The 72,089-nt window shown below is 36.9% G+C and overlaps 4 protein-coding genes, 3 non-coding genes and 1 pseudogene across 7 annotated transcripts in view; 3 read left to right on the top strand and 5 right to left on the bottom strand.

The window, feature by feature from the left end:
- Positions 1-33,415: 33,415 nt before the first annotated feature.
- Positions 33,416-37,840, top strand: LOC110786528 (uncharacterized). The gene is made up of 6 exons (XM_021991086.2): positions 33,416-33,792; positions 34,251-34,365; positions 34,520-35,182; positions 35,347-35,458; positions 37,163-37,236; positions 37,580-37,840. The coding sequence occupies exons 1-5, from the start codon at positions 33,710-33,712 to the stop codon at positions 37,186-37,188; spliced, it is 999 nt and encodes a 332-aa protein (XP_021846778.1). The 5' UTR covers positions 33,416-33,709; the 3' UTR covers positions 37,189-37,236; positions 37,580-37,840.
- Positions 37,841-38,161: 321 nt separating this feature from the next.
- TRNAR-ACG (transfer RNA arginine (anticodon ACG)) lies at positions 38,162-38,234 on the bottom strand. The gene has a single exon. It is a non-coding gene; the product is annotated as a tRNA-Arg (tRNA).
- A 79-nt stretch (positions 38,235-38,313) lies between these two features.
- TRNAR-ACG (transfer RNA arginine (anticodon ACG)) lies at positions 38,314-38,386 on the bottom strand. The gene has a single exon. It is a non-coding gene; the product is annotated as a tRNA-Arg (tRNA).
- An 8-nt stretch (positions 38,387-38,394) lies between these two features.
- TRNAA-AGC (transfer RNA alanine (anticodon AGC)) lies at positions 38,395-38,467 on the bottom strand. Its single transcript has one exon. It is a non-coding gene; the product is annotated as a tRNA-Ala (tRNA).
- Positions 38,468-39,282: 815 nt separating this feature from the next.
- Positions 39,283-40,479, top strand: LOC110786488 (dirigent protein 23-like). The gene has a single exon (XM_021991044.2). The coding sequence runs from the start codon at positions 39,344-39,346 to the stop codon at positions 39,902-39,904; it is 561 nt and encodes a 186-aa protein (XP_021846736.1). The 5' UTR covers positions 39,283-39,343; the 3' UTR covers positions 39,905-40,479.
- A 2,688-nt stretch (positions 40,480-43,167) lies between these two features.
- LOC110786489 (dirigent protein 23-like) lies at positions 43,168-43,922 on the top strand (annotated as a pseudogene).
- Positions 43,923-46,918: 2,996 nt separating this feature from the next.
- LOC110786475 (uncharacterized) lies at positions 46,919-49,629 on the bottom strand. Its single transcript, XM_056842675.1, has 3 exons — positions 48,400-49,629; positions 48,168-48,311; positions 46,919-48,073 (listed from the first exon to the last, which is right to left on the bottom strand). Exons 1-3 carry the CDS (start codon positions 49,627-49,629, stop codon positions 46,919-46,921), a joined length of 2,529 nt encoding a protein of 842 aa, XP_056698653.1.
- Positions 49,630-68,502: 18,873 nt separating this feature from the next.
- LOC110786477 (uncharacterized) overlaps positions 68,503-72,089 on the bottom strand; it is a 3,699-nt gene continuing 112 nt past the window's right edge. Inside the window, exons 2-3 of the mRNA XM_021991034.2 lie at positions 69,715-70,350; positions 68,503-69,615 (exon numbers count right to left, since the gene is read on the bottom strand). Of these exons, the coding sequence (XP_021846726.2) occupies positions 68,503-69,615; positions 69,715-70,350 (1,749 nt within the window). The remainder of the gene's footprint in view (positions 69,616-69,714; positions 70,351-72,089) is intronic.

The raw sequence follows: 72,089 nt of genomic DNA on the forward strand, positions 1-72,089 counted from the left end.
TCCAACACTTACCTCATTCAGATAATATTGGGCCATCATAGCTGGGTTCCTCTCCTCAGCTCCAGGAACCCTCTACTGCGGGTTGGCCCGAAGAAGATTCTCCCGTGCAGCTTCGGGACCCACCAAAGATCCCACGTGAGCCATGGGGTTCTCCCCCAAAACCGGAGCTCTAGCATAGCGAGCCATCGCCTCCCTTACCTCCTCGGGGATCCGTTTCAGCGGAACATCCGAGCAAGGGTCAGCGTGGATCAGTCTATCCAGGGCCGAGGTCGAAGTAGAGCCCAAGGTCGAGTGGCGCCTCTTCCTCGTCAGACCCTGCTCGGGTTGCTCCTCCTCAGCAGAAGGGACCTCCTTCTCAGCTTCGGGAACCTGTATGTGAGCTTCGGTGAGATCCACCATCTCCTTATCTGGACTTTTCTCCCTTTCGAGAGAAACGTCAGCAGATTCTTCCTTCTGCTCGTCCACAATAGGGACATCCGAGCCAGGAACAAGGTCGGCTTCAATTGCCTCCATCACCTTGGTTATATCCTGGATCTCGATCCCTAAAGCAGCAGACGGCTTCAGCGGAGAGGGGATGGTATCTTCCTCAGCCAACGGTTGGTCCACGGGCGGCGGTTCCGCAACCACCACACTCTTCAACTTCTGCCCTGGCAAGGGCATGAAGTGAAGGAGATTTTTGGGAGGAGGCATGACTTCCGAAACCGCTTCCTACAGGGCAAACGCTCAAAGGTCAGTTTCAGAAAAAGAGAGAACGGACCACAAAAAACTCCAAGTCAGAACAAATACCTTCTCCGAAGACTGAGAAGCTTCGCTTTCTTCGGATGCGCAGAAGGCCTCAAAAGAGTGCTGCCCTTCCTTTTGCGCTGATCCTAAACAGAGGAGACCAAGGGTCAATAAATGTAAAAGAAGACAAAAGGAAGGAATAAAGAAAAATCGCGAAGTACCCGGTTCCTAGATAAAGAGATATCTATCCGAGCCGGAGATGAAACCGAAGGAACGGCACGCGGCACAGCGTCAGTCCCAGGACCCTAAAAAGATGGTCCAGGACCAAGACGTTAGCCGACGGCCAACCAGAAAGAAAGACAAACAAAAGAATTCGAGATATAGAAACACTCACCGGATCCGAGGTTGTCCTCAAATCAGGGAGCACGACTTTCACTGGAACAGCTTCGGGAGAAGAGGCAGAATCCCACGGATCAGCTCGAACTTCAGATATCCGAGCGACACCCGACGGAGACAGCACGTAATCCTTCAAGCGAGGATTACGAGGATTCTCCTTCCCGAACTTGTAATCAGGGGCCGAGTCGTAAATGGTCTTCAGATCCAAAGAAATGCCCAAGACCACAGGATCAACGCAGCTAAAGCCGTACTCTGCAGAAACAAAGCACAAAACAAAGTCAATAAAACGAGACAAAAAGGAGGAGGACAAACTTACTAAAGCACGGTCCCAGCCGAAAGACACCTACCCCTGTCAAAAATCCTGCTGAGACCGGCAACAGCAAGAATGTCCTCCCGCAAGATATAGTTGAGGTTCGGGAGCCAGTTGGACGGCAGTTTGTAGTTGTCCTCCCGAGCCAAAAACCACTGGAGGAGATCCACGTAGTGGTGATGGTTCCGATCCGGAGCAGCCACGCTTCGCATATCAGGATCAGGAGTCACAAACCACTTCGGAGGGCGGTAAAAATGTGGATGCTTCGGATCTGTCGGCACACGAACGAACAACCACTCCGTCTTCCAATTATGATCAGAGCTGAGGTAAGGGTAGGCCGTAATGTAGTTCGGCTCCCCCTTCCTTCGGGATCTTTTGTTGATGATGGTCCACCAACCATACCCATCCCCCTTGGAAGCGTGGTTGAAAGACAGATCGTGCAGATCCCGAAACACGGCAACAGAGCATGGAAAGTTAATAAAATCGCACACCCATCTAAATCCGATGATGTGCCTCATAGATTTGGGGGTAAGCTGGGCCAAACTGATGTTGTACGACACCAGGAGCTCGGAAACGAAGGGATCCAAAGGAAAGCGGAGACCGTTCTCCAAATGATGAGTATACACAGAGATGAACCCCCTCGGCGGATGAGTCACCCGAGGACGCTCCTGGTCGAGAAGCTCGCACTAGTACCCCAAGGCGTGCTGGATTCCGTATAACTCTTCGGCTCTCCGATGGTAGTTCCCCAGCTTCGCCTCCACCAACCAGTCACCACTGACCGATTTTTCCAAGGGACCATCGATCTTAGTGGTCTCATGCAGAATCGGGGCATACTTGCCCTGCGGATCAGCTTCAGTCCAATGAACTGGAAACTCAGGGTAAGAGCGGCGCACACCCGAAGAACCAGCTTTCTTACCAGAAGTTGCGCGTTCAGACACGCTAGACCCGCCGACAACATCATCTTTTGAAGCATCCCAACCAGTCGAACGCCTCTCCACCGGCCTCTCCGAAGGCCGACCCCTCGAAGTTTTCGGTAACCTTCCCGAAGGCACGTTCTCCCTCTCACTAGAGGAGCCAACGACGAACTTGCTCTTGCCCCTATTCTTTGCCATGGCCGCGAATTCTCGGTCTAGGGTTGAGATTGAGGGGTAGAAGGAAAAACGAAGAAAAAAGGAGAATTCAGAAACAAATTACCTTTTTCCGAAGCGGAATTCGCCGATAAAACGAACAACACAAGTTCCCGAAGTCTAAAGTTGGCCGAATTTCGTAGATCTGAAGAAACAAATTGCACTGCGATCGCCGGAATTTAGAGAGAGAATGGGTTTGAAAGAAGGAGTAAAAAGTTCGAAAAGAGCAAAGCACCCCGTATTTATAGAAAAGAAAAGGGGCGCATCAACTTCCTCAACCCACGATCTCCACAACACAATACAACTCCCAACACTTGTCATCAATGCAAATCATCCCTTTTCAAAAAAGAGAGGGAACTTTCGGACTTCTGACAGCTGGAAACCCACCCATTTAATTCTAAATGGACCGGGTCTGGGGGGCATGTTGTTTGGGCTCCCAATTGACTCTCAATTGGGCCACTAAGTCCAAAGCCCAATGGCTCTAAACAACAGCATCAAACCTACCAATGGCTATTCAGCCATCCATTAAGGCCCAAGGCCCAATAGCAATAAATGACCTATGGGCATTTATTATGCAAACATTATAAATAGGCCGCCAAGGCTCACACCTCAAGGTACGTCCAATTTATCGCCTTAAGACTACTCTTCTAGAGAACTTCTCTCTAGAATCCGAGCATCGTTCTTACTTAGGCATCGGAGGGGCTTTCCTCGGAAACACCCCCGAGGCTAGTGACTTTGCTCTTGTGCAGGTGAATTCGGACTCTACTCATTCAAACAAGCAAGATCTTCAACACATACAAAGGGGCCTTCATTCGAAGCCCATTGTTTCCATCTTTACAACACCGGAACAGTTGCTATCTTGAAGAAATCCGTTTCCAAGTCTAGTTAGCAACGGATTGGAAACGAAAAATAATGGTTACTAAAACGTAGGTTGCCATATGATATTAGCAACTAAATCTCAAACTATTTTGTTGTCATTTTGCATCATTCAAATATGGTTGCCACATTCGTTGCCATGTCTAGGAATACGTTGCCAACCCTAGCAACGGATTATTTACTTTGATTGTTAGAAATAGCAACGAACTATTAAACAACGGTAGCAACTACAGTACTTATTAACATTAGTTGCTAAAAATGCTAAAAAAAAAGGCACCAAATATTTTATTTTAGTTTCTAGTAGAAGAAACAAATTATTTACTTGGTTGCTAATAGTAGCAACAAATTATTTATATTTGGTTGCCAAGAAAGGCAACGAATTATTTATTTTTGGTTGCCAAAAATGGCAACAAATTATTCATTTGGCTGCTATCATTAACTACATATTATTTATTTCTGTTGCAAATAATGGCAACGCATTATTTCTTTAAGTTGTTAATAATTGAAACATACTATTAAACTAGCAACAAAATTTGCACTAGGTATTTTTTTGGTTGCCAAACCTAGCAACAAAATAACTTTTTCATTGCTTTCATTACATTACCTGCTCTATTTTCAAATTCTAAAATAAATTTAAATCAAAGCTTTTGATGCAATGATTACAACAATGAATAAATAATAAAAACTTTCATTAACATATCAATTCAAAGCCTACAAAAGAAGTTTCATCCCATCAAAATTGCATAATATATACAACCTATATGCACTTTGTAATCCACCTAAATATGAGAGTTGTGTACGTGCTATCACTGGAAAAAAAAACTCTATTTGCTAAACTAATATTCCAAATGTGTTTCAACCAACAAGCCAAAAATATCAATGTAATTTCTTCTAATAATCAACATTCAAGATTTGCGCAAAATGATTTTTTCATTTAGGAAAAGAATATGAGCTTGCATAGCCTTCATAGCATCTGTTGTTGTTTCTTTAAGCTGTCTTGTTGTCTCGTCCATGAATTCACTATTCTCTTTAGCATGGCCTTATATTACACCTCGGATGGAATAGATGGGCGCAACAATTTTTTTGTCATTTTCACGAAAATCATATAAACATACAAGTTTTGGTATTGATAGAATACAACTGTCAATTTGACAGTCAAATATCTTATATGTAGTACAAATCAGAAACACAACAGTACAAATCAGAAAGACATATCAGAAAGAGAATAGTACAGATCAGGAAGACAACAGTACAGATCACAGACCTGATCAACAGACTTGATCACAGACCTGATCAACAGTACAGAGCCAAACAACTTAGAAAAACAACAGAGAAAGAAGCAGTCGACAGCCAACATGGTCAACTTTGGAACATAACACACGAGTCAATATGCATTTCATGTTATATATAAACATGTAGAACATTACTGAACACAGCAACAAACTAAACTAGATCAACAAACTGAAGTTCAGAACTAAGCAGACCAGAAATATCAGAACTTAGTAGGCCAGGAATATCAGCACTTAGCAGACCATGTTTCCAGCAACTTTGCTGATTGAAATCTGCACTCATGGGAGAATTGAAAGCCATCCTTGTTGGCCTTCAAATTCTTCGTCAGAAAGATTAGACAAAGATCATAGTGTGTTCGGATTCGAAACTAGCAGTGGAGTATATTCTTAATGCTTCAATTGCTAAAGATGAAAACTATTTACTTGAAGAAAATTGCAGGGAGTTGATTTCTCAAATGTCGGGCATTAGAGTGGAGTATGAGGGAAGAGAGACAAACAAGGCTGCTGATTGTTTAGCTAAAATGTGTAGAGCAAATTCGGATTGTAATCTTAATAGACTAGACCTTGAACAAGATGATGTTTTTGTTATGTTTGTACTTATGGAGGACAAACCTCCCTGATTTTTATTTGTTTTAATTCGGTTGCCTTGCTTGCATAAAAAAAGGTATATCAGAACAACAACACCTAAAAGATCAACTAATTGTACCACCATCTAAAAATCTTCTTGTGAGATTATGATTGCGTGAAATAACTGAAATTCAAACTCTCAGACTCACCATATTAGGTTTTACAGTTTCAGGTTACTAGTTTTTCACTTATGTCTATTTCAGGTTTCCATTTAACAGCAACCTCAACAGGCTACCGATCTTTCTTCTTAATTAGTTTCTTTTTTGTTGTTTGTATTTGAAGGCAGTGAACGTAGAGAGGATTAAGGCTTTGGCGCTGGAATAAGTGGTCATCAAACATAAACCCCATCTCCCTCTTTTCTTTTTCTTATACCCCAATCAGATCTCTTTTATATAGTTCTTAAGAGTTAATGTAAAATTATAAACTGTCAAATATTGTGTAATCTCGTATCATTCTCATTAATAACATACGTATATATAGTACAACTCAGTTACCTAAACCCTAGGTACACATTAGGTAACTCACCATAGTTAGGACTCTACAGAATATTCACAGAATAATATCTAATATCTTAACATATCTTAACATCCCCCCTCAAGGTGGAGCATGTAGATCTCGAATGCCCATCTTGTTCAAAAAAAACTCAAATTGCGCCTTCCCCAACGCTTTGGTGAAGATATCTGCTAACTGAACCTTCGTCGACACGTACGACGGACTGATGATCCCTTCCTTGATTGCATCTCGAATGAAATGACAATCTGACTCGATGTGTTTTGTCCTTTCATGGAACACCGGATTCTGTGCAATATGCAACGCAGACTGACTGTCGCAATACATCCTCATGCCTTGGTCGTGTGTCACCCCCAAGTCGCGTAGTAGTTGTTTCAACCACTTCAACTCACACGTCAGAGCTGCCATCGACCGATATTCTGCCTCAGCAGACGACCGAGAAACAGTATGCTGTTTCTTGGTCTTCCAAGAAACTGGCGACATACCAAGTGACACAAACCATCCAGTCACCGACCGACGCGTCATTGGACACCCTGCCCAATCCGAGTCGCACCACCCCTCCAACTGCAACGCACTGTCCGACCGAAGTAGTATACCTTGGCCCGGACACTTCTTCAAATATCTCACTACTCGCAAAGCTGCTTCCCAATGTGCCTCCTTTGGTGCTTGCATAAATTGAGATAGGACATGTACAGAGTAGGCAACGTCTGGTCGCGTGACAGCCAAATAAACCAGACGTCCGATCAGACGCCTATACTGCTCACCGTCCGACAGGTCTGGCCCGTCTGCCAATGCCAACCTATGATTCTGTTCCATGGGAAAGTCCACAGGCTTTGCTCCCAACAATCCGGCCTCTGAGATGATGTCGAGGGCATATTTTCTCTGACATACATAGAACCCTTGACTACTTCGTGCCACCTCTAACCCAAGGAAGTACTTCAGAGCCCCGAGGTCTTTCATTTTAAAACACTCCTTCAAGTATGCCTTAAAACTCTCAAGCGCAAACTTGTTATTGCCCGCGATAATCATGTCGTCCACATAAATGAGCACACTCAGCTGCAACGTACCTTTAGACAGAGTAAAGAGCGAATAATCGGACAGCGACTGTCGAAATCCATAGTGCGTCAATGCCGTCGACAACTTCTGGAACCAACATCTAGGTGCTTGTTTCAACCCATACAACGACTTTCTCATTCGACACACTTTGTCAGAGTGATTCTTCTGGAATCCAGGAGGAATCTTCATATAGATCTCTTCCTCCAAGTCACCGTGCAAGAACGCATTGTGGACGTCCATCTGATGCACGTCCCACTGTTTGACAGCTGCGACAGCTAGGAAAGTTCGAACTGTCGCCATCTTCGCGACGGGAGCAAATGTCTCATTATAATCCAACCCTTCCTCCTGATGATTCCCTAAACATACCAATCGAGCCTTCAGTCTCAATAAATTCCCATCCTCATCACGCTTCTCAGTATACACCCATTTACTCCCCAGTGCTTTCTTCCCTTCCGGTAAATTTTCCAACGTCCATGTCCCCTGTTCCTCCAACGCGTCGATTTCAGCAGCCATTGCCTGGCGCCACCCCTCATGCTGCATCGCTTGTTTAAAACTCTTAGGAACTTGCCCTTCTTGCAATGCTGCTATATAATGCCTGTGCTTTGACGAAAAACGCTCATAATTAACAAAATATGTGATAGGATAAGGAGTACCTGAGAGTGATGACGCCGTAGGTGTTTTGTCGGAAGTACTATATTTTTCCCGTATTGTATGTATCACACAGTCTTTCAGCTTTGTCGACGGAAACTTCACACGCTTCCCCCTTCCTAACTCCGTATCCTCCACACACTGCCTTGTCTCACTCTCGTCGCTACCCGTCGTCTCCTCTACACATGTCTGTGAGGAGACGACGTCTGAATCCACTCGACTAGGTGTTTCATGTTGTTGTTCCTCCCTCACAGGCGACGACACTCCCCTGTCGTCACCACTGGTCAATGACACCCCCTCATCAGCTCCCGGAAGCGACAACACTCCCTCAGTATCGCCTGTAGGCGGCGACACCCCAGCAGTATCACATGCAGGCGACGACACGGTCTCAGGACCCGTAGTCCCACTCTCATCCAAACTCCAATGGTCAAGCCCCCCATGACCATCATGCACCGGTGGCAACACATCCGATTCATCTACAAAAGGAAACGTCCCTTCATGAAACTTGACATCCCGTGAGACGAAGAACTCATGTGTCTCTAGATCATAAAGTTGCCATCCCTTCCTGCCAAACGGATAACCCAAAAACACACATCGGCGACTCCGAGACTCAAACTTATCCCCTTTACACCGGAGATTATATGCATAACACAGACACCCAAACACGCGGATAGGCACATACGATGGTGGTTTACCAAACAACATCTCATAAGGTGTTTTATTGTCAAGGATCGGGGTAGGTGTACGGTTTATCAAGTAACAGGCGGCCAAAATACATTCCCCCCAAAATTTTATTGGAAGATTTCCTTGAAAACGTAACGCCCTCCCAACATTCAAAATATGTTGGTGTTTTCTCTCGACTCTCCCATTTTGTTGAGGCGTCCCAACACACGACGACTCAAACAGAATCCCATGTTGACGAAAATAATTTTGTAAGCAATTGAATTCAGTACCATTATCACTGCGTACTACTCGAAGGGATCTATTAAACTGACACTTAATCATGGCAACAAAATTAAGAAATGTCGATGCAACTTCCATTTTATTATTCAGTAAATAAATCCACACACCTCTAGAATAATCGTCAACAATGGTAAAAAAATACTTTGCCCCACAAGACGAGGGAGTCTTGTAGGGTCCCCATAAATCAAGATGAACCAATTCAAATGTGCGACTAGCACGACTAACACTAACCGGAAAACTCTCCCTACATTGTCTCGCCCGCGGACATACATCACAAATTGTTTTATTCTTCCTAATCTTATGACTCACATGAGGAAGTAACTGCAACACTTTTTCCGACGGATGCCCCATCCGTTGATGCCACAAGTCGACCACACACTCCACTGCTAGCACACGAACCTTTGGAGCCCCACGGAAAAAATATAGTCCTTCCTGTCGATCACCTACGCCAATCACCATCCTCGTCGAGCGGTCCTGAAGAACACACATTTTGTTAGTAAATTGAGCAGCACAATGTAATTCGTCACTTAATTGAGTTACAGAAATTAAATTGCAGTTCAATTTAGGCACAAATAGAACATTATCGAGCACGAAACCATCCTCCAAGACCACCGAACCATATTGGTTTGAATTTGCAGGTTGACCGTCCGGCAACACAACCTGTTGATTTCTTGATGTCTTGATATTTCTCAGGATTGAAATATCACCCGTCACATGACGTGATGCCCCACTGTCAACAATCCAACGTAAATCAAGATTACCTTGCAACTTGGTTGAAGGTCGTGACAAGATGTCAACTATTTGCTGGACTTGCTCCTTCGTCACCCCAACAAGCTCATGATTGGTTGTCGTCACTGCACCATGCGATCCGTCTCCACTCGTCACAATGGTTGTCGCCCCTCCTGTGGCATTGCTCACGGCATTGGCACGAGCGACACCACTGGTCGACGACGCTGCCCCGCGAGCTACTCTGCCTCCTCTAATCGACGTCCTGCCTCCTCGACCAGGCCCTCGTCCACCTCGTTTCTTCTCATCCCACCATTCAGGAAATCCAATCAGCTGATAACAAGTTTCTTCCTCATGACCCTCACGATTGCAATGACCACAAAATCTGCCACTGACATCTCCCGACCTCTATCGAGCCTTAGTCTCGACCTTGAACGCCATGACATTCTCCGGACCTCTCGCAGCCTTGGCGCGCATGGTCTCGGTATTCATAACCGTCTGGTACGCCTCGTCGAGTCCTGGCAACGGCGATCGTGCTAACAGTTGTGCACGAATGGCTTCATAGTGATCATCCAGGCCAATTAGGAAATAGTGCAGACGATCTTCATCGTGAATGTCTCCCACCTGCTTCGCTATATTACACGTACAACCCGCACATACACACCTGGGAACTCGTGCATACTGTACGTACTCCTTCCATACCTTCGACAAGCGGCCATAGTACTCCATGACGCCCTCAGACGTGCCCTGCTTGCAACCACTCAGAGCCATCTTAATATGGCAGACCCTGGTGCCCGACACGACGCAGTACCGCGTCCGCAAATGACTCCACAACTCGTGAGCAATATCAAAGTCCTCCAGATTCGAACGCAAACTCTCGTCAATGGTGTTTGTGATCCAAGACACCACCATCGAATTGACCGCAATCCAATGTTTCATCTTCGTCTCGTCCGTAATGGGCTCCTTCACAGACCCATCAAGAAAACCAAATTTGAATTTTGAAATCATCGAGCGACGAACGGCTTTGGCCCATTCATCGTAGTTCGATGCTCCTCTCAGTTTCACAGGGGTGATAACAATACCGGGGCCGTCGCCTGACCCGAGATAGTAGTCTAGGTCGACGGCGGCGGCGATGACCTTTGGTGGTGCCTCCTCATCGGAACTCATGGTGATACTTAAGGAATTGTTAACTCCTAATCTCAATACTCAACAAGCGAAGAAAGTCGCTGTTCTCAATACTCGGCTACACTCTCTCAAATTTCTTGCGGAAAAAAAAAATCTAGGGTTTTTAACCTAGGCTCATGATACCATGTCAAATATTGTGTAATCTCGTATCATTCTCATTAATAACATACGTATATATAGTACAACTCAGTTACCTAAACCCTAGGTACACATTAGGTAACTCACCATAGTTAGGACTCTACAGAATATTCACAGAATAATATCTAATATCTTAACATATCTTAACATAAACCAAACACATAGCTTTAAATCATTATAATCAAAGTAATTTGCAATTTAAGCATATTAATTCGAAATTCAACTTTAAACGACGTCCTTTGACTTAATCAACACCAAACAGTAGGCCATCAAAAAAAAACACAGAACAGTGGAGATGGGGGTTGCAGTAGAAGGCCACAAGGACCCGTGGCTGAGGTAAGAGTGCCACATCCAGCTGTGAGGGGGTCGAAAAACACGACAGGACGCCTCTAAAAGAGTATACGGCACGCACGACTTTCCCCTCTGGATGTGGCAAGCATATTAAGTAAATAGGAACTAACTGTGGACGCTTTTTTTACTAGTCTGTAGGAGTCGCCATTCAGTTTAAGAAAACTGACAAAACCCGATTATCGTGATATGCCTTGAGTGCAAACATATTTGACTCACAACAGCCATAGGTTCCCTTGTGATCCCTAGTGTGGAGATCCCTCAACGTACATCCAGTGGAGCAGAGATTGAGAATTCGGGGGACCTTTACTAATACGGGGAGCGCCCAGCATTAGTCCACGAGGCGCAGTCCTTAGTAGTTCAATTGTGATGACGATGGGTCATGCGTTATGTTACATTTCTAATCTGAGTTGATTTAAATGCACAGATTTTAACTAAACACTCGTCAAAATAGTGATTTAGGTTAATTCAAGGTGCTTAACAATAATCAGATTTGTCCAGAGATTATCTTATTAGACGTGATTAAATAAACAGATTAAGTGAACAGATTTATAAAGGTGGTGAAAGCAATAAAAACGAAGATTTCAGGTTACAATATAGCGTAGGATATACTGCGGTTCTCATGTACACGTACCAATCTCCTTAGCGGAGCCTCCTTTTAGATTTAGAACAACCTCTATGCTGACTTTTAGATCCTTATCCTTCCTTTAATTCCGGCAGAGTTTCCTCTTAGATTCCTTGGTTTTGGCTTATGAATTGGCTAGAACTTTGGTAGTAATTCGGGTGGTTTGAATACTTCTAAAGACAGAGTTTTTCTTAACAAGAGTTAATACGACATAACTATTACGAATGCGGGGTGGGATGTCAACAGAAATTTAGTATACCAGAGAGGGAAGATAGAATTCAGAATATCAAAGGAGTGAGACTAAATTAATAATAAAAAACAGGGTGCAGAAGGGTTGTATTTATAGTGTAGGTATTCGAAATAAGATAGATACAGATGCGCCAGAAAAAAGTAGCGCTCGTCTTGCGAGAGTTGGAAAAAAGCAGTGCTGCCACTATGCGCGTTAGAAATTTCTAGCGCGCATAAGATAAAATTTGAAGGGTTTGAGTTTCAGTGAAAGTCAAAATGAGCGCTAGAAAAAAGTGGCGCTGACCTGTGAAGCGCTAGAAAATAACAGCGCTTCTAATCCAAGCGCTGGAAATTTCCAGTACAGGCAGATCTGCGGATTTCCAGAAAATTCGATCTTTAACAGATCATAACTTCTACATATGAACTCGGGTTCTTGAAAAAAAAAATCTTGTTGAAAAGCTACGGAATCCATCTTTCCAACGCCGTCAGTCTCGCATCAATGGGATTCGTAATTCTAGAGTTATGGCCCAAAGAGTGGAGGTCAGTCCGTTTTAGCGAAGCCCAAATAAAAGCCTTATAACTTATTCGTTTTAAATCAGATTTGGGCTTATGATAAGTCTACAAAAAGCTTATTCCAAGGCCTATTCAATAAATTGATATACATGAACCAAATCATAATTTATAAGACAGATTTTGACTTTGTAAGGACGTATCACTTGCTAAACGGGCTAATGAGCGTATTCTAGGCACTCGTAAGCATTTTTAAATGACTTGGGTTAACATTTACATGTATTGTGCCCAATAAGTATTAGTTTGAAAAGTTCTATTGTTTGATCTATGTTATTCTAGAGCCTGAAGGCAAGCACTAGAACATTGTGGCGCGTACAGGTGTGCCGTAATGCGGACAATCATATTCTATCTTTCTATCGATGCAACCACGTATTAAGCCGTATCGGGATGCAAATGTGACTAAATATGTGTCCAGTCTATTTTAGGAAGCTTTATTTTTATGGAACTTACTATATTTAACATATTCTGTTCCGGATGGTCTTTTCAGTCAGTCGAGGGTCGTTCTTCAGCTAATCATAGTGCTTTGTTGGCGAGCAGGTTATAGTTTCATCATCAAACACACCGCTTCGGGCCTAGGGACAAATGTAGGCATCTACAGTTAGCCCCCACTTTGATTGAGTCTGGGCAAGATGATGATCAAAGTATTGGTGGACGGAATGGGCCTGGGACTTAGTCTAATTAAAACTAAATCGAGGCAAGGGTCTCACGAGCCCCCGGGTGATAACAATTGACTTTAGGGTCATCACTAGGAATGCCAATAGTTCCCTCACGAATCATTGGAAATCTATTGACTACTTCTCACAGAGTCATCGAAGACGTTCAAATGGTGAATGGAGCTTTTCGAAAACAGATACTTAACTTTGACTTGGGATGAAGGGATATAAAGTAAAAGATCAGAAATGAAGACAGGTAACGGGTAAAGGGTAAAGGGTAAACTTTTTAAACTGGAAATGAGGAATCTGGTGTCCTCTAATTGGGACTCTACTTTTCCGTAAGTGAATATGAGGTATCTGGTAACCTCGATCTGGGACTTCTGGTAATCCTTAAACGGGAATGAGGAATCTGGTAACCTCGATCTGGGACTTCTGGTAATCCTTAAATGAAAATGAGGCGTTTGGTAACCTCGATTTGGGACTTCTGGTAATCCTTAAATGAAAATGAGGCGTCTAGTACCTCGATCCCTGGGACTTCTGGTCATCCTTAAGTGAAAATGAAGCATCTAGTACCTCGATCTGGGACTTCTGGACATCCTTAAGTGAAAAATGAGGCGTCTAGTACCTCTATTTGGGACTTCTGGTCATCCTTAAGTGAAAATGAGGCGTCTAGTACCTCGATCTGGGATTCTGTCATTTTTAAGTGGGAAGAAAATTTGGATTTCTAATTTCTAAGGATCGGGTCCTTTAATTTCTGAGGATCGGGACCTTAAATTTTTGAGGATTGGGACTTTTAACTTCAACTTGAAAATGAGGAGTATTTTTTAGAAAACTGTTACCTAAAGTGGGCCACGGTTATTTCCCGAAGTGTTGTTGCCTGTCGGTGGGCCAACGGAATAACTTATTATTATAGGATTGTTCGCCTTTCTTGTAAGTGTTGTTTCGAGGCGTGTATTGCGGTTTTGTCGCAGCGTTCTGGGTATTTTTGAAGAGATCATCTTCAATCTTAATTCCCACGTCATAGATTCTCTTAAAGGAGTCCAGACCGAGGTACCGAACGTGTTGCTTGTAAGCAAGGTCCAAGTTATCAATAAAGTTTTAGACTAGCTCTGGCTTGGGAGACCTCTGTATGATTTGAGCAGCTTGCTCTCTCCATCGGGAGAAGTAAGTCGTCAATCCCTCGTTATTTTTCTGCGAGTGGACTTCTAGCTCGCGCATGGTTACTTGGAAGTCCATGTTTGACGAGCACTGCTTGACGAAGATTAGACCTGATCAAGATGAGCCCGGCCCGGCCCGCCCGAAATTTTTGCGGGTTTGGGCAGAATTTTCCGGCCCGGTTTCTGGGCCCATCCCGACCCGGTCCGAAAATTTTATTTTTTTGGGCGGGTTTGGGAAACACAAAAATACACTTTTTTGTTATAAATTTGGCCCGGCCCGAAAATGGCCCGAAAAGCCCGGTAGGCCCCGCCTGAAAATAACGGGTTTGGGCACAAAATTTTGGCCCGAATCTTGGCCCGGCTCGGCCCGGCCCGACCCGACATAGCAGGCTGATTTTTTACGCTTAAGCCCGGCCCGGGCCGCCATTTGATCAGGTCTAACGAAGATATTAGTAAAGTCTTCCCAAGTGGGGAAGGTCTTGGGGTCCAGCTCATAGAACCACTGGAGTGCAATTGATTCCAAGGACAAGGGAAAGGCCGGCAAGTACATGGATTTGTCCACGCCTTTCAAGTTCATCGCGCCCACGAAACTCAATAGGTGAGTTCTGGGATCATCTGTCTCCTTGAACTTTGGAAAGTCGGATGAATTGGACTTGTCTGGTAATTTGCCAGCAAGGGGTTTAGGGTCAATCGTAAAGTACTTTCTTCCCATGGTCTGCTGAAGGACCATTTTCTCGATTTTTCTTGCGTTATCCTGCTCATTTTGGGCCTGAGTAGCCGTTAGCTTTTGATTTTCCATGCGGAGCTGTTCCATAGCAGTGGCCATCAACTTGACTTGTGCGGCCAAATCTTCGATCGACATGTTGCTAGTTGCTGCAGGGGAGAAATGGGGTTGGAAGGCTGGAGATCCTGGAAAGGGAGAATGACGGGTGGAAACAGGAGTTACTATTTCTGCAATTGGACTAACAATCGGGGTGGCAGACTCGAGACGCGCTAATCTCTGATCTTCAGTTCAGCGCCAAGTAGCAGAACCAGCCATGTGTTACAAGACAGCTATTTAGGATAATGGATTGGTTTACTACCAGACATGAATTTGACACAGACTCGGAATGGCTCGATTTTCCCAGGTAACGGTGGTCTCGTAAAGACTTAACTCGGGTGAACGTTGGATTTTTTAGCTTGAGTGGTGTCATGCCAGTCATAAGTGTTATTGGTGAGCCAATAATTACTTTGCGAATCGTTTTTAGTTTAAGCCAAGAGTTACTTGAAAGTTGTCGGGGGTTGGACCAGTGGCGCCAGAAATTTCTAGCGCTGGAGAGTGCAGCGTGGGAATTTTCTAGCGCTTGCCTGTTGTGAGTTGGAATTTTCCAGCGCCTGCGGGTGTTTGTGCAGTTAGCCTTTTTTAGTCTGTTTTGTTCTGTAGCCTGATCGAATGTCACCAAATTGTGCCCTTCGTTTCAGCGTTTGTGCACTCAAACGTTCAGCATTCCGACGCAAATGAAAAGTAATTTGCGCGTACATGCCTTTGGGCTTAATTGGTAAAAGCTAGTGCGAATTTTGGTTAATTTTGACTTAATGAGGCTTAATTCTGTGAGAATACCTTCGGCGCAATTTTGAATATGCGTTCTGCAATGGGTATTTTCATCCAGACCTACGTAATGCTTAAGGCATATGCGTATTTTGGTCTTTCGAATTGGTTGTACGATAAACTGGACCTTTAACTTTCAAGTTCTGATTTGTAGGCTTAAGTGCGAGGAAAAACCAGGCGTGCGCTGAAAAATAGCAGCGCTCATTAGTGCAGCGCTGGAATTTTCCAGCGCTGGCCTGGTCAGCCGTTGAAGTTCCTGGCGCTGGCCATTATGGCTTTTTGGTTACCTCTGTAACACCCTAATAATTTCTTGCTTTTATAAAACCATTTTCCAACTTAATATAAGGGAATTACTAAAGTATTACCGCCACCGTGATAACGATTAAGGCTATTACCAGAATTACGCAGCGGAATTAAATGTCAACTAACTTTTTAAAAAACATAATTAATGAAATATTGAGGCCTCCTACAATTTGGAACCATAATGGCCCAAAACGTACCCAAAGTATAAATAATTCAAACGTTTCAAACATAATTAAAGTAAAGTTAAATAGTTCAAAATACGAAAACATGCAACTCTCTCGATCATCCCAAGCCACATGATTCTGATCTACCAACCTGCTATTTTATTCTACTCCCAATCAATGCAAGTGCAAGTGATAGATCATCATAGGGTCATTAAGGCAAAGGCCATGACCAGAACACACAAAGCACGTAGTCAACAAAAGCTGAGTACTTACAAGCATAGGGTGAATGAAACTAAAACATGCATCACTCACTAAGTGCTAATCAACATGAAAAAGCCATATAATAATTAACAATCAATCATGAATACAAGACTCGACTCTTGACTCGACTCTTGACTCACAATTTAATTAGAATAAGCTTCGAACGGGCCAAAAGAATATCCACAAAGGGAAAAGGTGATGGGAACCAACCATACACCAAATATAATAATAATAAAATCGGGTCATACCGAGTGTCGGGCCATACCGACGGAATTCCTGCGCATAATATAAATGAAACAACGTCTTGTATCATTAGTAGGAGTACGGGCTTTCCGGCAAGACTCCCCCCATTGTTCATACTCAAGGTATATACGTTCCAAGAGTTTTGAAGCTTGTTCTGGTTGCACTTTACGTTTATTAATATTTTATTAAAGGCGAACTCAAGACTCACCAACATGCACACATACAATTAATAAACAACAACCAAACAATCTTATTTAAAATGCTTTAGGACTTGTAATCAACAAGGCAAGACACTTGTGATATTACTACCATGTTCCTCCTCACCAAAGTGAGACTCCACATCATGCACATTAACATGAGGGTTGTGCCCTTGCACGACAAATCCTAATTCATTTCATACATAATATTCCCAACTGAACCCTACATGTGCGGTGGCTTATGTGAGCTAACCCTTCACATGTGGTAAAATAAATAGTACAACGAGGTCCAAATAATTGGTTCAAAGTATGCTAGACATCCCGTACAATAGCATACAAAAAAATAATCCATCCCTTGCATGTGAAATAAACCATACATGCGTAAATATTGAACAACATGATTGACAATGAAATCCATACTCATAATAATTTCAACATGCTTGTTCAACAACTAATCCAATAAATCCAACATCACAAATCACATGCTCGTTCACCAAAATAAACATGATTCCACATAATGTAATTCACATCATCAACAATCATGTAATGTCATTGACAAAAGGTGTGGTCGCCCTAGACTTGTACGTACCTTGAATACCTAAGCGTAGGGGCCACTTTGCAATAACGAGCACTCAACTAGAAATCACCTCCTATCATCAAAATAATAAAACTTAAATTATTTCCATGTTCATTAAATTTCCAGCAACTTTATAAAAGTTAAAACCTCCTTTAAACTTTAGAATTCAATAATAAAAACGTCTCAATTTGCAAAATCAATCCCTAGTACGAAAACATACTTTTTCCGCCTTTAAAATCAATAAAAAATCAACACTTTAAACCTTTATTCAAATCTGAAAATATAATTGATTATCATAATTAAAATCATCACCTAATTATGCTAATCAATTGACTCATTAGGTCTAGGTTAAAACACTAACTTGAAAATCCCAATAACACTAGTTTATTATCATAAAAATCAATGTTTTATTCAATAAACAAATCTGAAAATTCATCCTTTAATAATTAAAACAAACCTAATGAATCACAACACACAAATCCTCAAACCACGGTATTCATAACCGGTTCCCAGCATTTTAATTACTCAAAACAATATTAATATAATAATTTAAAATACGGAATTTAAATAGAATAGGTAAGGAAGAAGAGAATTATACCAATCCGGCCTATAGCACGGAACAACCACGAATTAAAGTGATTGGGCGAAAAAGAAATTGAATTACGAGCATGAACAACACACACACACGCACGCGTGTGTGCGTGTAGGGACGAAGGGACGCAGCAGCGCTTGCGCGCGGGACAGGGCACACGACACGCTGGGGCGCGCGCGAGAGGAGGGGCAAGAGAGCGAGGGAGTGCGCTGAGCACGCGAGCAACAACAAGGCACAGCAGCAGCGCAGGCACGAGGGCACGCTGCGGCTGCGGGCGAGGGACGAGAGGGACAGAGCGCACTGGCGCGAGAGAGCGAGCGAGGGAGTGTGGGCGCTGGCTCGCGAGGGGCGAGAGAGGGAGTGTGGGCGCTGGCGCGCGAGGGAACACGAGAGCACAAGGGAGAGCAGCAGCGACGCAACAGCACGAGGCTCGTGCTTGCGGGCCGAGTGAGTCGGTCGAACAAAAAGGGAGAGAGAAAGAGGAGTGTTTGGCAAGAAAGAGAGAAAAGGGTTTATGACAAAATAGGGGGTCATTTAATGATGAGGAGTCCTATTTATAGGCTCCTTATTGTTAATGGGCTAGGCTTAGAAAATTAGAATTGGGCTTAGGGAATTAAATGATTGGGCTAGCTTAGGAATTGAATTAAATACTTTTGATTGGGCTCGTTTAATAAAACGAATTGGACTTTTCATTTAAACCCGAAGCCTTTAAAAATCATTTGCAACCCATTTAATTTCCTCACTCAAGAATTAAATTCGTTTCGTAATTAATTAAAATAATAAATATTCTAATTCATTAAAATACATTGAATAAAATACATTTAAATATTATTTAAATGTTAATAAATCGTAAAATGCTTTATAAATATAATAAAATATACTTATAAATATTATAAAAATACGAGGTATTACAACCTCGTCGCAGGCGTTAGAAATTTCTTGCGCATAGAGTCTGCGCGCTGGAATTTTCTAACGCTTGCCAGGGCAGCGTTGTTTTTTTCTGGCGTTGGGCTCCTGGTTGTGGAATTTTAACTCTGATTTGCAGCTTTAATATTATTTCAACGTTTAGAGCGTATTTTGGGATTTTGAAAGCATTGTTGACCTTAAACTGAGCGTCTGGTTGATTAGTTTCACATAGCACGTAAGAATCTACGTACATCAAACTAACAACAAGCATGATTTCAAGTACGACGCACATATAGTTTTATTCTAGTCTCTAAGGTTCAATAGGCTTGGGTGTCAAAGTGTACCGAACCTATCACCAATCCCCTAACAGGCCCTTGTCAGAGTAGTCAGGTTCATGACAAATTCTATCAAGGCCTATCTGATACGTGCTAGAGTGACATATACCGTGAATGGACCTAGGAGATAAGAGGTTCGATTTTGGTGGATGTGCTACGTTGCGAATGTATCGAGTGAATAACATCTTAAGCACATGCACCCCCGGGATGAAAGGCGTCCTTAGTCTGGACTTCCGAGATGAAATATGTCAAGGAAGCCGAGATTCGGTATGCGGTTCTGTCGCGATCATTCGTCACATTGAATATTCAGGTCGTCCCAACTTAATAAGGAAATAATTGTGGCGTAGCGTTCGATTTCTGCTATACGGCTTCCTCGCCGACGCATTACTTGCACAGATTATTTCAATTTTGTCCCCAATGGAGTCGCCACTGTGAGGGGGTCGAAAAACACGACGGGGGGCCTTTAAAAGAGTATACTGCCTGCACGAATTTTTCCCCTCTGGATGTGGAAAGCATATTAAGTAAATAGGAACTAACTGTGGGAGTTAGCCTCTTTTTACTAATCTATAGGAGTCGCCATTCAGTTTAAGAAAACTGACAAAATCCGGTTATCGTGATATGCCTGGAGTGCAAACATATTTGACTCACAACTGCCATAGGTTCCCTTGTGATCTCTGATGTGGAGATCCCTCAACGTACATCCAGCGGAGCAGATATTGAGAATTCGGGGGACGTTTACTTATACGGGGAGTGCCCGACATTAGCCCTCGCGGCGATCCTTACTAGTTCAATGCGATGACGACGGGACATGCTTTATGCTACATTACCACTCTGGTTTGATTTTAATGCACATATATTACTAAACAGATGTCAAAACGCTGATTTAGGTTAATTCAAGGTGCCAAGTTATAAACCGGTTTGTCCAAGAATTGTCTCATTTAGGCGTGAGTGATATAAAAGATTAAAGTGAACAGATTAATATGGTGATGAAAACTATAAAATATATATTCAGATTACAGTATAGCGTAGGCTATACTGCGATTCTCAGGAACACCTACCACTTGAATTTACTAGCTTTCCGTTTGGCCTTCGAACTTTCCGATGAATGACTGACTGCGAAACGGGATTCTTCCAGAGTTTTTTGTATGTTTTAGGCTTAAGGGTTGGGTTGAGAATTTGGAAGCACTTCGGAATTATTCGGACTGATTCAGGTGGTCATGCGGGCAGGGTCTTCTTAACAGAGTGTTAATGCGGAAGACACACGAATACGGGAAACAGAGAAAAGCTTCAGTCAATACTCAAGCTTAGGGTTTCAAGCTAGGAATCTGTGTTATTTTACGGAAATTAGATCCCCTACTTATAGTAAAATAGGCCAGAATACGATAGAATTGAGAAATTTGAGTTTTCTGCTGAGATGTGTGATGCGCTAGAAATTTCCAGTGCTTGGATCAGAAGCGTTGTTATTTTCTAGCGCTTCACTCTTACGGATTCTCTCAACCAACCAAGCCGTTGGGCACAAGCTATAAAAACACGAAGTCAGCACGTGAACTCAAGCATTCAAGCAACCTTAAAGCACTATTCAATTTCTAGCTATTATTAAGGAATCACTGTATTCATTTCCATTCTCGCAAACTACTCTTTTTACTTAGTTTTTTAGGTGATCTAGTGGATTGGTAGCCTCATAGATACACGTGGTTTTTCTCCCTATCCCTGGGTTTTCCGCGTCAACATCTCCTTGTGTCGTCTCTCTTTTTATTGCTTTCCGTATTTATTTTCTTAGTTAGTGTCGACCCAAGCCAAGTGTCGCTCCTAGACGAAATTTGGCATAAACAATTACCATGGAGTTGAGAGGAGAGAGCAGTGGCGGAGCCAGGATTTTTTTGATGGTGTGTCACCACCGTCTACTAGTTATACCTCAAATTGCAGATCCATGGTTTAAACTTTGTAGGACACCCTCAAATACGCTATTTTGAAAACTTGGATTTGTCCGACATAATAAAGTACAATGAAATTCCTTATTTCAAATTACAACCAGTAGTTACATTAAAGATGTCATATACTCCCTCCGTTCCTAAATGTTGTATCTGTTTCCATTTTAAGAGTTCCCTTTTGTTGTATCCGTTTCTATTTTTGGACATACATTTTATCCTAAAATACCCTTATATTTCTATCTAATTACCAAAATACCTAAAGATTCTACCCATATTCCCACCTAAAATTCCCCACCCCTATTATTTAATTCTTTTTCCTTCCCCATATACCCACCTCTCTCACCTCCTTTATCACCCATCATTATCACTCCTCTCTCTTACCTTATTTCTTTATTATTTTCTCTTTTTTTTTTATTATAATCTCTTACATACAATCATTTTTCTTACACCCAATCATTACACTTATACCAATACAAACCAAGATTCCAATTTTCTTAAAACCACCCCACTTTCCCAAATGGATACACCATTTAGGAACGGAGGGAGTATTAATTTATTAAAAAATGAGTTTAACGTCAAAATTGTTCGCACTCTACTTTTAAATCATACTTTTGTAGTTTCAAAAAATTTAGATAAATACAGTATATAACAAAGGAGGAAGGAGAAAAGTTTAGAAGATAAAGATAATGAAAGTTTTAAAAAGAATTAAATGAAATGGGGTGTGCAAAAAAATACGGTTGTAAATTGCAATATATCAAGAGTAAGAAGTGGAAAAGATATTGAAAAAAAACAAGTAATGCCCTGTTCTTTTTGGCTTAATTTCAGTTTCAAGACTTATTTGGCAGTTCAGTTCAGTTCAGTTCAGTTCAGGAGCATTCAGTTCAGTTCAGTTCAGTTCAGTTCAGTTCAGTTCAGGAGCATTCAGTTCAATTCAGTTCAGTTCAGTTCAATTCAGTTTAATTCAATTCAATTTAATTTAATAATAATAATAATAATAATAATAATAATAATAATAATAATAACTATTATTGTTATTAATATTAATATTACTTATATTATTATTTATATTATTATATTATTATATTACTTATTATTTATATTCATATTTATATTATTATATTACTTATTATTATTATTATTTATAACTAATTATTTATTAATGATTAATATAATTTATTATTATTTATTAATTAGTTACAGATTATTAGTTATTAATTATTTAGTTATTAAATATGAATTATTATTATTATTATTATTATTATTATTTATATTTATCATTTATTTTAATTATTGAGTAATCAATTTATTATTATTATTATTATTATTATTTATTATATAATTATTTAGTTATTAATTAATAATTATTCTTTAGTTATAGTTATTATTTATTTATTAATAATTATTTATTAATTATTAATTATTAATTACTAATTACCAATTATTATTTATTATTATTATTTATTATTTATTATTTATTATTTATTATTTATTATTTATTATTTATTATTTATTATTTATTATTATTATTTATTATTTATTATTTATTATTTATTATTTATTATTTATTATTTATTATTTATTATTATTATTTATTATTTATTATTTATTATTTATTATTTATTATTTATTATTTATTATTTATTATTTATTATTTATTATTTATTATTTATTATTTATTATTTATTATTTATTATTATTTATTATTATTATTTATTATTTATTATTATTATTTATTATTTATTATTTATTATTTATTATTTATTATTTATTATTTATTATTTATTATTATTTATTATTAGTTATTTATTATTTAGTATTTATTATTTATTATTTATTATTTAGTATTTATTATTTATTATTTATTATTTATTATTTATTATTTATTATTATTATTTATTATTTATTATTTATTATTATTATTTAATTATTTATTATTTATTAGTTATTATTTATTATTTATTATTTATTATTTATTATTTATTATTTATTATTTATTATTAGTATTATATTTAGTATTTATTATTTATTATTTTATGTAATTATTTATTATTTATTATTTATTATTTATTATTTATTATTTATTATTTATTATTTATTATTTATTATTTATTAGTTATTATTTATTATTTATTATTTATTATTTATTATTTATTATTATTTATTATTATTATTATTATTTATTATTTATTATTTATTATTTATTATTTATTATTTATTATTTATTATTATTTATTATTATTATTTATTATTTATTATTTATTATTTATTATTTATTATTTATTATTTATTATTTTATTATTTATTATTTATTATTTATTATTTATTATTTTTATTATTATTTATATTTATTTTTATTATTTATTATTTATTATTTATTATTTATTATTTATTATTATTATTTATATTTATTATTTATTATTTATTATTTATATTTTTATTATTTATTATTATTATTTATTATTTATTATTTATTATTTATTATTTATTATTTATTTTTATATTTTATTATTTATTATTATTATTTATTATTTATTATTTATTATTTATTATTTATTATTTTTATTTATTATTTATTTTATTATTTTTATTATTTATTATTTATTATTTATTATTTTTATTTTATTATTTATTATTTATTATTTATTATTTTATTATTTATTATTTATTATTTATTATTTATTATTTATTATTTATTATTTATTATTATTATTTATTATTTATTATTTATTATTTATTATTTATTATTATTATTTATTATTTATTATTAAGTATTGTATTTATTATTATTATTATATTTATGTATTTATATTTATTATTATTATTTATTAATGTATTATTTATTATATTATTGTATTATTATTATTTATTATTTATTATTATTATTTAATTATTTATAGTATTATTATTTATTAGTTATGATTATTATTATTATTTATTATTTATTATTATTATTTATTATTTATATATTTATTATTTATTATTTATTATGTTACTTATTATTATTATTATTTATTATTTATTACTTATTTATTTATTATTTATTATTTATTATTGTATTATTTAATGTATTATTATTATTTAATTATTATTAGTTTATTATTTATGATTTATTATTTAGCTATTTACTATTTACTATTTACTATTACTTATTTACTTATTTACGTTATACTATTACTATTTACTTATTATTATTTATTATTATTTTAGTTATTATTTATTATTTATTATTATTAGGTTATTATTATTTAGTATTTATTATTTATTATTTATATATTATTTATTATTATTTATTATTTATTATTATTATTATTATCTATTTACTATTTACTATTTACTATTTACTATTTACTATTACTATTACTATTTACTATTTACTATTCTATTATTTATTATTTATTATTTATTATTATTATTTATTATTTATTATTTATTGATTTATGATTTATTATTAATGATTAATGATTTATTATTTATTATTTATTATTTATTATTTATTATTTATTATTATTATTATTATTTATATTTATTATTTATTATTTATTATTTATTATTTATTATTTATTATTTATATTTATTATTTATTATTTCTTATTTATTATTTATTATTTATTATTTATTATTTATTATTTATTATTTATTATTTAGTATTTATTATTTATTATTTATTATTTATTATTTATTATTTATTATTTACTATTTATTATTTATTATTTATTATTTATTATTTATTACTTATTACTTATTACTCCCTCCGTTTCTTTTTGTTGTATCCGTTTCATTACTCCCTCCGTTTCTTTTTGTTGTATCCGTTTCCATTTTAAGCGTTTCATATTGTTGTATCCATTTAGAATCTATTCTATTTTTGGACATACATTTTATCCTAAAATACCCTTACATTTCTATCTAATTACCAAAATACCTAAAGATTCTACCAATATTCCCACCTAATTTTTCCCACCCATAATATTTAATTCTTTTTCCTTCCCCATATACCCACTCTCTCACCTCCTTTATCACATATCATTATCACTCATCTCTCTTACCTTATTTCTCTATTATTTTCTCACTCCTTTATTTATTATATTCTTTTACACCCAATCATTACACTTATACCCATACAAACCAATATTCCAATTTTCTTAAAAACCACAACAGATTTCAAATGGATACATCAAAAAGAAATGGAGGGAGTACTTATTACTTATTATTTATTATTTATTATTTATTATTTATTATTTATTATTTATTATTTATTATTTATTATTTATTATTTATTATTTATTATTTATTATTTATTATTTATTATTTATTATTTATATACTACCTCTGTTCCTTAATGTTCTTTACGCTTTGGAATATGTGTCCAAAGTATGAGAACTTTGACCGTGGATTCCCATTGTTACATACATCAAAATGTTATCATGTAAGATCTTGTTAGATTGGTCTTGTTATGTATTTTCAAAATATCAAATTTTTATAATTTTTTCACATACGAAAATGAATATATAAGTCGTTAAATATTGCATTGGAGTTCGTGCAAATAGTAATCGTAAAGAACATTAAGGAACGGAGGTAGTACATATTAGACTATTAATAACTTGATGTTGAGTAAGGAAAATGGAGTGAAAGATGCATTAGAAGTTGTAAATCATAGAAACAATAAAGAAAAATTGGAAAAAAAAACAAAACAAAATGATGGATGAAAGCAGAGATGCCACATGGCTTCTAATAACCTATGGTGTTCCTTTTAAAATACTAGGTATAGATATATGATATATGCTCTAATATTGGATTAGTATTTGATTTTGGATAAAATTTTATTTTAGATTAGTTTAATTTTGAATTGAATTTTATTTTAGATTTATTTTTTTAATTAATAGAGTATTTGATTTTGGATGGAGTTGTATTTTTTATTAATTAATTAATTAATTAAAATATCTATGTGGCACCTAATTATTATCTACGTGGCATTCAGTTTTTTTAATTCAAAAATAAATTAGAAATTATTTTTCATTGACCGAAATCATTAGATTTCCTACGTGACGCTCTAATAATCCAGCAAATGTATCACCTTTATTTAGATATATATTAGATTAGATTATATTAGATTTTCTATTTTTTAGTGATAATTTTTCATTTAATAAAAAATATTTCTTAAAATCACTAATAATGTATAAAAGTAATCATTTGACCCTTTAAAATATTACCTATCAACTTTTTTTAATAATATAAAAATTATAAAAAAAACTAAATAAAGTTACAGAAAAATGGATAAAAATTATTTTGGTATACAATAAATTTATTATACACCTGGTGCGTATGACACCTGTTAGGGAAAAAAAATTAAAAAAATCTACCTTAATCCTTCTCTTCGCATTACTCTTGCTCATTGTTGTACGTGGATCAAATTGGTTACTCAGTAGTCAGTACGTTACAAATGTCGGCAAGTTAATGGTATATTAAAAAAAATCAATCAAGTAAATTAAAAAATGTGTTTAATTTTCTAGAAAGCAAAATAACATATTCCAGCTCGCAATTGGGAACGCCAGAGTAATAAGGTAGTACTCGGTCTTTCATAATTTATTATAACAACAATTAGTGATCTGTAAATTGCGTCTAATGAATTAGTAAACACTGTCAAGTCTCCTAAGACCAGACACTTGATGCTTCTAATCAAATCTGTTGGGCTGTTTTACTCATACTCATAAAATCTTTGTTTTATACCGATTGAGGTTGTCGTGAGTGGTTAAAAGTCTCTTATTTATTAATCAATGCCTCAGATTTGAACCTTGGGTATGGAAAAAAATCTTAACTGAGGGGGTGATGGCGCGCCATCGAGATTCCCATGCAAACTCACGCGGAAGATTATCCACTCGCCAAAAACGGTAGGATCTCCTAGTGATAGAACCAATAAAATTAAATCTTTGTGTTTATGCATTAAAAACTATAAATCGCCATACCATATCATTGTAGGAAAAATAACTGTTGATACCAAAAATAATTATAGAGAAGGAGAATATATATTACTTGATTGTAGATCTCATAAGAATAGCGTTGCGCCGTGGTATGGAGGCCACTGACTTAGAAGCGAATTTCGCCACCCTACCAGTGCAGGCTTATAGTGACGAACGCCCCCAAGGTTAACACAACACCTCTGAATTCTACACCCCGAACTCAAAGGTTGGAATTGCTCAAGAACTGCTCCGATTATTAGGGTTTGTAATTTTTGTTTTCTGTCTCTCCATAAATCTGAATATAATATTATGCCAGGAAAAGAATAATAGGGAGTATTTATATGTTTCACAAGAAAAGGAAACAAAACAAGTTGGGCTCAAGTCCTACCAGTCCACTGTGCCATTTAACACGACCGGGCCCAAACTTAAAAGACCTCCGAATGCATTATATTTCCAACAATCCCCCACTAATGCATACGGACATGGGATCTAGAAATTTGAGCAGTAAATGAATAGCTTGGTACTTAAATGTTAGTATCCTAAAGGTTTGAACTAACACATAGTGGGGTGGGTTGTTCAATGATCTAGAGAGTATCCAAAGGTTTGAACTCCTAGATAATAGAAGGGACCCGACAACACATACCTTGCCATAAGAGCTTGAGCAATTCCGCGATATACATGATATTTCATGGAAGACAAATTATACAGTCACTCAATGAAATCCATACACGACATGACAGTCGTACACGAGAGACATGGTCTTTCGCTCATGGCCCCGAATACCTTGGGTTTCTAGTGAGCGCTCTAGTAAGACATACGCACAGTCTTTCATAGAAGGAGGCCATCCCTTCACACTCACCTAGGTGTTCCACATGAACATTAAGAACGTATAAGTTCATCCTTCCATCTATACAACTCACCGGTCATCTCACGACACCACTAACTCGAATGGTCTCTGTCTGTGAGGCTAGTTATATAGATCTTCTCATGACACCACTAACTCTAATGGCTTCGGTCTATGAGGTTAAGCAAGAACAACCGTATCTACAAGGGCATCTCATGACATCACTTAGCCAAGTGACCTCGGTCTATGAGGCTAGATACAAGAAAACCAACCAAAACATCTCATGACATCATTAACACGAGTGACCTCTGTCTATGAGGCTAACACATTAAACAATGTATCCACCAGAACTTCTCACGACACCATCCAATCAAGAGGCCTAGGTCTGTGAGGCTAAGAATATGTAGAGCCTTACTCTCTAAATTGTTATCATCCCCTAAGGATGGATCAACACATGGATTTTAAAACCCACTCCCTTGAGCACGTAAAGCAAGAACCATGATTCATTCTTTATATAAGGACATGAACAAGTATTCTCTCACATACTCCAATGGTGTATCACATTCACAAGAAATGTTTCATTAGCTCATGTCTCACACACGATTGTCTCAGATTGCAACCAAACACGTAAATCTTGGAAAAATCCACATATAAACTTGAGAATCAAAATGTAGAGAAGTGGAGATCGCATTACCCCCACAACGAACCATCTCCCTTTAGATGTTGCGATAAATTATCTTCTTGACATATAAGGTCAAATGCAATGAACTCAACTTCATAGTGTATACACATAGTGAAACACACTTCTGCTATGCATCTTCACAAAACAATACACTACCACCTGGTGAAAAATAAATTCACTAGTAGTGTTGTGAGAGTACCAGCAAACACTGCAAAGCAACATCAAGTCAAGAGAAATTATCACCACAATATATAGACCTAAAAATAAATTAGCATATTATTTTGAGAGCACTTAATTTCTCAGTAAATATCAACAATAATATACTAGAACCACAATAAGTCTATAGTGGCCATTTAATATGATAATCAAGCTTACCAAATATTTTCTCTACATAACGGGAATGTACCTTTACCATGTATTGGCCTTATTATAAGAAACACAGATTCTCATCTCATCTCGAACCTCTATCTTGGCGTAAGATAAAAAAACACTTAGTTTTTATCTCGATCAGCTTCAAGCATGTATAAGTTAATACATATGATCACCAACAGCATATAAACACTATCAATTTCAATCATATAAATACACATGCATTTAAATCCAAACATGATAAGCCAAGATTAAAGAGTGGTTTTAAGAAACGGATCATACAACCACTTAGGTGCCTCCAATGACCCTATAATAGTTTCACATACCTACTGACCAAACGTAGCACACTTGGTATAACGAATTAGCAGAAGAGACAATCCGCAATAACTAGACTCAAAACAAAGGTTCAAAACCAAAACAGCACCCAAAGAAGACTCTCTTCTCAACATAGCTCTCACCAAAGTGATTCACAACTAACTTACTAGTTAGTCTCAAACTTAACTTGCCCCCACGATGCATAACAATTCACCAAAATAATATCATGTATAAGGAGAGCACATAATAAACATATTATGTAAAGTTAGAGTTTAACCATAAATAAAGTGAGAATAAACTTCCCCGATATTTAGCACGTTGGAGGGACAAGAACATCGCAACCAAGTTCTGACATCCAAAGACACGACACGGGTTGCCAATAGCTTGCTTGCTAGCTATTTCATGAATCGTGTGGCAGCCTACTCCGCTCCCTAGGTGTGGCTTGTTGTACTAGCCGCGAGTAGGTTGTGGTTTGTCTAATTGGTTGCTTGTAGTACACCTTGCAAATCCTTTAGCTTTGCACACCGTAACAAAAAAGCTTGCACCAATTATAACCCACTAACCCGTATAACTCGTATCACTTGTTTAGATTACAACACATAATTAGACGTGGAAGTTGACTTTTCTTCGACTTTCGATTGTGCCGCACTTATAATCATAATTAGACTAAGCAATTGTGATTTGTGACCGCTCTTATCATCAAAGCTTGGAATATATTAATCCATATGCACTTTGCCCAAAAACAATACTCCCACAAATTGACGACACAACAACAATTCTTGTTCCTCCAATCTTGATAGCCACCTCCCAAAAATCTGGTATCCAATCTCATCAACAAGCCACATGCATTCTCACTTAAAAGGCCGAAATTAAACACGAAAACTCAACAAATGATGTCCGCTCGACCGAAATAATACGAAATATTAGCCAATTATCCAAGGATTTTATCTCAGGCCGAGTTGAATTGGATACTCTATCAGGAACCATGCGCAATAAATATTAAAGCAATGGTAGATCCGCTCAAGTAATCAACAGTAACAAAAATTCGCTTCTAAATTGTAGGAAAAATAACTGTTGATACCAAAAATAATTATAGAGAAGGAGAATATATATTACTTGATTGTAGATCTCATAAGAATAGCGTTGCGCCATGGTATGGAGGCCACTGACTTAGAAGCGAATTTCGCCACCCTACCGGTGCAGGCTTATAATGACGAACGCCCCCAAGGTTAACACAACACCTCTGAATTCTAGCTACACCCCGAACTCAAAGGTTGGAATTGCTCAAGAACTGCTCAGATTATTAGGGTTTGTAATTTTTGTTTTCTGTCTCTCCATAAATCTGAATATAATATTATGCCAGGAAAAGAATAATAGGGAGTATTTATATGTTTCACAAGAAAAGGAAACAAAACAAGTTGGGCTCAAGTCCTACCAGTTCACTGCGCCATTTAACACGACCGGGCCCAAACTTAAAAAACCTCCGAATGCATTATATTTCCAACAATCATATGTTGAACATCGTGTTTTTCTTTCTCAACATCTACGATTTAACTTTTTACTTCCGTAATTCTCCAACAATCATTTGTTATGGTTACTACACTCAAATTCTCTTATTCAAACAAACCGCAAGTCTTGCATTTCATTACAAGCATCAAGTGTCACCTATGTTCTTATCATGTAAAAGTTTCTAACCTTTTATCTATGTTCTTATCCTTTAAAAGGATGCTTTATGTTGACTCTCGTCCCCTAACATGATTTTTTTATCTCCTAATAGAAAAAATGTTAACTTCAAGTTTTGAAAAATATATGTGCAAATCGATTCTAGTAAGTTCGCTTCAACTTGCACTTATCTCGGGTCATTCAGCGTAGCAATGCTTGAGAGTAAGCAGGGTGGTGAGAGATTAAACCTACTAATTACCTGGAAATGAATTCTCTACCAACTCCAGCAAGCCAATTTGGTTTTTTAACATAGAGTTGTGTAAAACTAGTCTTATATGCACTTGATCCGTGCAAAGATATATAAAATAAAATAAAATTATGTTATGCAAAAAAAATTATTCGCAAAGTTTCTCTACTATAAAATTAGACATTAAAATTATTGGGAGTTTCACTGAATTTTGTTTTAAAAAAATAATTAAAAAATAATTTATTTGTGACAATATAAAAATGTGGCATAATAAAATACTTGAAAGGAAAAAATAAAGTATGTGATCAATAAAGATTATATTTGGTTGTGATTAAGTGTTTTATTGTGACTTTCTTTTTTTATTTTTGACTTTTTGTCTGTTGTAATTAAATCTGATTTACTAACTAATTTTCTTTTACTCTGTCTTTTTATTTTACAATTAATGTTAATATAAGTAGTATTAAATTCGATTGACTAATTTCCTTTCATGCCTTTTAAGAGATTGCATGAATCAATCCATGATTTTCATTAGTCTTTATTAATTGGTGATTTGCATTAAATAATCGATTTTTAAATTAATTAAATTCAATGTCATAAAAATTACTCCCTCCGTCTCTTTTTGTTTTTTACGTTTGATGTTTTTCACGCGATTTAACGAATATTTAATGTGCATTGAGATTCCTCTATTTTTTTTTATTTAAACAAGAAAAATTACGTTTATTTATAATGTTTTCACTCTTATCAAAAATCTGACATTGGGAAAATGAGAAATATTTAAGGAACAATGGATTTAATTGGTTAAAATAATATTTGGGCACAAATTTTGATAGAATATTAATGCATTATGTGACAATATAAAAGGAAATGTAAAGAACAAAATGAAACACCCAAAATAGAATACGTAAAAAACAAAAAGAGACGGAGGGAGTAGTTTTTTAATTATTCACTCATTGACGATAATTTTATAGGGGAACACCAAAAGACCATTTACGAAAATGACCTCAAAAGTTCCCTTATATATAGAATAAAGATACTTATATCATAAATAGGTATTCTATATAATTCACTTGTAAACTAGTGTACATTTTTATTTTTTAGTGCTCATAGCTAGTAGCTCAGTTCTCCAAACGTAATAAAAAGTTAAGGTCCTTGATTTGATACTTTCAGTTTAATTTATTGGTCACAAAAAATATGCCAAAACTTATGTTTTTACTATTGAATAATATATTTGAAAGAATGTGTAGTACGTACTACCCAATTTACTTATTATCCCCATAGCGAATTTGCTTGATTGACTCTTCATGATTTTCAATATGTATTACTATCCAATTTATTACACTTATTATTTCCATAACTAACTTGTTTGATTTAATAATCAATTTTTTAATGAATTAAATGAAATTAATTTACTAAGATAGTGAGAGTATAATGGACTATTTCATAGGGGGACACCAAAAGTTCAATTACTAAATTGATCTCAGGAGTTCCCTTATAGCATACAAAAGAGATAAGATTTAAGAGCCTATGAAAAAGAAGAAAGTTTACACGACTCACAAATGAAAAAAGTTAAATTAAGTTCTTTCTAAAACCGGTCAAAAAGTGGACTTCATATAGAAGCATGATTTGATTTTAAAAAGGAAGGACTTAATTAGGAGTCGGACCAAAAACTTCATCCATTAAGCAATATCACCTTAGTCCCCCCCGGGCAAATCCCAAAAACCACCACTGTTTTACGCCACTTACAATTTCATAAATATAAGTTGGTGGAGTAAATTGAGCAGCTACAGAATGTTGTTGAACGAGTTTAATATAATAACTCTATTTCAATAAATTAACTTATACTACTATATTCTATTTATTTTGGGTGATTAAAAAAAATTAATTACATGACCCACAACTCCACAAGGCCACAATGGCCACATATATCATTTACCAATACTCTCTACCACTAATTAGATTCCTAATGAAATTAGTTTACCGTTCCCCCTCATCATCTTGTCCTACTCCAAAAGAACAACTGTTACTTTTATCGGACTATTAAATTTTTATTTTAATGAAAACATGCGATAAATAATTATAAAACTCAACCAGAAAACATAAACCATAATAAAAAGAAAGAAGGAACAGAGAAAGCAACAAAGGATTCCCACAATCCCACCATCCTCCTCCTCCTTGGATTTGTTGCCTGCATAATCACCCCGTTTTCTCTCTCCTCTTTCTTTTGGTTTGCTTTCAGTTTCCTATTCCCATTCTTCTTCTCTTCAACTAAAAGAGAAGAAACCAAATATTGCAAACCCTAAACTAATTTTTTCTCCCAAATTCTTGCATCGGGTGGATTTTTCTATCAATTTATAATTGATTTAAGGAAATTATTGAATTGAAGAATGTTGGTGTCGAATTCATTTGATTTATGGCAAAGGGATGCGTTTTTCTCTGCCGCTGAGGAAGTCCAAGAATCTGCCGACATGTATGTCTTCTTCTTATTTTAGGTTTTTACGATCTGGGTTTCCTTTAATTTTACTTCAATTTTTTTGGGTGGTTGGTAAAAAGGGGTTGTTGTTTCCAGTAATTTATGGGCTGTCGCAGATGACATTTTTAGTTTAGTCATGTTAATTAAGCTTATAATTTAGCATAATTAATTAATTATTGCTGATTTGTAATAATTCTTTTGGTATATAATTTATATGACGCTGTTCAAATCTTAGTCAGTATGATTGGGTTTTGGCTGTAGATGTTTATTTATATTCTTTCAATTATTGGGTTATTTCTTGCCTTTCTGGATTATTCTATTGCTGCTGTTTTCGAAATTTGATTAGTTTTTGGATGATTTTTTTAGCTAGTTACTAAGGGAAGTGTTGAAATTGAAGTTCATTTGAAATACCACGGAGAGGATATTTTTAATTGAATTAATGGTGTTCTCTTCAGTTTGGAATCAGCTTATCGATTATGGATTAGACAGAAGAAAGACGGGTTATCTTCAAATGAGTTAGATGAGCTTCGTCGAGAGGTTCAGACTGCTCTTGGTACCGCGAAATGGCAGGTACTTGCCAATTTTTGTTGTCACTTCAGGGTTTATAGTGTTCTTAATTTAGTTGTTCTAAAAAAGTATCCAGAAAATGTAGTGTGTTGTCGGTTTTCAGTAGTTGGTTAAGTCGTTTAGTAATTGTTTTTTCTTTGTTTTGTGTTGCTATTAGCTGGAAGAGTTTGAGAAGGCTGTCAGGTTAAGTTATGGAAATTGCCGTGATCATAGTAGAATGGCAAGGCACCAACAGTTCGTTGTTGCCATTGAAAGCCTGATAACCCAGGTTGAAGATAAATTGAGGGAGACGTTAAACGAAGAAGGAAAACAACCATTTCGATGGGTGAATTTGGATGAAGATGAACGAGATGACCTTGCTATGTTCCTTTCTGGTTCTTCGGGAACATTCACTAAGAGTGCAAGAGATAATATTGTGAAACCTTCTAATGGTTTAGTGGAAGAGAACCTATGTAAGAAAAAGGATTTGGACTATGCTGCTTGTAGCAGTAGTTGCAGTGGAGTACCCAACATGCACGCAAAAGGTTCAACTGCATTAAAAGATGATGTTGTAATTAACATGGAGCGATCTAGTTCTCTTGTAGAACTTAGTGCAAGGGAAGCACATGGGACGTGGGGGGATATGAACTGTGAAGTGGAGAGAACTCGTGGTGCAAAGAGGACTCATGTTTCACCAAAATCTGGTTCTCTGAAGATTGTGATTCCTAATGAAGGTGATCATATGAGTACTCATATGTCAACCATCGAGGCTACACCGAAAGTGAAGGGCTCTAAAACATCAAGTCTACTTCAATTCAGAAGTATTAATTGCATAAATAAGGTTAGTGAGCTAATTTTCACAAATTGATGTTCTATTTTGGCGGAAGAGTGATTTGAATATTCTAGTCATACATGCCCCCCCCCCCCTCCAATTCTTGTATCCTGTGATTAATTTTTCATTGAGCATGATACTTACCATTTAATGGTGACAATTACTTTTTGCAGCTTTTTACATGCTCCAGTGGTTTGAATAGTAGGATGCAAAACTCAAAACGCTTACAGTTCAGCTCTTCCATGCGACTCGTACTCATTTTGATGCTATCATTTTTCCTGCTCGGTAAGTACATTCCTTGAAAGTTGTAAAACTACACCGGAAGTTTACAAAATATTCAGAACTTCATATTTCTTTTTTGTACTTTCTTGTATGCATTGTTTCAACCAAGAGTATAAAAGATTGTCGAGGGGGGAAATAAATTTGTTATGTTTGCCTCTGAACTGTGGGAGTCGACTCAGTCGAGCTGCTCGAGCATACACAACCTCATATATAGTGAAGAAGTTGTTTCCAATTGAACTCGGTCTTATATGCAATCTCCGGTTTCTGCTTCACAATAAATTTGTACTGATGGAACTTCTTTTATTTCAGTCCATTGTAATCCAAAAGAACAGTAAATCTTAGGCTACATTGATGGAGAACGGTGGTAGGTTATATCTCAAGTTTTATATCCTCTTCGGTAAAGCTGGAAAACATCACAACTCTATTAATGGAATGGGAAAGCCTTTACTAATTTACTCTGAAGGATGCTGGGTGCTTATGTTTAGACACAAAGAAATATGTAAGGGGATTGACGGCCTTTATCATATTGCTGAGCTAATTGGAAAACTGAGTTGTGAATAGATTTATCTTCCTTTCACCCATAAGCCAAGGAGTGTCAATAGCTCCTTTTTTTTTATTGCATTAACACTTCAATTGAGCCTTTGTATATTTCCTCACTTCTACTTTTACCTTGGACTATCAAAGGAAGAGTTGACAATTAATAGTGAATAGCTATCATCTTAAGAGGTTCAATTTGCCATTTACCTTTTCACTTTCAGTAACAAATAGTTAAACTCTTCAAAGTCAATCTTGCACTACAAGTCTACAATTCTACAAGAGATTGCTTTTCTTATATGGCCTTGAAACAAAGAAAATAATTTTATGAGTGCAACTTCTGCTGGTAGCACTTCTGTTATTGGAGGTTTCAGACTTCTGCATTTGTTATTGGGTTTCCAAATACCACCCATGCGTGAAATTAGATGAGGTTATAGACTGAGGACAATTCCCATGAATTACGAGAGGATATGATCTGTTACACAAAGGTGGGGACTGGGGAGTATGGAAGAAAGAGTCGTTTGCTCTTCATCCACTTCATCTTGAGGCTTCCAATGACTAAAACGCATTAATGGTTCTTTCCATCTTTGGAAGTTCAGTCTACCAATGCACAATCATTTTATCCTTTGTCCATATGTTGTACAAATTTTAGGACCCATGAATCGCCTTTATGTCCAATTATTCTGTCGCTTTCACTGAATAAGGCTTTACACCCGATGGCTGTAAATATTAGTCAACTTGTCTTCATTTGAAGATTTAAGATTTGGACCTTAATGTATATGAAGAAGTGAGAGCGGTAAAGTAGTTGTAGGGCAGGACGGCAGTTACATGTTTTTAGTATGTGGTAGGTTTTTTGGATGCAACTGAAACTTGGCTCAATTGAGGTATAAAAGGGGGTGGTTCCTTTGTTGCTAGCTACACATGGATGTTTTTGAATGAAAGAGGGGTGTGGCCTATGTTGTTAGTAATACAATGCACACATCAGTCTGTATAACGGACCTTTACATCTAGCCATCCAGGCAAGGACTTAGATATATGTCACTTCTTTACCCCTTCATATCCCTTTGCGTGTGTCTGAATCGCAATCAGCTGTTGCTACACTTTTATGTATTTAATCTTCTCTATTTTCAGGTTGAGTTGATCTGATTGTTTTGGTATTCTGATTTTCTGCAGTGCCTTACTTATTTCATTCAAGCTGAAGAACGTGTTTATGTTTGCTACAAAGGGCACAAAGCCACAAACAATAGGTATTTGCACTTCCTTATATTCTCATATCATCCGCGAGTCTGCTACAACATGTTTTCTGTCTTAAGTGTGAATCTGGGATGTTATGGGATGATACTTCTACCGAGTTTGACTACATTGTCTGTTTTGTAAGAACTCGCAACTTAGTTGGTCTGTCATCAAATCAACTTGTTCCATCATAAAGTAAGTAGGAACAACTTGCACAACTAATGACTGTTCGTCTAACTAATCATTATACAAGGTGACTTGTGACCTATTTCGACAGAAGGGGCTGTGGTGAACTGGTGAGTCGGACAACTATTATTAAAATTATTTCTGAAGTTAACAAATTGTGTTTCTGTGCAGGTGTGAGTAGATTCTTTCCACAATGTTACAGAGAATTTATAAGTATCCTACTGTATGTAGTAAGGCCAAGCTGTCTGATATGATTCACATTTGCTGTTTGGAATGCTGAGCCCCAATGATTGAAGGGCCTCAACCTTGTTCTTCTTATTTGGTGGTGATTTAAGAATTACCACTTCGTTTAGAAGTTGGAAAAAGAAAAGAAAAGATTTGTATTAAACCATTATTGTACATTGGAATGAAATTATAGGCTTGTTTCTGCAAGTGCGATCACATTTATTCTTTGTCGGTCTTGTAAATGGCCGAATTCATCACGGCATTGTCATTGTCATTGTTTCCTGTTGCTCTTGACCTTTTACGTGTTTGCAACAGAGTTCATTATGTTCTTTCAAGTGCAAAGCTAAAGGAATGATGGGAGTTCTAGATATCATTTCGTCCATCCTCGTGGTCAAATGTGATTAAATCAAGTAGTAATTCCCAAAACACAACAAACTTTGTATTGTATTTCCATTGCTAAATCGATTTATTCTCTGTTTGTATTAAGCATATACACTCAGATAATTCAGATAATAGAAAAACAAAATTCGACTCCGCTGGGGATCGAACCCAGAATCTCTGGTTTCGTAGACCAGCGCCTTATCCATTGGGCCACGGAGTCTTTTGGTTTTATACAAACAGTCCTGAGTTCACTTTCAGATATGATGCAAAAAAGACAAATAAAGTTAAAAAAAGAAACTCGACTTCACTGGGGATCGAACCCAGAATCTCTGGTTTCGTAGACCAGCGCCTTATCCATTGGGCCATGAAGTCGTGAAATATGGAGATGCGGGGTATCGATCCCCGTACCTCTCGCATGCTAAGCGAGCGCTCTACCATTTGAGCTACATCCCCATTTGTTGGTCTTTTGGTTGTCAGTTGATATTTAATATGGAGTTGGATCTTTTAATGGCTATACTGCTGGCCTTTCAATAAGTCATACTCCGTATTTCATAACCTTACTAATTCCTCTATTACGTCATGAAAAAAAGTCGCTGCCAGCCTTTTACTAGCAAGTCAATAACTTGCTTACCAAAAAGGAAGTGTCAATACCATCCTTCACAAATTACAATAGAAAAATGCATTAAAGGAAAAAAAATCATTTCACTAAATAAGGCTCTTATGAATTAAGGGAAAATATAACTCGTCACGTCATATGTAATATATTCATGACGAATGATGCTCCGATCACTAATAATAATAATAATACCAAATAGAGATAATAGAGATGTCGTTGATTTTGAAATGCATATAATGATTGATGTTGTTTTCTACGGAGTACATACTTTTCTCAATTAATTAATTAATTTTTAGTCAATTTTTTATTTTGACAGGGATCATGAACCGTAAAGAAAAATACAACTAACAAGTCAACTTTCCATAAAAAAAAAAAAAAAAAAACAAACTAACAAGTCAACTGTAGACAAAGTTGACTAATTTGTTATGCACACGTCAGTTATCATATACAAGATTTTTTTTTTTAAAAAAAAGGTATTTTTATAAAGAAAGGTCCTGTCGGTCCATATGTGTGCTTCGTATGAACGTCGATGACAGAAATTGTGTGGTTGTTTGGTAATTTTGGCATCCACTACTTATCCAAGTAGAAAATTAAATAATTGATGCCAATTTTCTGTAGAAAAATATTCCTTATATAAACCCACTCCCCTCTCACACTCTCTTTTCCAAGCAAACAAATTTTACAAAAAAAACTAATCAACCAAAATTACAAACATGAAAAAGTCAATAGTTTTGTTCATGAATTTGTTTGTATTTACAGCTTTTGGTAGGGCAGATTGGCCCGAAACTTCAACCTGGGCCAAAACAGAACGTTATGGCCATGAACACATAACTGTCTTACAATTCTACTTCCATGAAATTTCTATTGGGGAATCCTCTACTATTGCATTGATCGCCCAAGCCCAACCCGTTGACCCGAACGACGTATTCCCTTTCGGCAACTTGTATATGGCAGACGAGTTACTTACTGTGGGCCCGGAGGCGAACTCAACACTCATTGGCCGGGCTCAAGGTTTCTCCGGTTCAGCTTCTCAAGAAGGTGTGAACTCTTTTATGAGCTTGTGTTATAGCTTTGTCGACGGGGTCTATAATGGGAGCTCCTTTAACATTTTGGGCCGAAACTCTATCTTGAATCCGATTAGGGAGTTACCGGTTGTTGGTGGTACTGGTATTTTTAGGATGGCCCGTGGATATGCAATAGCTCAAACATACGATTTTAATGTTACTTCCGGGGTTGTTATTGTTGGCTATAATGTTACACTTATTCACCCTTAAAAGGGCTTTTTTTCGGGTTATTGTTGTTTGCTATGATGTACATATCCGTCCTTAAAAGATTATCCCAAAAAGTATTTTCTACTTTATTAAGAAAGAAGGCAAAAGAAAATCAATGAGTTTGTAGTTTAGTCATTTTGCTAATTTAAATAATAGAATGTGAGAGTAAACATGTGAGAACCTCGTACTATAAATGCTATAGGGAAAACTCAAATGGACATACCGAAAAGGAAATTGGGGCAATCTTTTAAGGACGAGGGAGTATTTTAATTATTTGTTTTGATATAAATTTGTATTTTCAACCTCACAACCTCACAATGTCCAACTACTCTATTTCGCCATTTTTGTGGTACTAATCGAGCAAATTTTAGCTGAGATAAATTGTACTGATAATTTATTTTTCAATTTTAACCTCTGGATTTAAGTTGCACTTACATAACTTCGGACAATAAAACGAGGCACTGTTAGAAGTTCAGGACTACTTTATGACGTGTCAGTGTGTGCCTACCCAGTGATGACATAGACGGCGTATATTACACTCTTATGACACGATCATAACCCGTCAAACTCCTTATTCATGTTTGTTTGTAGTACTTCACTACTTCGTACAACATAGTCTTTCAAGACCTCTCTGCCTAAGGAACACCCAAACCCACTCCATACTACACAGTTTCATAGTATGCTTGTACTCAACAATATTATGTTCAATAATATTTTAGTATAAAAAAAGTAACAAGAAAATAATATATACAAGATTCGATCTCAAATCACAGTACCACTTCCAAGATTATACGCATGAAAAACTAACCTAGTTGACTTTATTCATTGTACTCCAGGGATTATATATTGGTACGTACCAAAATATATACTCCGTATAAGAAATATTTGTGAATAAACATTTAGACTTTTGCTTAGCTTTATCTTTATCTTTTTGCACACAAGAAAATGACATTATTATGGAGTGTAATAGTGTATAGATAGTAAAAATAATGGACGTTGGCATTTAGCTTCTCTTTCGACGGAAAATCAACTTGATGAATTATTATCAAAATAAAAAAAAACAGTATATTCCAAGAAGCACGTTATGTAGTTGGCCTTGTGGGTCGTCCCTCATCCTTTCGCTAGGATGATGCATTTTTTTATAAAGGTCGTTAGGGTGAATGATGCGTTACTTTGTCTTGTGTAATTATTATAGCAAATAATTGTGAATTTATCATTATTTGAAAAATTATCTATATAAATTTATATACTTACTCCGTTTCATAAATATCGCACCATCTTGTTTTTCATACTATTCACATTAAATGTTTGGTCATATTTTGTGATTAATATCTAAGAAAAATTGTAGTCATGTAAGATCTTGTTATAACTACAAGAAATTGTACCATTAACGACGGAAAATCCCATCGCTAAAGGCCAATAAGCGTTGATTAATGACGGAATTTTCGATCGCGAAACCGTCATAAAAGAGGGCCGTCGTTAATGGAAAATCCCGTCGTTAACCCGTCGTATAAAAAATTTGCGACAGTTATTCCCGTCTTAGTTTGGTTGTTAGTCCCGTCGCAAAAGGCTTTTGCGACGGGATTTTTAACCCGTCGTAATTAGGTTGTCGTTAAAGATACAAATTCTTGTAGTGTTAGATTCGTATCGATATATATTTTTTTCTAAATATCAACTTTTTATTATTTTTACTTATACATAATTCGATATATTAAGAGTCAAAGTATATCTTGGATAACGAAAAAGTCAACCATAGTGCAATATTTAGGGAACGAAATAAATATATAGTCCTATACGTGTCTTCTAGACCCAGCCCTATTCTGTGTAGACAATAAAGAACCGACAAAGAAAAATAAAAAACCAAAATCTAAATCAAAATTCTTTTGGATCAAATATTTTAAGGAATAGTATGTACTCCGACAAAGGTTATAAAAAATCAGTTTAGAATATACTTTCTCCGTTTTATAAATATCGCACCATCGTTAACTTTTAATCCTTTTTTTTGTTCTACTACGAGGAGTTCTCACCGTCTTCGACGAGTATCCCTTCCAGTTGAGATTTTCTCCATACCCAAGGCTCGAACCCGAAACCTTGATTAAGGAGCAAGAGACCCTTAACCACTCATGCTAACCTCAATTGTTAACTTTTAATCCTTTAACACATTACTTTGACTCTTAATATATCAAATTATGTGTAAGTAAAATTATAAAAAAATTGATATTTAAAAAATATATATCGATATGAATCTAAAATGACCTCACAAGACTACAATTCTGTTACGTATGAATCACAAAAAATGACTTAAATCGTAGTGTGAGTAGTGTAAAAAACAAATGGTGCAATATTTACAGAATAGAGAAAGTATATTTCTTGGGATCAACCGAGATATTAAAAACAAAAGTCAAAGCTGCACCCTTAATAAAAAAAATAAAAAAAATAAAAATTTAAGAAGATGTTAGGTACTTGTCACCTAACTAATTGGTCTACTCACAATTCTTAGTTTAAGGTGGCTTATAATAAATATTATACATCAGAGTAAAAATTAACTTAAAAGGTACTTCTGTGTATATATATATATATATATATATATATATATATATATATATATATATATATATATATATATATATATATATATATATATATATATATATATATATATATATATATATATATATATATATATATATATATATATATTTTAACAAAAAATATATTCTTTCAACTACTAATGTATAAGGGTAATCATTTATCCCTTTAAAATATTTATCCATCAAATTTATTTTTCACAATTTAAAAGTTAATCAAAAATCATTTTAAAAATTAAAAAAACTAGATAAATTTTATTCAGATGACCCAATTTAATATACATCTTGTGCGTGCAATATCATTTGCAGTCCAATTAATTAGTAGCTAACAGAGGAACCACTGACCGATTTCAACTCTTATACTTGGTGGAGTATATAAAAAGCATATAGTTTTAAGGGAATTAATCATCCAAATTAGAGAAAAATGACAAAAATTAATAATCACTTTTTAATATTCACATCCTATGTTGTAAATGTGAGTTCTTATGAGTCTCATGGAACCAAATCACCACCAACATGGGCAAAGATTGCACCAATGGGGTAGCAAATTCGGATCTGAGATCTGTCAAATTTAAATCTCTGGTCTTAATCATTAGGCTAAGACCACATTAGATATTCACCCTATTATTGTAAGGTGTTATTGTCACCCATTGGCTATAAATTAATTGATCCACTTGCAAATTGCAATGTAGCCATCGTTGTGAGGCGTTATTGTCACTCAATACATAAGGCCAAAGTCTCTCATTATCCCATCCTCAAATAAACCAAACAACAAAAGATTGAAAAATGAAAAGGTCAATAATCACTTTTCTAGCATTTGTGGTGTTAATGTTAAATGTGAGTTCTGCCAAAACATCAACATGGGCAAAAACAAAGCCTTATGGCCATGAGCGCAAAACTGTTCTACAGTTCTACTTTCACGACATTAGAACCGGGGAATCCCCAACTGCGGTCTTGATCGCGCAACCACCTTCGCCTCGGGCTTCGGAAACCTATTTATGGTCGATGATCCACTCACTGTTAGCCCGGACCCGAACTCCAAGTTGGTTGGCCGTGCACAAGGTTTATATGGTTCAGCCTCCCAAGAAGGTGTAAATTATATTACGGGTTTATCCTATGGCTTTGTTGACGGGGTCTATAATGGAAGCACTTTGGTCATTTTCGGAATAAACTCGATTGCGAATCCGGTCAGGGAGCTTCCGATTGTGGGTGGGACGGGGATTTTTCGGATGCCTCGTGGGTATGCTATTGCTCGAACATACTTTCATAATACTACTCTTCATAATGCCATTGTTGGATACAATGTCACAGTTTTTCATCATTAACTAGTTTTTTTTTATCTAGGACCATATCCCGAGTCATTACATGAAAAAATATGTAGTATTTAATTATGCCACTACATGAAAAGAAATAAAAAACGTGATTAGATGCTACGAGTACTATTATTTTACTCCGTATTTTCTTTACTATTTTTGTCATATTTTATGTATTGTTTTTGGAAAGAAAAAAAATCAAATACTCTGGTATAAGGAAGAAGAATATAATTTGATTGGGTTTTTCATTTTTGCTTAGATGTAATAAGCTTGAAACTAATTATGGAGTACTCGCACAATGTAAAATAAGTACTCCGTAAATAAGGAAATTTTCATATTTACCACCTTTTAAGTTTTATGTTTTTATATTTAGGCAAATTTGTTAAAAACCACCTTTTATAATAGAAATTTTGCGAGAAACCACCTTTTAAAAAAAAATTGCGAGAAGAAACCCGATTTATAAATATTTTTGCGAAAGACCACCTTTAGCCGGATTCCGATAGTTGACTCATTTTGCCGGCGTTGACTTACACGTGACTTGTTAAAATAAAAAATTATATCGTTTTTTCTTAGAGCAACTCCAATGGTGAGCTACGAGATGTTGTGGCTAAGTTTGGCATGTCAAATTTCTAGCTACAATTGATTAAAACTACAAGTTATCACATTGGTGGGCTACAAAACTTTGTAGCTCCCTATAATATTTTTCATAAAATAATTTATTTATTTGAGCTATATTTTTTTGAGCTACGTAGCCCAAAATAGCTACAAAGTTTTAACAGCGGCTTATATCATTGTTGTACCAATGGTGGGCTACCTGCTCACATGTTCATTTTTTTTGTGAGCAAGTCCATTTTGTAACCATTGGAGTTGCTCTTATTCTTCCCTTCAATTTAACTCCATTCTCTTTCTCTCACCTCTCTTATCTCACTGCGCCATTTTTTTTCTTCCATGGAAGTTGCTGGGCTTCAATTTGAGCTCAAAATATTCTTGCACTAAACTACAATTGAAGGTACATAATTGCTTAAATTTACTCTTTTGTAAGTAAATTTTGTGGATTGTGATTGTTTTGGTCGAATTAGGTTTTGTAATTGCGAAAAATGAAATTTGCAATTATTAACTAATTATAGGCTGTTTCTATCTAATAGTGTAATTTGTGAATAATGTTGAAGAATAAAAATTTGGACTCGAATCCACATTCTGATAAGAAGTAGATGTGAAAATATGAAATTGAGATCAAGTTATGTAATCTTGGAATCGCCAAAAGAATAATTAATTCAAAAAGTAATTGCAAATTTAGTAAACAATCGTAACTAGCATTATCAATTAAACCAGTACTAGTAGTTGTTGTTTCCTACTACGAGTACTATTCATTATTTGATGCACAAAGTCGATCAAGTCGATCGCAAGTCTGAAGTCTCAAGTTGTGAATGTGCAATTACAAGCTGTCACCTCATTAGATTGCATTCACTTCAGCAGGGACTACAATAGTTGTGTTATTATTCATCTATTTTTGAAGTTTTGAAGTCTTGGGTTGATGGTTATAGTTGAAATTGGAAACTAAGAAAGAGATTAATGGTAGTATTAAAATCTGTTTCTTAATCTTTTATAGTTTGTACCTGATAAGAATGGATAATTTAACATTGGAGGATGAATTAGTAATACATTGTTTGCTTTATAGATAGCTCACAAATTGGATAAATACTCTAATAGAGTAGATATTGAGATGTGATTTGATAGGGGGAAGCAATTTTATTTTGCTGGTAAACCATTTGGGGATTATAGTCTGCAAATTACAGTAGCTTGATAGATTTATTAAGAAAAAAATTGTCAAAATTGGATGAGTCGATCGAGTTTCCTGGGTTGTAGACAATACAGCTATGAACCTATTACTTTAAACACAATTATGTAAGCACTAATTTGATTACGAAGGCATATTTTCTTGTATTAATTTTTGTTTGATTTCTGAATAAGCTGCAAAGTAAAACCTGCTTGTTGAATGTCATCAGGAGATGGATGTATTTAAGGTCGACAACGCTGCTCAAAGGGTTCAATCGTGGCTCAGAGATAAGCCTCAAACATTCTCCTTGGTGAAGGACACATTAGCTTATGATCATGCAGAATCGCAGATAGAAGACTACCATTAATCGACAGATAGCAAGCGATGTTGAAGATGTGATTGATATGTTTGTCTAATGTTTGTTCAGTTGATATGTTTATCTACTCTGAGAGGTCAGGATAGAAGCTATTCCAGAGATCGAAGTCAGGATAGAAGCAATCTAACTCAAAGTACAAGTTAAGCAGGGCAATGGGGTTATTGGTGCTTGTATTATTGTTTATATTGTAGTGTATTTGGTTAGATTAATGTTTAGTGTATGCTTGATGGTGTAACTTGCAAAGTAAAACTTCAAATGGCAATGTAACACTTTGATTTGAAATGTAAGACTTCATTTGGAATGAAAAAATTGATTTTGGAATGAGATGAACCAAAATTGACTTTATTTTTAGAATGAGATGAACCAAAGTTGACTTTATTTTTTGAATGAGATGAACCAAAGTTGACTTTATTTTTTGAATGAGATGAACCATACTTCTGGTCTGCTGGTTTTCTACTTCTTTTTGTCTCAGAATACGAGCAAGAGCATGATGCACACAGAAGCATAAAAAAAAGTCTGCAGTTTCTGTCCTGTTTTGATCTTCTTTGCAGGTGGTTGTTCGACACCGAACAGACTTGATCAAGCCAGCAGGATCTCCATATTTGCTTCTGAACTCATCTATTTCCTGTAGCTGCTTTTGAACTCATCTGCTGCCAGTCAACTTTCCTTAGCTAAACACAAAACACCACTACAGCTAACAACAACCAACCATCACCAACTATTGAACTGACAGGAAACTAACAGCACAGATCATTAAGCTCTAATTAATCTGCATCAGGCATGTTTCTTATCAAAAAAATTGAACCAAACATCTAATTTAAATAGAAAATCAGAAATGTAGTTAAAAGGATAACACTTTCCATTGATCACAAAAAAACAGTCAGAAGGCTGTTTGTGTTACATAAACTGATGCAGTAGTTTATAACCAAAATTAAACATTTAAAAGCACCTTAAAACTAACATCTAACTTCCTAAGTCTGTGACATGAGACGATGCAACAAAAGTGGATCCAATTTGTCGTGACTGTGAAATTGGAGCAGAAATGGAACTGGACTTCTTTGCCATTTTTGAAACGGGACCTTTCTTAGATGACGGTGCAGTTGCACCTTTCTTCGATGTTGCTTGCTTAGGTGCTGCTACTTTCTTTGTTGTTTTCTTAGGTGCTTGCATTGGTGTAGGTGCTTGCGGTGGTGCAGGGGCTTGAGATTGAGATTGACTGAGGGTGGTTTCATCACTAGTTTGAGTGGCTTGAGACTGACTCAGCGTAGCTGCGTTAGACTGACCAAGGCTGGAAGTACTAAAACTTGGCCTCCCACCTTTGTTTCTGGTATTTGCATCTGACAGGGGAACATTTTGGCACTTTGGTTTGTAGTGCCCAAGTCCACCACATCTAGAGCACCTATTATTTTTCTTTGCTCTTTTAACCAACTTTTTCTCCTTATCCTCTCCTGGTTCCTTGACCCTTTTCCTTTTACTTGGCCTTCCAGGCATCTTTCTATAAGGAGGGGGAAGCGGGTGTGGTTGAGGTGTGGTATCCCATTGAGTATGGCCTGGCATGGCTTTGAATGCAGGAGAGTAGGTGGCTGCATATGTGCTTACATGGTAAGCTACGTGTACAAACTCCTCATATTGCAACCTCCTCTTCACAATACATGCTAAGGCATGCCAACATGGAATCCCCATAAGACTCCATCTATAACACCCACATACCTTGTTCTTCAAGTTCACCACAAAGGTATCCCCGTCATCATCAACTTCGAACTCATGCAACCCGGCCTGATTGATTTTCATTTTTGACACTTGTAAAAGACCATTGTGAATCATTTTCACCACTGAAGGTATAATAACCCCATCAAAGCTTTTTAACCCATTTCTCTTCGCACAACATCTTTTCATTACATATCTCCTAATCCACTCCATTAGGGAAAGTATAGGTTTGGACCTTGCATCTCTTAACACATTGTTAAAGCTCTCACAACAATTGTTAAGAAGCATACCCGACTTGGAACTTGTACCGAAGGCATGCCTTGACCAATTGCAAGACGGTATTGCATCTAAGTACTTGAATGCCTCAATATTCAAACCTTTAATTGCCTCCATATGTTGTTTAAAATGATGCTGCAATTTGTAATGTATTAATTAATTAGATTATTATATTAGACACACGAAAGTCCATGAAAATGTAAAACATTGACCAGTAATACTATCTAACCTTTGTGGATGACCTTGCAGCTTTCCAGAAACTCTCTCTGTAAATCTCTCCCGGGAACTTGTTCTTGAAATTGGCCCAAATGTGTCTGCAGCAAAACCTTATCTCTGCATTTGGTACCACAGTTCTAAAAGCATCTAGCAATCCCTAGAAGTTCAACCACAATATTTGTTAGATTATTGTCAAAAGGAATGCAAAACATATGAAGGACACGCAAGCATCCAGTAAACCATACCTTTTGTCGGTCTGACATGTAGGTCACTTCTTTTTCTTCTTCTTTTTCATGCACCCAAGTTACAGAAGATGCCACAGAAGCTATGTCCCTCACAAGAAGCTCCAAAAACCAAGTCCAAGTCTCTGAATTCTTTGTCTCAACCACAGCCCAAGCAACCGGGAATATGTTGTTGTTCCCATCTTTCCCCACTGCCGTCAACAATACACCTGGGTAAGGACCTCGCAAATGGGCACCGTCCACTCCTAATATAGGCCTACACCCAGCAATAAAACCTTCTTTGCAAGGCTGCAAACAAATGTACATCCTCTGAAATAAAGGAGGTGGCTTCTCAATTCCATCCACCTTCACAACTGCAGTGCTACCAGGATTATACTTGCGAATTGTAGCTGCATATTCCCACACCCTCTCATACTCTACAGATGCATCACCAAACAACATCCTTAATGCAATCTGCTTAGAATAATAAGCCTTATAGTATCCAATTTCAGCCTTTACCTCTCTTTCAGCTCTACTTATATATGCTGTCATTTTCATTGATGGATCATCTCTCCAATCTTCTAAATATCTCTCGGCAAGATAATATGAGGTCACTTTAGGATTCTGATGTTGATGCCCACACACATGCTCACTTCTCATACTTTTGATTTGAAAGGTTTCCTCCCCTTTTACCTTCCTGCAATGAACCTTAAACCTGCACTTCCTCTTTAGCTTACAACTACACTTTTGTCTCCTAGCTCTCTTCCAGGGACAATCACACCTCTTTGCACAATATACAGAAATCCTCAAGGAAGTGTTATGCAAGTAATAGTAATCATATCCGTTATCTATGGCATGATGCCTCAAAGCCTTCCTAAAAACTTTGTTGGATGGAAATTTCATGTCGAGCTTTAATGTTATCTCTTGTTTGAAGTCTACTTGTGGATTAAAGATTGGATACTCTGGTCCTTCATCATCAGACCCAATGACACTTACAACTTCACCATCACTGTCATTCAGCTCATCATCACTATGCACCATAATCCCATGATCTTCCTCGTGATCTTCCTCCTCATCATCTTCAACAAGAATTTGTGATAGCCCTCCTAAGCTGCTAATTACCGTCTCATTGATGCCATGATCCATATTTTCAGCAAACAAATCATCATCATTTTTATCTTCATAGTCTCTCTCACTCAAATAGGCATCATTGTCCTCATTGTCAGTTGCTAGCCTAATATCAACCGACTCCATCGATTTAAACCAGAGAATAAATAAATTAATCCTAGCATGAACCTAAAACAAACATACAAACATACACATATTTCAAATTCGATATCAATTAGCTATTGAATTAACAATAATTAATCATCTAATTCAATAAATACGATCAAAACAACATAAAAAGTCCAATTAAAATATGCAATTAGGTTATGTAATCAAGATTATATAACACATTGTTAATCAAGATTGTAACCTAGGTGTTTGAACGCTAACATATATATGTGATTATGCAACGTATGTTGAAATAATTTTCCTATTTATTATCCACTGCCACCCCTTTTGTCAGTGTGAAATATACAAGAGCAGACTTCCCCCACCACTCTACTAACATGGGTTTTCCAAAAAACATACTCCCTCCGTTCCTAAATACGTGTCCACTTTGGACATTTACACGGTAATTAATAAAATTGAATGTGTGTGTAAGAGGTAATGATTGTGAATGTTTTTTTGGGGAAAGGAAAAATTAGATAATTTTTTATTAATAAAGTACATATAAAAGTGGATGTGGTGATTGAAAAGTGGTAAAAGTGTAAAATGTGTAAGAAAAAGTAATAATGATTTATAGAAAAGTGGGGAAAGGGTGTGGAAAAGTGGGAAAAGTGTATGGAAAAGTGGGAAAGGTGTATGTCCAAAAATGGAAACTGGACACTTATAAGGGAACGCTATTTATGGGAACTGGACACGTATTTAGGAACGGAGGGAGTAATATTTTTTGAAATTAAAAATATAAAAACACCACCCCCCAAGAAATCCAACGCATTTAAATACTTAACTTCAGCAAGTTAACAACCCCTTCCTTTCTCTCTCTAAAACACCCAGGTACATTTAAAATATGCAATTAGGTTATTTAATCAAGATTGTAACACATTGTTAATGCTCTTTTTCAATAATCAAGATTGACTTATATAATAATCCAATTTCACATATTATACTCATTGCAACCCTAAATTTTTTTAAAGCAATGATTTGTACGTGGGTGTTTGATAAATCTTGTAATTGTTCCCTCACCATGGTTTGTTGATGATGTAGAATTTTTTTTAACCCATTGCCCCAAAAAATGTACGAGTGAAATTGTGAGAAATTACAACGAAAAATATACGACGAGAGAAGGGAGGAGAGAGAAAATAAAAACTTACTACGTTTCTGTAGGTTTATGCTCTCAGAACTATCAATTTGATGTCTGCCATGGAAGAGTGTAGAGGAATTAACGAAGAGGAGAAGGAATAGTGAAGTGAGGGTCTCAGGAATGAATTGCACAGGCGGCAGAAGAAGAATTGAGGGTAAATAATAAAGAAAAAACGATATAATTTTTTATTTTAACAAGTCACGTGCAAGTCACGTGTAAGTCAACGCCGGAAAAATGAGTCAACTATCGGAATCTGGCTAAAGGTGGTCTCTCGCAAAAATATTTGTAAATCGGGTTTCTTCTCGCAATTTTTTTTTAAAAGGTGGTTTCTCGCAAAATTTCTATTATAAAAGGCGGTTTTTAACAAATTTGCCTTATATTTACTACCTTATAAAATGTTATTTCATATTAACCACCTTAATTTTATGAAAAGTTTCGTATTCACCACCTTTTAACGAATTTCATCAGACTTTTCATCCATGTGAACTCCACTTAACCAACTTCTTTAACTTTCCTCATGTTTTAGTAGGTTTTCAATTGAAAAAGTTAGTTAAACAAGGTTCACATGGGCCGAAAATTTGATGAAAACCGCTAAGAGGTGGTGAATTTAAAATATTTCATAAGATTAAGGTGGGAAATATAAAATAATATTTTATAAGGTAATAAATTCAAAAACATAAAATTTAAAAGATGGTAAATATCAAAATATCCCCGTAAATAAGAGCGAAAAGTTAGTCGAGCGAAAAGTTAGTCCTATCCATTATTGCTCTGTTAAAGATTGACTGACATAATTCTCATCTTTGGTAGTTCGGTGACATTATTGGGTGGCCTTTCACGTGTTAGTGTGTTACACACTAACTTACAATCTTACATATTACATCTATTGAGTTTGTAAAAGTTGTTTGTCATTTTGTAGGGATTTGCTCCTTTTACATTTCCTTTGTTAGGTGTTTGAGACCGTCGGTGGGAAAATCCTTTTCATTTGAAAAAGATGAAAATGAGTATTTTCTCACAATTGTTGTTAGCTTCTCCTAAAATTAAAATTTAAGTAGAGGTTATTAAATGTAGAGGCTTCTACAAATAAACCAACCACTAAAGTGGTCTTCATTTCCACCAAAAAACTGATATTATCAACAACGTTAATATTAACGTTTACAAAATAAATCAAAACTTTCAAAATGTACTCCCTCCGTTCCTTAACACTCGTACTGTTTTGACTTTTTGCACTATTTACATAATTCACTTTAACCCCATTTTATTTCTAGTATATGAAAATAAATGTTAGTATATAATTCGTAATATATTGTTGGCTTCATTTTAATATATCTTTTCAAAATATTAATATTCTATAAGTTTTTATAATATGTAGTTAAAGATATTGGTGGTCAAGGTTATACATTGACAAGCGTGTCCAGTCAAAACGGTGCGTATTAAGGGACGGAGGGAGTAATGAATTAAAAAAAATAAAAATACCAACGGTTATATTTTTTATCCTTTATAAATAAAGATCAATCTTACCCACCTACAAAAGATGGGTAGTTATTTCAACTCCAAAAAAAAAAAAAGATCTGATAGATTATGTAAATATAATCTTGTATTTATGGTTAGATTAGATTTGCATATATTTTGGTAGAATTAGTTTCCTATATTCTAGCCTAAACCTACGTACTATACGTTGTATATATTGAAAGTCAAGCAATGAAATGACGCACGGAATTACATTTTTTCATGGTATCAGATACTAGGGTTTTAATTCTCTCTCCCACCTCTCTGCTTCCGCTGCCCTAGTGCCTCTTCCATCTTCTCGCAATTTAGAAGGTGGGCCATGGGCCCATGGTGCACATAGAGCTACGTGAACCAAAAGAACACAGTATATAATTGAAAGAACATATGGTTACGAGAAAAGAACATGAGTATTTTTTTTATTTAGGTTTTAATAAATAGTAAAATAATAAATTATTTTTATAATAAAAAAGTAAAATATTATATCGCATGTTCTTTTGCTGTAGTATCGTGTTCTTTTACTTATGCACACATGTTCTTTTGGTGCACGTAGCTCTATGTGCACCACGGTGCATAGTCCACGAATTGTCCATCTTCTTCTCTGTTCCGTCATTCTTCTTCCCTCATGTCAGAAACAAAATTCCATCCCGCTCTTGCCGTCTCGAACATCCGAAACCATATACCCATCATTCTTGAATTGGAAACTGATCACTATACGGCATGGGCCGAGCTGTTCAAACTCCATGCCAGATCCCACCGTGTGCTTCACCACATTCTGCCGTCGGCCAAAGGTAAAGAAAAGGCCCCTGAAACCGATGACGAGAAGGAGTTGTGGTCCACCCTTGACGCTACGGTGCTCCATTGGATATACGCAACCATCACTACTGACCTGTTGCACACTATTATCGAGGAGGACTCCACTGCCATGGAGACTTGGGATCGGTTGTGTAATGTTTTTCAGAATAACAAAGCCTCTCGCATTGTTGCACTGGAGCAAGATTTCTCTCATGTCAAGATGAGGGATTTGAAGGAAATAATGCCCTTGGTCCAAGTATGCATTCTATGTTAAGTCTAATAAATGCGGTTCAGTATTAATTAACAAGTTAATAATTCAGTGAGATCAAGTGAGCTGAATGCCTAGCTAGCGGCCGCTTCAGTTCAAGTGGAATTAATGATATTAATCCACAGCTTACTCTTGACTGAACCCGTAGGGTCACACAAATAGTACGTAAACGGATCAAGTATTTAATGGCATTAAATACTCCATCTATGGATATTCGGAATCGACGGATCTTGGTTTCAGTGGGAGCTGAGATCGTCACAGGCAAGAAATGAATACTCCGGAAACGATGATATTGCCGGAAACGGAAATATGGATCGTATCGGAAATATAAATATTATCCAAGTCGTAGATGTTGCCGGAAACGGAAACATGGTACGTATCGGAAAATATTATCGGAAATGGAAATATTGCCGGAATCGAAAATATTGCCGGAAACGGAAATATTGTCAGAATCGGAAATATTATCGGAATCGGAAAATAATTCCGGAAACGGAAATATTAAATATTTGTTCGAAACGGAGATTAATTCCGGAATCGGAAATATTAAATGTTGTTCGTATCGGAAATGAATTCCGGAATCGGGAATTTAATCGGAAGCGTATCGTACGAATTAGCATCGGACGAGGCCCGCTAGACGAAGGCCCAGCACGAAGCCAGGCCATCGCCCAGCGAGCCGCACGCAACAACGCACGCCTCGACCAGGCCCAGCGCAAGGCCAGGCCCAGCCAAGGGTGCGCGCGCACGCAGCACCGCACATGGGCTGTGCGCTTGTCGTGGGCCGCAAGGCCTGCGCAGGTGCATGGCTTGTACGATGCGTGTGCGGGAAATCCTAATTCTATTAGGATTCGTGCGAAGATTAAAATCCTAATCTTATTAGATTTGCTTTGTTATTTAGAGTCCTAATAAAGTTCTAATTAACAAATCCACATCCTAGTAGGATTACAATTCCTTTTCCATACCTCTATAAATAAGGGCCTAGGGTCATTATTTATATACAAGTTTTCAAGTATTCAAAGCTAGGATTTTTAAGCAGAAAAATCAGCCATAACTCTTGCCCATTTAGCCGAAAATAAGTAGTACCTTAAGGGCGATTCTAGTTGGTCAATCTTAAGGCGGATCCGGACGTGCTGTGGACTATCTACGGAGGGACGACACTTGGAGTCCTAAAGACTTGTTCTTGTTCGGTTCGGGCGCAGCTAGGGAGGGCACGCAACAAAGTGTATGCATCTAAACTATGCTAAATGATTATGTGTAAATAATATGCTTTCCTGGCTTTATGGTTTTTTCCGCATGATTTATGAATTGTCATATGTATCATAACATTACAGTGGTATCACGAGCCTCTTATTATTTTCATAATCTAAATTGCATGAACATGGTTAAATATTACAAATTTGCAAGAATTAAAAGGGGTGAATAATTTTCGTAATTGTTAATTAATTGCAAATTGCGTTTATTTAATTATACGAACGCAGTTTTTCGGCAGTTTCTTCGTTACTCATCCAAATCGAGTGATTTTTGTGTCAATTCCGCATGTAAAAGGCATTCTAAAATTTTGACAAAAATAGGAATATTTGGCCGAACCCAGAATTCTCAAATTCGAAGCCTAACTATGACTTTTCGGAGGTTTTAGTTTTTCGAATGCAAAATTTCGTAAATTTAAGATGTTAAATTAAATATTTGCGATTCTTGTTGATAAATCTTGAATTTTTGATTGACCTACTGTATATGTTTAACAAGTTTGAATGCCTAGCCTTGTTAATTATGCAATCTAATTTGTAATTATGATTAATTTGTTGAAAATTGGAATAATTTAGAATTAATTTGATTTTCATAATTAGTTATAATTTAATTAGATACCTATGATTAAAAACCACCATAAAAATTGTAAATTTATGTTAAATTTTAAATTTTTATGACCTAGACTTGAATCCATGTAAATCGGAAATCAATTGAATAATAAATTTTCGATTTTTCGCCCTAAAATTATGAAATTAATATTATTTATTAATTTGTCATTAATTTTGAATATAAATTTTAAATTTTTATGCGATTCGCTCATATAACTTGCACGCACAAAGCAATGGACGCTACGTGTTACCCTTAAGGGGTGTTGTATAGTGCGGACATGTGACGACGAGCAAGGGAGCTCGTCGCCCATGCGGTACGAATGCAATGAGCAAGGCCATGGTGCACCAGCACAAGGCAGCAGCCCTGCCTTGTGTCGTGGGCTGTGAGCAATGGGCGAATGGGCAAGGGCGAGAGCAAGGCACGAGCAGTCGCGTGTGGGTAGCAAGCGAGCTGCGCCACAGCGCGCACTGCCTCGCGCAAGCGTGCGGAGCCTCGCGCGCAGCGAGCGTAAGGTCGCGTGCCACGAGTGCTGCGCCAAGCATCGATCGCTCGCGCGCAGCGAGCGCTATTGTGCGTGCGACGAGCGCTGCGCCCAGCGATGGCGTGCGAGTGCTTGTTGTGCGTGCGGCGAGCGTTGCGCCCAGCGATGGCGTGCGAGTGCTTGTTGTGCGTGCGACGAGCGCTGCGCCCAGCGATGGCGTGCGAGTGCGTGTTGCGACGTGCGACGAGTGCTGCGCACAGCGATGGGCTGCGGCAGCATGCTCGTGCGTCGAGCGCTGGCGCGCGCAGCGAGCACCAGCTCGCGTGATGCCTTGCGATGGTAAGCAGCAGGAATGCGAGGCAGCGCATGGGCTGCGCGCACATGGCCAGCGGTGGCTGTGTGCGTGTGGCCCATGGGCGTGCGTTGCGTGGGATTGTTGCGTTGCGATTAGATCGTCTTGAAATTTTAATTTGAAATTTTCAGTTTACGTAATTTTAATTAATTTTAAAATTGATAATTTAAATTATTTTCTTGGATTTTAATTTTGAATATTGTAATTATAATAAATTTTATTTATTCTAATTATCTTACTAAAATTAAAATCATGAATTAATTTAAATATGACTGAAATTAAATTAAACTTTTGGATTCAATTATAAATTTATATGAGCTTTAAATTTTAATTAAATTTGTATGTTTCCGGTTAGACTAGAAATACATTTTTATGTTTAAAATTAGTAAAGCATATGAATTTATTGGTTTAAGTGGGAGCCCCTTTTAGTCATAAACTCTTGATTAGGTCTACAAATCCTTAAGGTTAAAACAACTTGATTAGAATTAATAAGGACTGAATAATTTGTAGATTATTGGTGCCCTTGATTAATTGCTGCAAATGTTTATGTGATGCATAATGTGTTTTACTAACCAGCTATGTGGGCCATTCATGATAATGAATGGGTGAATGGTATATATTGTATATGTACTGTTTTGCAGGTTATGAAGTGACTAGTATGGCCCAAATAGGATAGAAAATATGGTATGCGTACCATTAATTTGAATGTAATTGGTCTAAAGTACCAAAGTTGTTTTTCAATTCAAATATGGTCTGCGTACCATCAAATAGTTGTAATTAGTTTTAATTATAGCTTATTCTATTTGAAGAAAATGGTGCCTCCCACGGAGATTTTCAAGACGGACTTTGAAGTTAAAGCTTCAAGATGAAGTCGGGCCATACTAGATCACATTTATCTTATGCATGTTTTAAGTTATTTATTGCTTTTAAATATGTCTTAAAATGCATGAGATCAAAAGCTTGATTATGTTGCATGATTAAGGATTTTAGTTCACTTAAAATCTAACCAACATAGTAAGAGCCTTAAGTTCCAAACTTAAAAATTGAGTTAAAAGGTGCCATGCCAAAATATACACTTGCTTGGATATCCTTTACATCAATCTAGTAATAGTTTTCGCTCAGCGAGGTGTTACTTATTGGTCCTAAAGGGGCAAGGTACACAAATAATTGTGAGTACATGTTAGTTTTGGTGAAACTCAACGATATAAGTAAGGAGTCCTTTTATGTCGTGGCAAAATATATAGGTTTACCTAATAAGTTCTTAGACGTACCTATCAACCAAGAATAGTTTCTAGACTATTAGCAAAAGGCTTTTGCTTACCTAAGATGTTTTAGGATTAAGTCGACAAACTGTGCTTAGTTCTTCAATAATTTTAGGATCTTGGAATCATTTTACTCACACCTGCCGGAACACATAACTTGAATAAAATGCTTAATGAACATTGAATTATGCATGTATGCCAGAATTTAAGTTTATTAAGAGAAACTGTGAATGGTTATTTATTTGTTTATTCTTTTCAATTGTAGTTTTAAATATGGCAAACAACAATTCATTCAACATTCGATCAATTCTCGAAAAGGAGAAGTTGAACGGGAAAAACTTCCTTGACTGGCAAAGGAACTTGCAAATAGTTCTTATGCAGGAAGAAAAGGAGTATGTCCTAGAAGAGGCGATGCCCGAAGCCGCAGGCGACGGGGTCACTCAGGCAGCCCTCAATCGTTGGATTGATGCCAACAAGGATGTGAAATGTCTAATGCTCGCCACCATGAGTGCAGATCTGCAGAAAACGTTCATCAACTCAGATGCTTTCACAATCATTAGTGAGTTGAAGAACATGTTCCAAGATCTGGCTCGAGTCGAAAGATTCGAGACTCATAGGCAAATTCTTGAGACCAAGCTTAAGAAAGGCGAGCCCGTAAGTCCACATGGTCTCAAAATGATTGGACTCATTGAGAATATGAGTCGGCTGGATCAGCAATTTTCTCAGGAAATGGCTATAGACACCATCCTCCATTCTCTTCATAGCGGGTATGATCAGTTCAAACTGAACTACAGTATGAATAGTCTGGACAAAACGCTCACTGAGCTTCACGGTATGCTGAAGACCGCTGAAAAGACGCTCAAAAGTGATAAGCAGGATGTGCTTATGGTGCGTGGGGGCAAGTTCAAGAAATCTGGAAAGAAGAGGAATGCTAAGAAAGGTGGCAACAAGGCCAGCCCAACTAAGCAAACTGGCGCCAAATCTGTAAAGAGGAAGGTCAGTCAACCCACTTCTGAATCCGAATGCTTCTACTGCAAGAAGAAGGGGAATTGGAAGAGAGATTGCTTGAAGCTAAAGGAAGATCAGAAGAACGGAACAGTCGTTCCATCTCCAGGTATTTTCGTTATAGACTGTATACTTGCTAATTCAACTTCTTGGGTATTAGATACAGGTTGTGGCTCACACTTATGTTCCAATCCACAGAGACTAAGAAGAAGTAGAAAGTTAAGCAAGGGTGAAGTCGACCTACGAGTGGGAAATGGAGCACGGATTGCTGCATTAGCTGTAGGAACTTATTATTTGTCGTTGCCCTCCGGTCTAGTTTTGGAACTGGAAGAATGTTTCCATGTTCCAAGTCTTACTAAAAACATCATTTCAGTTTCTTGCTTAGATGCTAAGGGATTTTCCTTTTTAATAAAAGACAATAGTTGTTCGTTTTATTTTAAGGAGATGTTTTATGGATCTGCTAGATTAGGCAATGGACTTTATTTATTAGATCACGACAAACAAGTATATAACATAAATACCAAAAAGGCCAAAAAGGATGATTCAGATCTCACCTATCTGTGGCATTGTCGATTAGGCCATATAAACTTGAAACGCTTAGAAAGACTTCAAAAGGAAGGAATTCTAGAACCATTTGACTTAGAGGATTATGGTAAATGCGAATCATGTTTACTTGGCAAAATGATAAAGCAACCTTTCTCTAAAGTTGGAGAAAGAGCAAATGAACTATTGGGTTTAATCCATACAGATGTATGTGGACCAATGAGTACAAATGCTAGAGGTGGTTTCAGCTACTTTATCACTTTCACTGATGACTTCAGTAGATATGGTTATGTCTACCTAATGAAGCATAAGTCTGAATCCTTTGACAAATTCAAGGAATTTCAGAGTGAAGTAGAGAATCAATTAGGCAAGAAGATTAAGGCACTGCGGTCTGATAGAGGCGGTGAATATCTGAGCTATGAATTTGATGACCATCTGAAAGAATGTGGAATTCTATCAGAATTGACTCCTCCTGGAACACCACAATGGAACGGTGTGTCGGAACGGAGGAACAGAACCTTGCTAGACATGGTCAGGTCAATGATGGGTCAGGCCAAACTTCCATTAGAATTTTGGGGACATGCACTAAATACAGCTGCACTCACTATAAATAGAGCTCCGTCTAAAGCTGTCGAAAAGACTCCATATGAATTATGGTTTGGAAAGCCTCCAAATGTGTCTTTTCTGAAGATTTGGGGATGTAAAGTATACGCCAAACGATTAATTTCAGACAAACTTCATCAAATATCTGACAAATGTATCCTTGTGGGCTATCCAAAGGAAACAAAGGGGTATTACTTCTACAATACATCTGAGAACAAGGTGTTTGTTGCTCGAGATGGTGTCTTTTTGGAGAAAGATCACATTTCCAAAATGACAAGTGGGAGAAAAGTAGACCTCGAAGAATTTCGAGTCGAACAACAAACTCTAGAGAATGCTCAAGATGACATTCAGGATGAAACTCAGAGATCTTTAGAAGAATCTGGTGAGAATCATGGTCAATCTAGAAATGTTACCCCGCGTAGATCGCAAAGATATAGATCTCAACCGGAAAGGTACTTAGGTATTTTGACGAACGAGAGCTATGACGTTCTATTACTTGAAAGTGATGAACCTGCGACTTACAAACAAGCTATGACGAGCCCTAGCTCCAAGCAATGGCAAGAAGCCATGCAATCTGAATTAGACTCCATGTCTTAAAACCAAGTATGGGATTTGGTCGATTTGCCAGATGGCTACCAAGCCATTGGAAGCAAATGGGTTTTCAAACTGAAAAAGGACAAGGATGGGAAACTTGAAGTTTTCAAAGCTAGATTGGTTGCAAAAGGTTACAGGCAAGTCCACGGTGTGGGATTACGATGAAAACTTTTCACCAGTTGCAATGCTAAAGTCTATTCGGATAATGTTAGCAATCGCTGCATATTTCGATTACGAAATATGGCAGATGGATGTCAAAACTGCTTTCTTAAACGGCGTTTTAACAGAAACTGTGTTTATGACACAGCCTGAAGGTTTTGAGGATCCAAAGAATGCTAAAAAGGTATGCAAGCTAAAAAAGTCAATCTACGGATTGAAGCAGGCATCCAGGAGCTGGAATATACGTTTTGATGAAGCAGTCAGTGACTTTGGTTTCATCAAGAACGCAGACGAATCTTGTGTATACAAGAAGGTCAGTGGGAGCAAAGTTGCTTTCCTAGTATTATATGTCGACGACATATTACTTATCGGAAATGACATTCCTATGTTGAACTCTGTCAAGATTTGGCTTGGGAAATATTTTTCGATGAAAGATCTAGGAGAAGCACAGTACATATTGGGCATCAAGATTTACAGAGATAGATCTAAAAGGATGATTGGACTTAGTCAAAGCACTTATATCAATAAGGTGCTTGATAGGTTCAAGATGGCGGACTCCAAGCGAGGCTACCTACCCATGTCTCATGGAATAACTCTAAGCAAGACTCAGTGCCCAAAAACACTTGATGAGCGTAGACGAATGAATGGGATTCCATATGCATCATTGATTGGTTCAATAATGTATGCTATGATATGTACACGCCCGGATGTTGCGTACGCACTCAGTGCTACGAGCAGATACCAGTCAGACCCAGGAGAGGCGCATTGGACTGCTGCCAAGAATATTCTGAAGTACCTGAAAAGGCACAAAGATGACTTCCTGGTCTATGGTGGAGATGATGAATTAATTGTTAAAGGCTATACGGACGCAAGTTTCCAAACCGACAAAGATGATTTCAGATCACAGTCTGGGTTTGTCTTCTGCCTCAATGGAGGTGCAGTAAGCTGGAAAAGTGCTAAGCAAAGCACCATTGCGGATTCTACAACTGAAGCGGAGTACATTGCTGCACATGAAGCAGCAAAGGAAGCTATATGGCTAAGGAAGTTCATAGGTGAACTTGGTGTAGTCCCCTCCATTAAAGGACCAATAGCCCTGTATTGTGATAATAACGGAGCTATTGCACAGGCAAAGGAGCCTAGACACCACCAGAGAGTCAAGCATGTACTTCGTAGATTTCACCTTCTACGAGAGTTCGTTGAAAGAAAAGAAGTCGAGATAAACAAGATTGGAACTGATGACAACATATCAGATCCATTAACTAAACCTCTGCCGCAGGTGAAGCACAACTCGCACACTGCAGCTATGGGAATCAAGCATATTGGAGAATGACTTTGATGTCCCTGTTTAATGTTTTAAAGTTTTAGAGTTTAAATCTTTGTAAAACATTATTGGTTAATCATTCACAATAAATGAAAAGAATTCATTTTTCCATTTAATTTGTGGTTTATTAAATGATGAGTCCCTTCAATTTGACGATATATTCAAGATAGACTGTCAGGACCAGTCCTGTGACTAAGAAATGTCTATCAAGTGAACTTGAATGTCAAAGGTTGAAAATGGTCCCTAGTCGGAGTTTTCTATAAAATTGGACGCATAGAAAACGTTAGACGATTAGAATGCAAGATGACTAGTAGTTCTGTTTCTTGAACTATGTGGACATGGCAATGTCATAATCATTTGCATAGATACTTACTTTGGGAAGACTAGTATCGGACAAGACCTATGAAACTTTACTGTAAGAGATGAAAATCTGTCATAAGTAATTTCATTAAAATTATTAGACACTAAATCCTCAATACCTGAGTGATTTGAGATTACTTGTTTGAGAATTGGTTGCTTTGACGTTGACCAACCGTCGCACCGTAAAAGGAGGCTATAAAGGCAACGCTCAGGTAATCACCTATCAAACGAAGTCTAATCTCAAGATCGCAAGATTGGGATTGTCCTCCCATAAATCGGGATGAGATGCTTAAAAGTTGTACAAGGCCACTCGGAGAGCTAGAAACTGTGAAATGCATGGCCGTGCTCGGATGAATCATAGGCTATGATTATCTGTTTATTTGATCAGTTGAACTCTGAAACCGAGAAACACCTCTGGACATAATAAGGATGACAACTCTTACCTTATGTTCAAGAGCAAGCATCGAGCGACAAAAGAATTAGGAAATGCACACTTGTCCCTAAGGACAAGTGGGAGACTGAAGGAAATAATGCCCTTGGTCCAAGTATGCATTCTATGTTAAGTCTAATAAATGCGGTTCAGTATTAATTAACAAGTTAATAATTCAGTGAGATCAAGTGAGCTGAATGCCTAGCTAGAGGCCGCTTCAGTTCAAGTGGAATTAATGATATTAATCCACAGCTTACTCTTGACTGAACCCGTAGGGTCACAAAAATAGTACGTAAACGGATCAAGTATTTAATGGCATTAAATACTCCATCTATGGATATTCGGAATCGACGGATCTTGGTTTCAGTGGGAGCTGAGATCGTCACAGGCAAGAAATGAATACTCCGGAAACGATGATATTGCCGGAAACGGAAATATGGATCGTATCGGAAATATAAATATTATCCAAGTCGTAATTGTTGCCGGAAACGGAAACATGGTACGTATCGGAAAATATTATCGGAAATGGAAATATTGCCGGAATCGGAAATATTGCCGGAAACGGAAATATTGTCAGAATCGGAAATATTATCGGAATCGGAAAATAATTCCGGAAATGGAAATATTAAATATTTGTTCGAAACGGAAATTAATTCCGAAATCGGAAATATTAAATGTTGTTCGTATCGGAAATGAATTCCGGAATCGGGAATTTAATCGGAAGCGTATCGTACGAATTAGCATCGGACGAGGCCCGCTAGACGAAGGCCCAGCACGAAGCCAGGCCATCGCCCAGCGAGCCGCACGCAGCAACGCACGCCTCGACCAGGCCCAGCCAAGGGCGCGCGCGCACGCAGCACCGCACATGGGCTGTGCGCTTGTCGTGGGCCGCAAGGCCTGCGCAGGTGCACGGCTTGTACGATGCGTGTGCGGGAAATCCTAATTCTATTAGGATTCGTGCGAAGATTAAAATCCTAATCTTATTAGATTTGCTTTGTTATTTAGAGTCCTAATAAAGTTCTAATTAACAAATCCACATCCTAGTAGGATTACAATTCCTTTTCTATACCTCTATAAATAAGGGCCTAGGGTCATTATTTATATACAGGTTTTCAAGTATTCAAAGCTAGGATTTTTAAGCAGAAAAATCAGCCATAACTCTTGCCCATTTAGCCGAAAATAAGTAGTACCTTAAGGGCGATTCTAGTTGGTCAATCTTAAGGCGGATCCGGACGTGCTGTGGACTATCTACGGAGGGACGACACTTGGAGTCCTAAAGACTTGTTCTTGTTCGGTTCGGGCGCAGCTAGGGAGGGCACGCAACAAAGTGTATGCATCTAAACTATGCTAAATGATTATGTGTAAATAATATGCTTTCCTGGCTTTATGGTTTTTTTCCGCATGATTTATGAATTGTCATATGTATCATAACATTACAGGATTATCCGAATTCTACGGCGTATTGTAACCGCCTCAAATCCTTGTCGGATCAGTTGCGGAGCGTAGGAGCGCCTGTGACGGAGAATAGACTCGTGTTACAGTTGGTGGCTGGCCTTACAGAGGCATACAAGACAGTGGGTACGACGATTCGGCAAAGCAAGCCTCTTCCACCTTTCTCAGAGGCACGTTCTAGCCTTTACCTCGAGGAGAAGGCTCTCAATGAAATGACTGATGATTCTCCATCAGCAATGGTGGCTGCGCCCCACCGTGATTTTGATGACTCTGCTTCTTTTGTGGATCATTCGGGTTCGAACAACAATCGGGGCCGTAATCATAATAACAACCGCAACCACCGCAACAATGGGAAGAAAAATGGTGGCGGCGGTGGTGGAAACAACCGCAACTCCGGCGGTGGAAAACGGGGTGGCGGTGGCCGGAACTCCGGTGGGTCCTAGCCGCAGGCGCAGGTGCAGCAGTCGTGGGTACCACAGCAGCAGCATCACTGAGTACCGCAACAGTGGGGTTGGAATTGGACTCCCCCTCCTTGTCCACATCCAACCAATAATTGGGCCAGACCTCCTACAGGCCCACCAAGGGGAAGTCAGCAAGGTATATTGGGCTCCCATCCCCATCAGCAGCAGGCTTATTCATCACAAGTCAGTCCGAATTACTATGCTCCAACTGACATTAAGTCCACATTGCACACGATAACCTTGAGCCCACCCGATCCAAATTGGTACATGGATACCGGCGCCACATCTCACATGACTTCCAATAACGGTACACTCTCGTCTTATTTTAATTTGAGCAATCATAATACTGGTATTGTTGTTGGTAGTGGTCATTCGATTCCAAATTCGTGGTTGTGGTCATACTCGTTTGCCTCCCCCGAACCCCCCTTTATCCTTGAAAAATGTTCTTCATGCACCTAAACTCATTAAGAATTTAATATCAGTTCGTAAGTTTACCACCGATAACTCTATAACTGTTAAATTTGATCCTTATGGGTTTTCTGTGAAGGATTTTCGGACGGGAACGACACTCATGAGATGTGATAGCCGGGGCGATCTTTATCCAATATCCACCACCAAAAGTTCCTCCACTCCATCAACTTTTGCTGCTTTGTCTCCTACCTTATGGCATGATCGTTTGGGTCACCCGGGAGCTTCTATTTTAGATTTTCTTCGAAACAATAATAGCATTGAATGTTCTAAATCTAGTTTGTCTAGTATTTGTCGTTCTTGCGTTCTTGGTAAACACATTAAGTTGCCATTTGCTACTTCTATTTCCAGAACTTTGTTGCCGTTTGATATTGTTCATAGTGATTTATGGACCTCTCCTGTTTTGAGTTCCATGGGGCACAGATATTGACAAGGTTGTCGCGTGCCTATAAAAAATAACCTAACTAGACCTCCTAACTATGTAGTCGGGTAAGTAAGGGTCGAATCCCAAGAGACTAATGTATTAAAAACTAGCTAAACTGACTTGAATTAATACTAAGTAACCAAACAACGATTTAGAATGGATAATTAAACTAATTCTAGCTAAGAACATAATTAATAATGAGACTAAAATCAAGAATTAAAAACACCTAGAGTTAAGTATCACCACTAGCATAATCAATGCAAACATAAATTCCTACCCCAAACTAGTTAAATAAATGTTCACAAGGAAAGATAAACCCTATAAAATACCATAGATCTCTCCCGAGTATCAATGGCTTCCCTAACATGCAATCAAGACCTACTTTCGTGGAATCATGCAAATTAAAGACATTAAACGCCATACCCTAACTTCCTAACAATCCCTTCTACCTACTCTCGTGGAGAATTTCATGCCCTTAATTGAAATATTCAAATCTGTCAAAACCCAACTCCCGTTACGATAAAGACAATGGAATGATAACAATACTAATTATCCCTAATCTAATATTGGATATTATACAATCAATTAAGCAAGAACAATTAAACAATTAAATTGGGGATTTAAAGGAATAAATCATACATCAATCATGACTAGGGTTTACTTAACCCTAGATTATAAATCTACTCACACATATTAATTAAACAAACAAAATAAATAATAAGATAATACATGATCAATAATGAATTCAAAGATAAAGGGGAAGAATTAAATACGGAGTACTTGTAGTTGAATTAATGGAAGAAAGTTTGTTTTAATCTCCTAGGAAAATAATGAATAACAAAAACCAGTTAACAAAGTCATGCCTTACAATTCAAATCTCCGCCCTCGAACAAGGAAGAAGATCCCCTCTTTTATCTTATGTGTAACCTATTTATACGCTAATACCCAATAGGAATTGGGCTAAGGTTAGGACTCTAAAATCCACTTAAAAGCATCCAAAACGGCTGTCAATCTAAGAGTGCCACAACAAGGCTGCGGCATATGATGATCGGCCACGGCCTGGCTGCGGGGTGGTCTGACAAATGGTTGCTCATCTCCCTTGAACAATGTAGCCACAGGTTGGCTGTGGTAAACTATCGTTGGCCGCGGGTAGCCTGTGGAGCAGCCTGCTACTCTAATCATGATATATTTAAATGCTCTTTTTTAGCTTCAATCCTAGATTTAGCCAATAGAACATGCAACTGTCATCCTACCATCATTCTTGTCATCTTATACAATCTGCAATAAAATCACCAACTTTGTAATACTGAGTATTTTGTACGGAGTATATAATATGCTTGATAAATAGATAAAATAAGCACAAAATACATCGGATATTATTCTGGAGATGGGGGTAAATATAGGTATAAATATTATTACTTATGAAACTCTTCCACACTTAACCTTTACTCGTCCTCGAGTAAACTAAAAAGAAACTAATGAGAAAACTATCCTAATAAAGCAAATAAACCTAACTCACTGTCGTAGGAATCACGATTACACTTAGCATGTGCAACAAGCCCTTTGAACCCCTAGGCTACCCTAGTGGACGAGTACGGTCTCGTGAGGGTTTTCAGATGGCATACCCACAAAGCAAAAAATAAACAAAAAAAGATACAAAGAAAGAGAAAACTAGTTAAAATGCAAAGAAAAATAGTTAAACTATATATATGGAATTGCAACCTAAAATGCAACTAAATGATGTTAGATGGTGCACTAACTCCCTCCCACACTAGATGTTTGCTTGCCGTCAAGCAAACAAGCGATCGGATATCCAAACCAATAGATTCAATCAAGTAATAATCAATAACACTTTAAATAATTTATTATAGGAACTATGTGTAATGCCACAGACCAACGAACATGGAGTGAAACAGTAAATTGATAATACCCTTCAAAAGCCAACCAATCTTACCGCTTCCTTCCCCTAACTCAGTCATATGCATGTAGCTTCTCACTTTAGTTGTGCAAAAGAAAATAAATAGTGCCTCTCATGTGTATAAAAGGTAGTAGCATCATCACTCAACCTATTTATCGTTCACGCGCGTCGACTCTTTGTAGTTTTCCTCTATAGACTTGCCTCTCGTCTTTCTCCACTTATGGGGTGATACATACACGGGGATCTTGAGTTCCTTGAAAAACGGTAGGCTTGGTTAAAATAGGATAAGATGATGTCATTTGGGAATGTGGTGCTCATTTCTAGTAAAGAAAATAAATTCTACACCGATCAACACTACAATATCCAAATTTGAGGTTCAATTTCCTCCCTTCTTCCTTCTAAACAACCAAAACGACCCTTTATTTATTCATGATAATTTTCTTTTCTTTTATCTTTTCTTTTTTTCTTTTTTTTTCTTTTTTTTTTCTTTTTTTGCTTCGAGAAATTGAAATGATTTATTTCTCGAACCTTTTTTTTTCACTCTTTTTTTTTTCTAATTTTTTTTTCAATAAAAAAAAGAACTTTATTCGAGCAACAAATTACATAACTTTTCTTTCATATCACAATCTCCATACCTCCATATAAATCATACACAGTGGTAGCATTACTCCGCAAAAATCCAAGCAAAACCTACGAAAAGGCTCTAAGGCATGTAATGTACGGCGTCAAGAAATAGGATTAAAGCTCAACATGGTTCATCCTAGGGGAGAATGTAAAATAAAAAAATTGCATGAGCAAACCTATTCCTAAAATCTGAAGCTCTAACTAACTAAAGGAATCTTCAGTCATCCCCCCGCACATGTATCACAAAGTCTCGAATAGTACCAAGGCAAGTCCAAGAATCGTACCACAAAAGAGTAAAAATATCTAATCATACATGAAAAATAGAGACTGATTTGAATGTATCAGTCTATATGGCTCAAAGATCTCACCAGTTACTCAAGATACATGCATCAGTCGAGTTGGGGCCCGGAAGGTAATTCTAACCACAAACCATTGCCAAGAAAGGATTTACTCATCTTACCGAATTACTCACTCCTATGTCAATCAACTCACGACAAAAACATAGAAAAATATATTTTTTCTTTCTTTTTGAATTTACTTGCTTCATGAATTGGTTTGGAATGATCACTATACCTAGACTCTAACCAAAACATTTGAAAAAAAAAAGAAAAGAAAAGAAATTGATACCCTTTAAAAGAAAAAAATAGTATGCATACACTAATACCCTCCCCCACACTAAGATGCTGCAATATGCAAATTGCAAAAGTAAAGCAGCTCAAGTAAAGGGAATAGGTAATCAAAGGAAAATAAAACTAAATTAAAAGAAATAAATAAAGAGGATTAGAAAACTTGGGTTGCCTCCCAAGAAGCGCTTGTTTAAGGTCTGAAGCTCGACCCCTTTTTTCAACCAAGATCGTTCGGGGGAGAGAAAGTTCCACGTTGAAACCTGAAATTAGATCTACCTCCCAATAACTCTTTCAGATTAGAGTCCACAAAATCAACACCAACGCCTATTTTCTTGTAGTCAGACCCATTGGATGATGTGGATATGTCTTCTTTGCTCAAATGATTTTTGTTCTGTACACACTTATCAACCAAGGGATTAGTAGCATCAATTCTCATACAAGTACCCCCATCAAAAGTGAAATTTGGATCATCAAAGATCTTAAATATGACTTGCTTATCTTGAGCTTTAATAATCATTTGTCCTCTCGGGACATCTATTAAAGCCTGACTTGTAGCTAAAAATGGACGACCAAAGATCAAAGGAATTTCAAAGTCTTCTTTCATGTCCATTACAACAAAGTCAACAGGAAAAGTAAATTCACCAACTTTTACTAACACATCTTCCACTACGCCCTTAGGGAATCTAACAGTTCTATCAGCCAGTTGAAGAGATATATGAGAAGGTTTAAGCTCCTTCAAACCTAATTTTTCATATAGAGAATAAGGCATTAAATTGACACTAGCAGCTAAATCACATAAGGCCCTATCAGAATATGTTTCATTGATCATGCAGGGTATAGTAAAAGTTCCAGGGTCTTTCAATTTAGGCGGTAGGTTCTCATGCATCAAGGTAGAACACTGCTCATTAATTGTCACATTTTCTGATTTTTCATATTTCCTATCATTAGCTAATATTTCTTTCAAAAACTTAGCAAATTTAGGCATTTGAATCAAAAGGTCAGAAAAAGGTATAGTTTCATATACCTTTTTAAGAGTCTCAGAATATCTCCCAAAATGCTTATCCAGCAAACCCTTAGTCAATCTTTGAGGAAAGGGCACAGGTTCCTCGTACGGGGATGGAGCAACATAAATGGGAACATTTTCTCTCACACCCTTCTCCTTGATCATTCCAAGCACTTCCCCATGTTTCTCAACAGATCTTTCAACAACCTCTCCATCATCTTTAAGAAATATCGCACTACACTGCTCATTATGGACTTTTGGTGGATCTCGAGGTTTTGATAAATGACTCACTTGTTGCGAAAGTTGAACAAGTTGGGTTTCTATCACCTTATTTTAAGCAATGAGTTGTTGGATGGATATTTCAAAGTTCTCATTCTGCTTGGCTTGTAACTCGAACTGTTTGGTCATTAATTCTTTTTGTTGAACTTGAGAAGTAGCAAGAGTCTCCAAAATAGAATCAAGATTAAGCTTAGAAGTTTGAGGTTGTGGTGGACTAATGGGTGACCCCTGTTGAAAACCAGATTGTTGGGCGAAATTGGAGTTGAATGGGTGAAAGTTATTATTTCCACCAGAGTGGTAAGTGTTTCTTGAAGTGTTAAATTGACAGTGAATTGGCGTATGTCCTTGCACCCCACAAATTTGACAAGAGGCAACCACTGATGAAGGGCCAACTCCAAATTGTTCGATCTTATGTGATAAAGCCTGCACAGTACTAGTCAACATAGTTAGAGCATCTAAATCATACTTACCTCCCTTTCTAACACTGTTCCGACTACTGGGATGATAATTATCATTGGCTGCCATCTTCTCAATCAATGCCTTAGCTTCAGTTGGATTCTTTTCCGTGATAGAGCCACCTGATGCATCATCAATGTAGATTCGATATTCATGCGTCAACCCATTATAGAAAGCCTGGATCAAGAGCCACTCTGGAATCCCATGATGAGGACATTGCCTTTGCAAACGTTTAAATCTTCTCCATGACTCATACACTGACTCATTATCAACTTGACGAAAGGTCGTTAACTCATAATCAATGCAAAGATAAATTCCTACCCCAAACTAGTTAAATAAATGTTCACAAGGAAAGATAAACCCTATAAAATACCATAGATCTCTCCCGAGTATCAATGGCTTCCCTAACATGCAATAAGACCTACTTTCGTGGAATCATGCAAATTAAAGACATTAAACGCCATACCCTAACTTCCTAACAATCCCTTCTACCTACTCTCGTGGAGAATTTCATGCCCTTAATTGAAATATTCAAATCCGTCAAAACCCAACTCCCGTTACGATAAAGACAATGGAATGATAACAATACTAATTATCCCTAATCTAATATTGGATATTATACAATCAATTAAGCAAGAACAATTAAACAATTAAATTGGGGATTTAAAGAAATAAATCATACATCAATCATGACTAGGGTTTACTTAACCCTAGATTATAAATCTACTCACACATATTAATTAAACAAACAAAATAAATAATAAGATAATACATGATCAATAATGAATTCAAAGATAAAGGGGAAGAATTAAATACGGAGTACTTGTATTTGAATTAATGGAAGAAAGTTTGTTTTAATCTCCTAGGAAAATAATGAATAACAAAAACCAGTTAACAAAGTCATGCCTTACAATTCAAATCGCCGCCCTCGAACAAGGAAGAAGATCCCCTCTTTTATCTTATGTGTAATCTATTTATACGCTAATACCCAGTAGGAATTGGGCTAAGGTTAGGACTCTAAAATCCACTTAAAAGCATCCAAAACGGCTGTCAATCTAAGAGTGCCACAACAAGGCTGCGGCATATGATGATCGGCCACGGCTTGGCTGCGGGGTGGTCTGACAAATGGTTGCTCATCTCTCTTGAACAATGTAGCCACAGGTTGGCTGTGGTAAACTATCGTTGGCCGCGGGTAGCCTGTGGAGCAGCCTGCTACTCTAATTTCTTCTTCTTCAAGACATATTTAAATGCTCTTTTTTAGCTTTAATCCTAGATTTAGCCAATAGAACATGCAACTGCCATCCTACCATCATTCTTGTCATCTTATACAATCTGCAATAAAATCACCAACTTTGTAATACTGAGTATTTTGTACGGAGTATATAATATGCTTGATAAATAGATAAAAGAAGCACAAAATACATCGTATATTATACTGGAGATGGGGTAAATATAGGTATAAATATTACTTATCAGATATTATGTTCTTTTCTTGGATGATTTTACTAAATATTTGTGGACTTTTCCCTTGGCTAGGAAATCCGATGTTTATGCAACATTCTTAGCTTTTAAAGCCCATGTTGAAACCCAATTCGAACGTCGTATTAAAAATGTCCAATGTGATAATGGGAGGGAATATGATAACGGTCACTTCGGGAAATTATGTGAGTCTAATGGGATGTCTTTTCGTCTTTCGTGTACACATACATCCTCACAAAATGGGAAAGCCGAAAGAAAAATTCGTTCCATCAATAACATCGTTAGGACTCTTCTTGTTCATGCCTCAATTCCTCCAACTTTTTGGCATCATGCATTGCAAATGGCTACTTATCTCATTAATATCTTACCAAGTAAATTATTGAGTCACAAATCTCCTCTTGAAGCTCTTTATCAACGGAAACTGTCTTATTCTCATATTCGGATCTTTGGGTGCTTGTGTTATCCTCTTTTCCCCTCTACCACTATCCACAAGTTACAAGCCCGGTCTACACCTTGTGTATTTTTGGGGTACCCTCCGAATCATCGTGGCTACAAATGTTATGATTTATCGTCAAATAAAATTATAA

The sequence above is a fragment of the Spinacia oleracea genome, chromosome 4 (assembly GCF_020520425.1).
Source record: "Spinacia oleracea cultivar Varoflay chromosome 4, BTI_SOV_V1, whole genome shotgun sequence".
Classification (NCBI taxonomy): Eukaryota; Viridiplantae; Streptophyta; class Magnoliopsida; order Caryophyllales; family Amaranthaceae; genus Spinacia; species Spinacia oleracea.

Coding starts and splice junctions, on each gene's coding strand:
- LOC110786528 (XM_021991086.2), top strand. CDS start 33,710: ATGTTGGTGTCGAATTCATTTGATTTATGGCAAAGGGATGCGTTTTTC. Junction 35,183..35,346: donor GTATTAATTGCATAAATAAG/GTTAGTGAGCTA, acceptor TACTTTTTGCAG/CTTTTTACATGCTCCAGTGG. Junction 35,459..37,162: donor GCTATCATTTTTCCTGCTCG/GTAAGTACATTC, acceptor GATTTTCTGCAG/TGCCTTACTTATTTCATTCA.
- LOC110786488 (XM_021991044.2), top strand. CDS start 39,344: ATGAAAAAGTCAATAGTTTTGTTCATGAATTTGTTTGTATTTACAGCT.
- LOC110786475 (XM_056842675.1), bottom strand. CDS start 49,629: ATGGAGTCGGTTGATATTAGGCTAGCAACTGACAATGAGGACAATGAT. Junction 48,312..48,399: donor ACATGTCAGACCGACAAAAG/GTATGGTTTACT, acceptor TTGAACTTCTAG/GGATTGCTAGATGCTTTTAG. Junction 48,074..48,167: donor CTGCAAGGTCATCCACAAAG/GTTAGATAGTAT, acceptor TACAAATTGCAG/CATCATTTTAAACAACATAT.